The sequence below is a fragment of the Chelonia mydas genome, chromosome 2, assembly GCF_015237465.2.
Source record: "Chelonia mydas isolate rCheMyd1 chromosome 2, rCheMyd1.pri.v2, whole genome shotgun sequence".
In the NCBI taxonomy this organism is placed as follows: Eukaryota; Metazoa; Chordata; order Testudines; family Cheloniidae; genus Chelonia; species Chelonia mydas.
The window spans coordinates 23,046,459-23,118,547 of record NC_057850.1 but is presented as its reverse complement, the minus strand read 5'-3'; the positions used below and the strand labels follow the sequence as shown (position 1 = coordinate 23,118,547).

General features: G+C 42.1%; 1 long non-coding RNA gene across 2 annotated transcripts; it reads right to left on the bottom strand.

Moving 5' to 3' along the window:
- Positions 1–23,572: 23,572 nt before the first annotated feature.
- Positions 23,573–53,920, bottom strand: LOC122464217. 2 transcript variants are annotated; one of them, XR_006288156.1, is made up of 4 exons: positions 45,358–45,420; positions 42,356–42,377; positions 40,753–40,905; positions 23,573–23,864 (listed from the first exon to the last, which is right to left on the bottom strand). It is a non-coding gene; the product is annotated as an uncharacterized LOC122464217 (long non-coding RNA). The 2 variants fall into 2 exon arrangements; XR_006288157.1 differs by lacking the exons at positions 42,356–42,377; positions 45,358–45,420 and adding an exon at positions 53,824–53,920.
- Between the last annotated feature and the right edge of the window lie 18,169 nt (positions 53,921–72,089).

The window sequence follows — 72,089 nt, the reverse complement described above, 5'->3', positions numbered from 1 at the left end:
CTGTCTGGAGCATTCTCAGGAGGGCTCACCAGGTGAGGGATAAGCTTCTCCTAAGGACCTATTACCCTAAATAGGCCCTTCCCCACCCACTATCTAGACTGAAAGCATCTTTCCTAGTGGGCATCACCCAGGTGTAACAACATTTGAAATACAGATACATAGTCAATATTCATAACTTCAGATACAAAAATACATGCATACTAATAGGATAATTGTATTCAGCAAATCATAACTTTTCCAATGACATCTTGCATGACCTGTCTTGCATAAAATGCATTATAATTATTCCATAATCATATTATAATAATATAATTATGAAGAATATGGGGTGCAGTGTCACAGTGATCAATCATTATTTTAGAGTCTCCCTACATTTTGCTATAATTTGCACCTTTAGACTACAATAGCTCTGCACAGTCAACCAATGAGAACCATGATAAAGGATGTAGCTTTACACTAAGCTTTTCAATAGGCTTCCTCCTGTGGCATAAGTATAAGACTTAACTAGTTTATACACATATTGGAGAGGTGACCAAAAAGTATTCAATATGTCTCATGAATGTTCTCATCAAAATGAAGTAGTTTAAGCCATGCAACTCTCAAGGAAACCTGAACATCCCTGACTCAATAGATCCTGGGAATTTGCCAGCCGTTATGAACAGAGTAAAACGTCCAAAGATTTTATGAACTGCAAAAGCGTAATTAGAGCTGTGCACATGAGCTTTTAAATAAAGCTTTTACCATCTTAGCATGTGGCTTGTCCTTGCCTCATGTAACTTTTTGGGCATGTTCAGTAGAGCTCCCTGAAGCTACAGAAAGGGACTTTTTTATTCGATACAGTAACAGAGAGAAGTGAATCTATGGGAAAGAGAGGCCAGCTGGAAGAGAGGGGATGACAAACATTCCCAGCAGTTCACTGGAATAAGACAATTCTGTCAACAGAATCTAAAGATTCAACTCTTCAGCTCAGGAGCCCTGTGTATTTATATTTTTTCATTAAATATAGCCTCTAATAGGCTTTTTGACCACACTGTAGTGCAAAGCTCATCATTATCTTATGTGCATGTGTAATGCACACACAAGTATATGTATGTATTTCTGCCTCCTCTACCTTCTTGGACCCATTCCTCCCACTTACCAATTTAGCAAGCATAGCTTACAAAATAACAGTAAACTCAGTATTCATTAAAGATTCTGGATTCACAAAGAATTAAGGCCTAGATTCTGAAGGTATTAGGTGTTGATCTGCTCAGTATTGACAAGACCTGAATGACTTAGGAGACTAAGTTTCACTGTCAAAAGTGACTTAAGCAGTTAGGCACCTAAAGCTCATTGACTTTCAATGACACTTAAGCACTTAGGGCCAGATTTTTTAAAGGCATTTAGGGGCTTAACTCCCAGTAGTTAGGCACCTGAATACCTTTAAAAATCTGGCCCTAAGTGCCTACCTCACATCTGAAGCTAAGACCAAGGCTACTAAATCAATTGGGCCTTGTAATGATGAGCAGAGCAACACCTAAATACCTTTAAGAATCCAAGCCTTTGCTATTCCTTCACAAAACAAGTACAGCACGGGCAGTTGTAGTTCAAACTTCACATCACCTCACTGTTATACCTGAAAGTTGGAATGGAGGGATGACCAGTTAGAGAAAACAAGATATTTGGTCCATTCTTTGTGGCCCATTCAGTTTTCAGCTGTCTGATGAGACTGCTAACAAATGATAATTGTTTTTTTCTGCAATAATTGGGCTGAGACCAGGTACCCATTTCCCATAAGCCTCCCAGTAGGTCTCAGATTAGTAAGGACTTTCAATCACTCCCAGTCTGGGCTGGATTTCATAGAATCATAGAATATCAGGGTTGGAAGGGACCTCAGGAGGTCATCTAGTCCAACCCCCTCCTCAAAGCAGGACCAATCCCCTACTAAATCAACCCAGCCAGGGCTTTGTCAAGCCATCTTCCAGATCATTAATGAAGATATTGAACAAAACTGGCCCCAGGACCAACCCTTGGGGCACTCCGCTTGATACCAGCTGCCAACTAGACATGGAGCCTTTTATCACTACTCGTTGAGCCCAACGATCTAGCCAGCTTTCTATCCACCTTACAGTCCATTCATCCAGACCGTACTGCTTTAACTTGCTGGCAAGAATACGGTGGGAGACAGTATCAAAAGCTTTGCTAAAGTCAAGGAATAACATGTCCACTGCTTTCCCCTCATCCACAGAGCCAATTATCTCATCAAAGAAGGCAAATAGTTTGAAATTTGAAATAGTGACCAAAGTAAATGCCTCCATATTGGATTAGCAAACCCCCTAAATCCAGCTACTCTTCCAGGCTTTTTTGTTAGAATACTTTAAAAGTGAAATTATGAGTTTCAAATCCACAGCTTAATTTTAGCCACAGTATAATATTATTAAACTATGAAATAATAGTACATTGGGTGGGATGAAGTATCAATAGCTGCAAGCCAAACCTACAGTTTGAATTTTCACACTGGTATAGTTTCCCTGTCCCCCTCCCTCATTTAATAGCATTGATCTGGCCAAAGCTCATTTATGGTTGAAAAGTATCAGCAGTTGGCCAAATGATAATTATTCCAGTTGGCTATAAAGACCGCTAATTTACATTTCCTTGTATATGTTGCACAGGATGGCTACAGTGTTTATGCTTGCAGTGTTTCTTGACACCCTGTGGTAACTCATAATTGGATGGCCAAATTAAGAATAATGAGGCTCATTAAAAAAAATTGTTTGGTCAGAAAGGTTTTTTTCAGAATCTTACAAAAGAGTTTTAGGCCTGGAGATAGAGTTTCTCCCCTGGAAATTCTACTCGGTCTTAGAAGTGCCTGCCAAGTTACTTCACGTGACTTCCCAATAAAACATTCCTCATCATACAAGAACTAGGCCAACTCATGAAAGATGGACAAGAAGTTGAAGAAGAAACAAGTCTCAATCACAGGGAGTTCTTGTAACCATTTACCAATGTGGTTAAAAACTATTTCACACATTTCTTTAGTTTAAATGGGAGTCAGACACATTTTTCACTGCGAACTCCCATGGCAGGAAGGATTACTTTTTATCTATAAACCATGTAATGGTATTTCTAAGCCTCCTGATGGCCGCTATATCTGGATGACAACTTATAGCCTTTGTAGCATTAAGCAGTTCAAGATCCAGGTGTTGGAAAACGTCAGCCAGTTTCCATTCTGTTTTAATAATGGAATAAAGAAAAACTCCACCCATCTTGTTCAGCTCAGCATTTGGAGGTTCAGAAGGTGAAATGCAATTCTCATCGTGTGGAAACTGTGAAATATTCTTGTATTACAATAGGCTTTTGACTGCTGGAGGCACCAATGTTGATACAAGAATGTGACAGCAGCTGAGATCCTAGCAACAGAGAAGCCTAACAAAATAACTGTAAAATAATCTTTAAACCCCTCTCTGCCCCAATCTTGTCTCAATGAAATTAATGGAAAACTCCCAATGACCTCCATCAGACCAGGATTTGGTCCACAGACTGTGATGAGAGTTTGGCCCAAGGGACTGAGTAGAAAGAAGTAGGATTAGGCCCAATAAGAATAATTTATAATGAATGGAACAATTTATGGAAAAACGTGTTAGAAACATGAAAAAAGAAAATGGAAAAATCCATTTACAATACTCAGCATTTGTGAACAGTTACCATTTAATGGCATTTGCATTTACCAGTTTGTCTCATACACTATCAAGCTGTTAATGGTCATCCTGATCAGCCCATGACGCAACCTTCATCATCCACTTGTTAAGTTTTCAAACAAGCACCTTCATACTTTCTCCCGTGCTGCCCCTCATGCTTGGCAGGTGCTCTCCATAAAACATCGACAAAGCTACCTCATTGTCCACCTTCAATTCCCTCCTCAAAATTCTCCTTTGCTCTGATGCCTACAAAACACTTGACAACAGTTAGGCTCCTCTATCACCACTATTGTCTCATTGTTTCTTTGTAACTGCCTCACCCCCACCTGTCTGTGGCCACCTGCTATCTCTTACAATCTAAGTATAAGATGAGGTCCATGGGGAAGGATTGACTTTTCATTCTGTGCTTGTACAGCACCTAGGACAATGGGGTCCGGGTCAGTGAGTGGTGCTCTTAGGTGCTACAATAAAACAAATAATAAATAATAATAACCAGAATTTCCCCCAAAACTTAAAATGGGAGATATCAGTAGTAATAGTAAACAGAAGCTGATGTTGATCTTTTAATACCTATCATACCTGATCTGCTCTAGGTCAGCTTCACACTCCAGCCAAACGCAGCACTAGCTGCGCTGTCATGCCATGAGGCACAGGCAGAACAACCTGTCTGTGACATTGGATAGATCTTTTGGTGTTGCAATGCAGCCATATATGGATGTTAACTCCAAACTCTACTGCTGTGGGGACCCCCTGACAATGCCACCCTACAGAGTACTCTGTTTATGGCAGGAAGAGAAGAAGAAAGTGAGCTTGTGCCCCACCCTGCAAAATAAATACACCACAGGTGAGGTAAGAACTGGGGGAACCCTTGATGCCACCTCTGCCTCTGTAGGCAGGAAAGAGGACTCCTGCTTCTCCAGAGAGGAGGCAGGGCCTGTGTCACTCCTGGTGGACGAAAAGGGGACCTATACCACTGCCCTTACCTTTCTGGGAGGAGAGGGAGACCCCCTGCCACTGCCATTCCATGTGAGGGGGTGGGGCCACAATGCAGGGACAGGACTGTGAAGGTGGAGCCATAGGGAGCTATATATCATGGTGAAACAAGGGCCCCACATTGCCTTAATCAAGCACTAGGTTTGGGAGGCCCAGTGGATGGAGAACTCTTGAAACTGAAAGCAGGTTTGTATGGAAAACTTCATTCATCCCACCAGTAAATTTTTCCATGATATAAAAATCCTTGAGCTGGGAGCATAAAGTTTCGACAGTGCAAGGCTATCAGAGGGAAAACTTCTTACTCACCACATCATGCTTCCAATGTCAGTGCATAATATCTTCCATAGGCACTGTCCCTGTCAATCACAATCTACATTACTACATAAAGTACTTATTCAAGATTTTCCAAAGTGACTAGTGATTCTGGGTCCCTCCATTTTCAGGTGCCCATCCTGAAAGACCTAAAGGGGCCTGATTTTGAGAAGGTGGATGCCCAGCACATTGTGAAACATCAGATCGCTTTAAAGGTGCTTCAAGTTGGGCACCAAAAAAATGAGGCATCCAAAAGTGACTAGTCACTTTTCACAACCTTGGCCTTTATTTTTAACCTGATTTGTTCTTTATGTATAATCTCTTGTGTCTATATAAGGACAAGTTTAAATTCTGTTTCTGCATTCACTTCATGTCAGTATCTATGGTCAAACTTAGGTGTTTTCTCTTCTTTTTTGGCATAAAAAAATCCTTAAACTGGAACCAAAACCAGTGACTTATTTTCTTCCCCACAAAAATCAGTGTTCTTTTGTTGTGGAGAAAAGCTGTGGTCTCATTTGAGACAGGATGCTGGGATACCGATACCGCCTCTTAATCCACTGTTAAACAATGAGTTGTAGCTTTGGTTTCAAAGTTTCAGGGCTTGGTTGCTGTTAATTGTCTGACAGAGGTTACAATAATACACAGCCAAAGCAAGAAGTGGTGGAAAACATATTATGTGTCTCATAATTGCACACACAGGCTTATTATACTCATCACAGAGACAGGCATTATTTTTGGAATGAATTATTTGAGGAGCTGTACAGCATCTTATCCCTGACTCCAATCTAAAATGACTTTAATGGTCAGAAGTCCAAACACTTAACTAGAAAAACAAACTTTGAGGTAGAACATTGGAAAGTTCCTAGAGTATTTTAAAAGATTAAACAAACTTGCCACCACTGCCTTAGCCTCTCTTGGATGAAACTTGTTTTAATTTTGATTTAATAAAGTCAAAATAACAGAGTACGGAAATTTGCTGGGAAATGAGGGCGAACCTCCCATCATGCACTGATCTTGTTTCCAGTTTAACTATTTTACCATTGAATAGCCAGGGGATGAATGATTCTTCTCACATGGGCTTCAAAGAGTACAAATTGTGGCTTGTGGCCACCACCATCCCAGGGCTTTGAAACCCTATATATGAATCTGGTAGGACACTCAGATGCCATGGGGATGAATGTGGAATAAATGTAGGAAGAATGGATTGATGGATGGATGGCTATTACTCAGCCATAATACCCAGCACACTATTTATTCTTTTTATAGAACCCTTGCACAACAGAAAGGAATGACGGTCCAGAGGTTAGAGTACTAGCCTTGGATTTGGAAGACCGGCCTTCAATTCCTGGATCTACCACAGATTTCCTGTCTGTACTTGGGCAAGCCACTTTGTCTCTATGCCTCAGCTATTGGGGGTTATAGAGGTATTGTGAGGATAATTACTATGTTAAAATAATGAAGTGCTCAACTACTACTGTAACAGGGGTCACATAAGTGCCATAGGTAATCAAAAATCAAAATGAGTGCCATATAAATAGCATCATAATTCCCTACATGCAGACAACGTCCTTCATTTTCCGAAGGATCACTCAAACCACTCAGCTATTTAAAAAGTGTTACTGAAAGCGGACCATATCTTATGCTTTAAGACTTGACTTATAAAAGATAAAAAGAATTAAATATGTATCACTTGCCTAAAGGTTAGCTACACGCACAGTTATTTGAAAGGGTCAAAGTAGAGCTGGTCAAAATTTTTCTAACAAAAGGCTTTTTTGTTGTTGAAAAATGGCTTTTTTAAAAACAAGAAATTTGGTGAAAAACTTGAATGTTTTTCAAAAACATTTTACAACATTTTTATTGAAACCATTATCAAAACTCAGTACGATGGATTTGGAGCTTCTTTGTCATAATTTATTAACTCTGTATGTGATCTGGTTATTGGGAAATGTACTTACTGTGTGAATATATTGGTGTTGTGTGATAGGCTGTTGGAAGAAAAGCAGAAAGCACAAGAGTAGGTCAAGAAGAGCCACAGTCTGATAAACCCCACAGGGTGGATGAGAGAAAATGCCTTTGAATATCCTGCCTCCTGGTTTTAGCCAAATTACAAAGCTTGTTTTGCTAGTGCTGGAGGGCCACCAGATCAAAAGCAGTTAAAGACTGTCTCTGTCCAGAGTTCGGGAAGCTGTTGCTAAGAAGCTATTCAGACTGACATACATACACACCCAGCTAGGCCAACCAGTTAGGCCAGCCTAGCCACTATCCCAGAATGGAAGAATGGATAAGACTTTAGATAAGATAGATATGTTTATAGACTGTTGTTTTTTAACATCTTTTTTGTTATGCTTTATTCCTACTGTTCAGATTAAACAATACTTTGTGTTTAAGAAGGCTGTCTGGTCATCCTGTTCATCACTGGTCACAGACTCTCAAAGGCAGGACCCAAAGGAGCTGAACCCAGTTGGACCTCCTGGGTAAACCAACATATTCATACAGTAAACATCCCAATGACCAGGTCACATAGAGAAGTCATAAATTATGACAGAGCAGCTCCAAATCCGTCATGCTGAGTTTTGGGAGAATCATGTGATTCCATCCCAAGAGAGGTAAAGACACAAGGCCTGACTCCTGAGGGGGTTCACTCAGAGAAAACAGAGAGGGAACAGAGGTGCAACTAGCTGCCAATCATCTTTTCCAATTTGCTAAACAAAAAATTCTCACAAAAATAGACTCCTTAAAAACCCTACATTTATCTCTTGAATGAGGAGGAGTCATTTTGCCAAACGTCACACTCAAATATCAAAATCCTGAGCGTGACAAAGAGCTAACAACTCAAATTAAGAGCACAAGTGCAAGTTTTTCTGAATGATCTGCAATCTCCCCTATATAATAATATATAACCATCAATAATTCATCTTTGGTGGTGCACAAAGCCTATCTTTGGACAGCTACTAATTGGGTGGTTTTCTCCATGGGCAGCTCAATGGGTTCTCACCAAGTACAACAAGGTAGAAGCACCAAGCAGAAAGCATTGAAATTGATGTTTGCTTATGCTAAGATGAAACGTGGAGTAATTTCCTCTTGTTTCAAACTGAGGAACATAGGAATTGCCATAGCAGATCAAACGAGTGATCTCTCTAGTCCAGAGTAATAATATGGCAAATCCTAAATTCCATTGAATGGAGACCCTGTTCAGGTCAATGGTAAGTTCTTCCTGTTTGCTAGAAGATTGTACCAAAACCATATCACTCAAGTCTGGAGCCAGATAAAAGGATCTTTAATCCTCAAGGTGAGCCCTTTGGAAGTGCGATACATACTATGAGCCAAATCTTCTCTACTGAGTTTACAAAGCCTTTTAAAATGACGTATCTAACTGGCCTTTCATACTAATTGGACCCATAGTCAGTACATGTGTAAGCAGTGTCAGGATGAGCTCCACCCTGACATCTGGTGGTGAGGTGTGGCAAGTTGTGAAAAAAAAACTTCAGGGGCTGATCTCATTTGCATAGGCACACCCACTCCGCCTAGACTGAGGCCATAGCTGCCCAAATGGTCACTTCGGCTGCTGTGGGATCCCCAGTGTCTCTGTTATTGGGGCAGGAAGAATAAATTGTTATTACCCTGATTAGGGGAACTGTGCTTGGAACTGTACGTGGCCTTTTGCTATGATGGAGGGACTCACCATCAGCTAAGTAGCACTCGCTAGGCAAGGGTCATGGGTTCCAAAACTGTGTGAATGGAGAGAGACTTGAGACAGGTATTAGTACCTGGTGGTGTGGGCCCCTTTGTGGGGGCCTGAAGCACCAATTGCACCTCTGTCTCTCTCCACTGTGGAATGTCAGAGCTAATTTTGGGTCTATTAAGAGTCTTGCTACAGGTACTGTGCTGCATTCACTTTGGCCTTATGGTGCACCAGCACTAAGGCCCCCACTACTATGAGCTGAAATCACTAAGAGCTGAAATCACTGAGCACTGTGTCAAGTAGTGGGGAGCCGTCCGTGAGACAGCGGTGTGTTCGTGAGACGGCGAGCTGAGCAGAGCTGTTCGTGAGACGGCAAGCTGTGCAGAGCGGAGACATTCGTGAGACAGCGAGCTGAGCAGAGCTGTTCGTGAGACAGCGAGCTGTGCAGAGCAGAGCCGGTCGTGGTGGAGCGGAGCCGTTCGTGAGACAGCGGCGTGTTCGTGAGACGGCGAGCTGAGCAGAGCTGTTCGTGAGACGGCGAGCTGTGCAGAGCGGAGCCGGTCGTGGTGGAGCAGAGCCGTTCGTGAGACAGCGGCGTGTTCGTGAGACAGCGAGCTGTGCAAAGCGGAGCCGGTCGTGGTGGAGCAGAGCCGTTCGTGAGACAGCGTAGCAGAGCAGAGCCCTGTGGGGCAGTCAGCTTCAGGACACGTAAGGTGCCCCTTACCCCTTTCCCCCACACACAGGCACATTTTAGCCAGACTGGGGGAGTAACACTATGCAGATGAACTTTTGAACTCTGGGGCTGGACCTTTTGGACTTTGGGTGATTTGTGGATTGCTGGACTCAAGAGACGTTTGGGTGCTGGGACTCAAGAACCCGAGGGAAAGGGGCATGCCCCAATTTGCTTGGGGTGGGTTTTTTTTGCTCATGGGTTGTGTTATGAATCCTGTTGGTGGTGTTTCCCCAACATAATGCCACATTGTTTCTCTCTGTTATTAAAAGGCTTTTTGCTACACTCAGACTATGTGCTTGCGAGAGGGGAAGTATTGCCTCTTGGAGGCGCCCAGGGGGGTGGTATATATTTGTCCCAGGTCACTGGGTGGGGGCTCGAGCCGGTTTGCATTGTGTTATTGGAATGGATCCCCTAGATATTGAACCCGGCCCTTGTTGCTGCCAGCTCTGATGGGCAGAAGGGTTACACATGCATTCTTCAAAAGTTTACCCATAAGAAACTCTCATAATATACTGATGTACTGAATATTGTTCTTCTGTAACAAAAACGTACTTAACATTGCTGTGATTACATAAATGTTAGATGCTTTTGTTAAGAAAAACCTCTAAACAGGATTCTAGCCTTTTGGCCTCAGTAAATCCAGAAGTCCCACAACTGCATTAAACACTATTGCATTTTGCATCAAACAAATAAGTAGTACTGTGAAATTGGAACTCCAGATGTCAGGTGGTTAACTTCATCCCAAACTGACTGAATGGTCTTCCAGAAAAATCACCATTAAAGAAACCATGGGATAAAGAGTGAAAAATAATTCTAAAGTGGAGCTTTACAAGCACTTTTACTAGTTAGCTAAAAAAAGAGAGAATCCCCATTAGCCTATCAGAGCTTTTAAGTCCCTATTATATAATCTTCCAAATTCAGATCTCTGCACCATCATTGCTGTTAAATTAGAGAGTGTTATGTTTTTAAATTCTTCCCTCCTGAGCTAAAAGACACACAGCGAAAACAGTGATTCCGATGGCTAGCCAGGAAAATGTCTCATCAGTGGATCAATAAATACTTGCAGGATACATTCAATCCCTCTGAGAAGCTGCTTTCATCAGGATTCATCACAGAATTGCAGCACTGTGAGCATGATGAGATATCCTTGTGGTTGAAACCAGTGCGACCATAAATTGATGAGATTTTATAGTCAAGAAAAAAATCCATAAACTTTTTTTTTATTAACTGCTCCTATGAGAAGCAATAATGCTGCAGAGTGAAGACACGATTTACACAGCCTTTAAATTTGTTTTTAATGGGAGTGGTAAGTTGTCTATATCCTTAAACCAAACACCCTTTAGAGTGCACGTGCTTTCAAAGCAGAAGAAAAATTGAAAACAGTGGGCCAGATCCTAACCTGGTGTTAACTGGTGTAGCTCCACTAAAGTCAATAGAAATTATGCTGATTTTATACCACTTATGAATCTAGCCCACTAACCGAATGACCTTTACTGAAAAAAGAGGGAGGAAAGGCACACTAGGTTTTTGTACCATTTCTTACCCCAATCTGCAGATTTACTTGCTTTCTCTGGGAAGGTCAAAGAACTTGGGAGTGAGATAAAAGAGAAGAAAGCATAGAAAGCTCAGTTTTTGGCTGACTTAAATATAAGAAATACCGATATTACTCTGATTTTCAAAAGAGCTCTCCATTTTTGCATGTGGACATATGGCATGTGGACCCGCAATGATTGTTTTTACCATTTAACATCACTAATCTTGATCTTGTCCCCCACTATGGGTGCAAAATCTCTCCCCAAAAAAGGAAGCCTGATTTGAAAGTCAGATCCTATAATTCTTTAATACATCCATTTAGGGCATGATCTATATTCCTTTGAAGTAAATGGAAAGGATGTTATTGACCTCAATGGGCTTTGGATTAGGCCTATGATTTATAGGTTTGTCTTTTCTTCTGCATCTCTGATCACACTCTTTTTTCAGAGGAAATTATTAGAGCATAAATATAAATCACATTAATTCACTCACTCTATTTTTTTTAAAATAGCTAAATACATTAAACAGATGAAAGCAATGGCAAAACCTATTATCTCATTGCACAAACTATGGTCTAAACCAGTGGTGGGCAACCTGCAGCCCACAGGCTGCACGCGGCCCATCAGGGTAATCCGCTGCTGGGCCGTGAGACAGTTTGTTTACATTGACCATCCGCAGGCACGGCCACCCGCCCACAGCTCCCAGTGGCCACGGTTCACTGTTCCCGGCCAATGGGAACTGCAGGAAGCAGCGCGGGCTGCAGGGACATGCTGGCCACTGCTTCCCGCAGCTCCCATTGGCCAGGAACAGTGAACCGCAGCCACCGGGAGCTGCGGGTGGCCATGCCTGTGGACATGTAAACAAACTGTCTCATGGCCCACCAGCGGATTACCCTGACAGGCCATATGCGGCCCGCAGGTTGTCCACTGCTGCTCTAAACAGAACTGAGGGAACTCTGTGCTACTATGTGAGTGAATGAATAACTCGGATTCATGGGCCTGTTTCTGGAACCACCGAGCAGAAAGGAGCAGACATAGCTAGAGGTATCCACCTATCTATGAACTCACCTGGTGTTGAGAGTTTATACAGGCCTGTGACGGTCCTCTCATGAGGAGCATGGCCTAGTGGTCATGGCTGCAATTCCTGACTACTAAAGAGATTGTGGAGAGCGAAGCCTGCGCCCTCCCATTCCACCAGGCTCTGATCCAGGGCCCTTTGGGCTACCACTAGTTGCAACCAAGGCTGCTTAAAACTGTCCTCCCTGGGCCTCTTCTTCTTGTCCATCGTCGCTGGGGTCAGCTTAGTCCAAGGCTTTCCCCTGGTGTGGAAATCCAAATCACAATAAATAAAGGGGGTTAACTACATCCAAGTTCCACAGGATACTTCCCTTTCAGGTTGTCTCTGGGGTGAGTCCTCCCTTCCCTCAGGGAGGACCCCTTGGGGCGGCTCTGTCAGAGTCTTAGGCTTCCCTCTGTCTGCTCACCTCCAGCTCTGCTACCTAAATGAGCTAATTCCCTGCTTTTTAATTCCTCCAGCAGGTGGAGCATTTGCTTCAGGTGTGGCGGGGCGGGGCTGGCTGAGCCCAAAATAGTCACTTAACCCCTTGTTGCCCAGTGTGGGGTTTGTACACCCCATCATAGGGTCTTATGCAAAGGGGTTGGTATGAAATAACAGAGATCCTAGCACAGGGGTTCTCAAACTGAGAGAGTTGAGACCCTCAGGGGATCGTGAGGTTATTATGTGGGGGGTCGCGAGCTGTCAGCCTCCACCCCAATCCTGCATTTCCTCCAGCATTTATAATGGTGTTAAATATATAAAAAAGTGTTTTTAATTTATAAGGGGGTGGCATTCAGAGGCTTGCTATGTGAAACGGGTCACATGTACAAAAGTTTGAGAATCACTGTCCTAGAGGGGAAAGTAATATGTGGTCCTATAATTAAAGACTCTCTTAATTAATAATGGACAACATTTTTCAAAAATATTGACAAATGGAGGAAATGTTTTTTCTTTACAATCTTAATAATGTTCTCCTTACGTAATTGTTTTGTATGTTGTTTATTATTTAAAGTACATATAAAAGTGTTTGTGGCACTTTACATTCATGCAATAGATCACAGCCCTGAAGAACTTCTAATTTAAAAAGACGACAAACAAAAGAGGGAGGGAAAAGCATGTTGCACAAAATATCTATTATATTTGATTCGGTTAGGTTGGTTTCAGCCTTGAACACCCAACCTTATTATATTACAGAACATCCCTCAACCATTATTCTTTGTACCAAATGGTTTAGCTTTAGAATATGTATTTAGCTTTCTTATCTTTGTAATAAACTTTCTTCCTTTCACCCTTCCCCATTCCTTTACCTAAAGCTGGTTGGAAAATGCGGGTTTCATCCATGAAGAATTTTGATGAACATGAAAAAAAATTGTTTCTGTCAAAATTATCCACAGTTTTGATAGAAATTTGTCAACCAGCCCTACTTGTAACTTATTCCTACATTAAAATTCTATCTATAATTAGACTTTCTCCCTTTTCTCCCTTCTAGGAAAAGAACTGATGGATTTTCCAATTAACCAACAGTAAGGGAAACAAAAGCCACACTTCATACATTTACTGGATATCTTTGCATTCCTATCTGGAACAATAAAAACCCCATGTTATATGTGATTAAAGATTTCATCCTGTGCCTCCTCTCCAAACTAAAGCACATTAAAGTAAGTCCTAGAAGTCTGTCTGTACAAGGAATATAGAATCAGACCATATATGTAGATATTTCTGAGAAAGAGGACTAATAATTGCTAATAAAAATAACCATGGAGTCATAACCATCGCCCTCCCATGAAAGGCTGCTCCCTGGAGCACATTCTCAAGGGCTTTCTCCAATCTCATTGTAAGTGACTCAAAGAGTGCAGTCCACCACTTCCTTCGGATGATTATTCTACACTCTGAATGAACCTACTGTAAAGAATGTTCCCTTTCAAGCAGGTTCTGTTTTCCTTTGTTCTATTTAATCCCTTTATTTCTAAGTGTACTGCAACATAGCATCCTAAATAATTATTTTCCTTCTTTGTGATTATATTCTTCAAATACTTGTAAACAATTATCAAAGCTGCTTTAGTAGCCATTTGGCCAAACTCTGCATAGTCACATCTCTTAATCTTTGCTCATAAATCAATCCCTTAAAACAAGAACAGCTAATTTAGGCTGTTGTGAGGGCCCTTTAACTAATGTCTGTGAAGCACTGTAAAGATGAAGATAGGACCTATAGAACAAAGCTATTTTTATACAGACTATCTCAAATAAGTAATATTTTAATTATTCTCTTAAACAAAGAATTATTGCATTTGTTTAGGTAGCCAGTAAATACATCTGATAGTGTAAAAGAAGACACTTGTAGAAATAAGGTTTATGTGTAAAGCCACCAGAGGCAGTCTTTTCTGTTCTCTTTGTTTCCTGATGTTTGATATTTTACCTTGATTTTGAGCTTCACATTACTATATCTATTATCCTCTACACTAGCACCTTAATCCATGAGAAACTCCACTGCAGTGATTGGAACTTTTTGTGGAGAAGGTTCTACACATTGTAAATAAAGGTATCACAATCTGGGCCTATCTTGTTTAACAATTCTGGATGTGGCACTAAAGGTAACCATTATTTATTCATGGCCTCAAGATGGTTAGCAAGAAATCTCTATCTCTCTCTGTTGCCCGGTGCATAAGGCAGATGCTGATGATACTGACCTCCTTTCTAAAGCACTTTGAGATCTACTCATGAAAAGCACTATATAAGAACTAGGTATTAATAAAAGGCAGAAGTATCATTTACAGTAATTATTTAGAATCATAGAAGTGTAGGGCTCGAATGGATCTTGAGAGGTCATCTAGTCAAGCCCCCTGTGCTGAGGCAGGACCAAGTAAACGTAGACCTAATGTTTGCCCAACCTGTTCTTTAAAACCTCCAAAGATGGGGATTCCACAACCTCCCTTGGAAGCCTATTCCTGTGCTTAACTATCCTGATAGTTAGACAGTTTCTCCTAATATCTAATTTTTGCTTTAGACTAAGGCCTTGTCTACACTGGCAAGTTTCTGTGCAGTAAAGCAGCTTTCGGCGCTGTAACTCCCGAGGTGTACACACTGCCAAACCACTTAGTGTGCAGAAACGGCACAGTTATAGTGCTCTTAAAAAACCACCCCAACAAGAGGCGTAGAGCTTTCTATGCGGAGCTACAGTGCTGTGGTGCCAGTGTAGACACCGTGGTGATTACAGCGCTGTGATTGGCCTCCAGGAGGTGTCCCACAATACCTTTCTCACCTCTCTGGTCATCGGTTTGAACTTTACTGCCCTGCTCTCAGGTGGCCAACCATCATCCCCACCCTGTACATTCCTTTGCAAATTTGAAAGTCCCCTTCCTGTTTGCTCAGTTATGCGTGCAGTGGTCTCAGGACATCTTTCCAGGTGACCAAACCTCCTCCATGCACCAGGCGATCCCCCGCTTGGAGCAATGCCAAGCTGCTGGACCTCATCAGCATTTGGGGAGAGTAGGCTGTGCAGTCCCAGCTGCACTCCAGCCATAGGAATTATGATACCTATGGACAGATTTCAGAGCCATGATAGAAAGGGGCCATAACTGGGATACATTGCAGTGTAGGGTAAAAGTGAAGGAGCTGCGGAATGCCTACCACAAGGTGCAGGAGGCAAACTCCGCTCCGGTGTTGTGCCCACAAGCTGCTGGTTCTACAAAGAGCTGGACGCGATACTCGGTGGCAACCCCACCTCCACTGCGAAGGCCCCTGTGGATACTTTGTTGGCTCACATGCCAGTCGAGAGTGGACCAAGCCAGGAGGAGGAAATCTTGGATGAAGAGGAGGAGAGGGACTCAGAAGTAGAGGATGACTCGGAGGCCAGAGATGCATGCAGTCAGGAGCTCTTTTCTACCCCAGAGTAGCCTAGCCAGTCACAGCAGTCAGATCTAGGCGAAGCACAAACAGGAGAGGAGGCCCCTGGTAAGTGGATCTGATTTTGGGAATTGCTGAAGCGAGTTGTTGGGGGCAGGAGGGTTGCAGAAAGCAGGCTTGTCTCCCACCACACATCTAGTCTGAGCGGTGGAACAGGCTGTTGACTGACTCCCTCACTTCACGGGAATCTCCCTCAGAGATCTCCAGGAAACTCTCGTGGAGATACTGGGCAATCCGCTGCCACAGGTTCCTCGGCAGAGCTGCTTTGTTTCTTGCCCCATTAATCGTAACTTTCCCACACCACTTTGCCATCACGGGGAGGGGGGCGACCATTGCTGCACACAGGTGAGCCACATAGGGGCCAGGGTGGAAGCCGCAGGCTTGGACAAGACCCTCTCTTGATTCCCTCCCTGTATCCCTCAGCAGCGGGATATCTTCCATGAAGATCACATCCTGTGGAAAGCATGGGGACAGGAATGATTATCAGGCACCCCCTACATGCTGGTTCTCCCCAAGAGCCGCATGCCAAGTGTACAGCAGGGTCCGGGAAGACTGACTTACCCTGCCCCTGCAGCTACTCACTATTGTGTGGGTTTTGTGGCTCATGTGTGCTTGCGTGGGATCAGCCAGTTAGTGACAGGTGTGTGAGTACTGGCTGTGTTTTAAAGCACTGAATAAGTGTTGTCTGTGTTGCAAACAATACTGCTGCTGTAAAATGTTGCATTTAAACTTCACAGAGATGACCTTGGGAAACCAGCCTCCCTCTTTGTTATTGGCAGAGGAACAGCTGTGCAGAATTAGAAAGCGGCTAAGAAGAACTAAGGAGGCCTTTATGAGTGAGGTTATGATGCACTCCACCACTGAGAAACAGGAATTGAAGGAGTGGCGGAACAGCGAGAAGAGGGACCGAAAGGAGAACGCGGCACACCAGAAAGAAGCCATGGAGCGGCTCTTAAACATTATGGAGCACCAAGTGGACACGCTCCAGGCGATATTAGCTCTTCGAACTGAGCAGCTCCATGCCCTCCCTCCCCTGCAGCTGCTTTCGCAAAACTCTTTCCCATGCACCTCCCACACACTGCTAACACACTGTTGTCAACCTCCTGGCTCCACTCTCTATCCGCAGCATTCCACTCCTGCCTCCTCACAGTCCAGCACTGGGGACTCCCAATACCCACTGCACTCAACACCCATCCCTCTGCAGTTTGGCCCTGCTGAAGTACAGCACCTACTGCATTGTACTCCAAAGGAGAAGGTTGGGTATGATCCCTGGACATACACAAATCTGGGACCCCTTCTCCTCTTGAGACCTTCCCTTCTCCCATCCCCCTCCCTGCTGATGATTTTTTTCATTTGACTCTCTCTTCCGGTTCTTGTCTTTTAATAAAAGAATGTGTTGGTTTAAAAGCAATCTTTATTCTATTAAGTGAAAGCAAAAAGAGCACTGCAAAGCAACATACAATTACGTTAAGCCGCCTTCTTGCATCATGTGCACCAATCAGCTCCTAGCATTACAAGCACTTCAATCCCGAGCATAGCGACAAATATTAGTGGCTTTCAGCTTCAGACTGCTGCCTCAAGGCATCCCTGATCCTTATGGCCCCACGCTGTGCCCATCTAATAGCCCTGGTCTCTGGCTCTTCAAACTCAACCTCCAGGTGCTGAGCCTCTGCGGTCCAGCCCTGAGTGAAGCTTTCACCCTTCCCTTCACAAATATTAGGGAGCATACAGCACGCAGCTATAAGCATAGGAATATTGTCATTGGCAAGGTCCAGCTTCCCATACAGGCATCACCAGTGGGCTTTTAAACACACTCAACATGCACACTCAACTGTCATTCTGCACTTGCTCAGCCTGTTGTTGAGCCATTCCTTGCTGCTGTCAAGTTGCCCTGTATATAGCTTCATAAGCCACAGCATTATGGGGTAGGCAGGGTTTCCCAGGATCATTATGGACATTTAGATTTCCCCTACAGTGATCTTCTGGTCCGGGAAGAAAGTCCCTGCTTGCAACTTCTTGAACAGGCCAATGTTCCAAAAGATGTGTGCATCATGAACCTTTCTGGATCAGCCTGTGAAATGTCTGTGAAACACCCACGGTGATCCACCAGCGCCTGGAGAACCATTGAGAAATACCCCTTGCGATTAATGTACTCAGTGGGTAGGTGGTCTGGTGCCAAAATTGGAATGTGCATGCCATCTCTCGCCCCTCCACAGTTAGGGAAGTCCATTTGTGCAAAGCCTCCGCGATGCCACGCACATTGCCCAGAGCCATGGTCTTTCAGAGCAGGATGCGATTAATGGCCCTGCACACTCCATCAACACGACTCCAACAGTCAACTTTCCCACTCCAAATTGGTTAGCAACCGATCAGTAGCAGTCTGGAGTAGCCAGCTTTCACAGTGAAATCACCACACACTTCTCCAGCGACAGGGCAGCTCTCATTCTCATGTCTTTGCGCCACAGGGCTGGGGAGAGCTCATCACACAGTCCCATGAATGTGGCTTTCCTCATGTGAAAGTTCTGAAGCCACTGCTCGTCATCCCAGACGTGCATCACGATGTGCTTGTTTCCCAGGCCCAAAAGCGGCATTCCACTGTGGTCAGCAGCTCCGTGAATGCCACAAGCAATCTCGTGTCGTAGCTACTACGTGTGGCGAGATCAATGTCGCACTTCTCTTGCCTTTGTAGCTTAAGGAATAACTCCACTGCCACTCATGATGTGTTGGTCAGTGTGAGCAGCATACTGGTCAGCAGTTCAGGATCCATTCCTGGAGCCCGAAAGAGGCAGGGCGTGCAGTACACAAACCGTTGAAAGATGGCACCAAATGCAGATGGAAGCACAGGGATTGCTGAGATGTGAAGCAATGCATCATGGGGCTTTGGGACAGGACCCAGGATGCCCTGCGACCCCCCTCTGCCTTCCCACAAGTCTTGGTGGCAAAAGAGAAAGAGGTGCTCTGTGGGATAGCAGCCCAGAGTGCACTGCTTCAAATACCGCTGCAAGTGCCACAAGTGTGTACATGCTATTGTGCAGGCAGCTGTCAGTGTGAACACACAACAGTGGTTTCCCTTCTGCGCTCTCTGAGCAGTGCTGCAACTGCCAGTGCTGTAGCTTTGCCAGTGTAGACGTGCACTTAGCCGATTACTTCTTGTCCTACTTTCAATGGACATGGAGAACAACTGATCACTGACAACTGATCACAGTCCTCTTTCTTTAAATGCTCCACATCTCAAGCACAAATTATCGCCCTCTTCCTCCAGCACTTGAACTATAGCAGGGGTTCTCAAACTTCATTGTACCGCAACCCATTCTGACAAAAAAAATTACTACACGACCCCAGAAGGGGGCACAAAATCCTGAGCCCACCCGATCTCTGCCACCCCAGATGGAGGAGCCAAAGCCAAAGCCTCCCTGCCCAAGGCTGATGACAGTGGGGCTCAGGCTTTGGCTTTGGCCCCTGGCCCCAGCAAGTCTAAGCCAGCCTTGATGACCCCATTAAAATGGGGTTGCAACCCACTTTGGGATCCCAACCCACAGGTTGAGAACCACTGAACTATAGCTTGACTGCTATAGTTAAGAGAAGTTCTCAAATGCACATTAGCCCAACACTTAATGCCAGCTCGCTCTACTATGGTGCTTTTCATTTGTTGACTTCAAAGCACTTTACAGAGGTGGTCAGTATGATTATTCTCATTTAGAGATGAGGAAACTGAGACACAGAGGTGAAGAGACTTGCCCAAGGTTACCCTTTTCAGTTTAATTTCCCATATAAAATCAATGTGGATAGAGCACTAGCCAAGGACTTGGGAAACCTGTGTTTTATTCCCTGTGCTTTCACTGGCTGGCTGTATAACCTTGGGCAAATCGCTGGAATTCATTTTTCCCAATGGTTGAAATGATATTCTCATTTTGTTCCCACAATGCCTGATGTTGTTTTGTTATTTAGAATGTGTGTGTGGGAGGTGTCAAAAACAGAATCATGTGTCTGGATTCTAAACAGATTCTAAGTGAAAAAAATATTTCTGCCAGACTAATGGGCCAACACAGAACTATAAGGAGATAAATTATTTCATTTTTCCCTCTTTGAAGCTATAAAGTAGATACCAAAAACTGGAGACCTGACAAAGATTTATATAGACAAACTATATGTCCCTAATAGTCACTTAATTTCTGCAAAAATCTTTTCTTCATAACTACTTTAAAGAAATTTTCATTGGCCTTTCAAGTACTATGGTCATTATAACTGACATATTTTTAATATAATTAGTGCCTTTCATGAGTATTTACAAAGTCATTGCAAACACCACTGAAACGCGGGGACCTCTGTGCTGAAATACATTGGCTGCTTCACTGTGCACAGCTAGCCTAGAGGGAGTGAAGAATACTTGACTCAGCTGATATTGAAATAGTGGGGTGCAAATTGGCTGAGCGCTATTCCAACCAAGTTGGAATTTGGTGAAGACACCAAGGTTAATACCCCTAATCTTATACCGCCATAACACCATCTGAGTTCCTTGATCCTTTCCACATATCTGTGAGGTAGGATTTGAATGACTGGACTTAATTTGCTCATTTGCAGGTTCACAATTTGTACTTCAGCAACGCCTAAGAATCACGGTAATAAAGATTCAGTTAGTATTACTATGATAAATCCAGCCTTCAAAGATGTATTAATTTTAAATCTCATCAAACTGAGATTCACAATGGCAATTTTCAATACAGGTAGAACTCACTGAAGTCAGGTAATGGAAAAGATCTGTAGAATCATCTTATCTATTACTCTGCCAAAGCAGAATGGTTTCCTCCAGTATATTCCTTACTACTATGTCCAGTTTTAAGTACTATAGAAATGTTCTTTTTAGCCATTTCAGATTATTCTTTTTGGGATTTCCTGGTTATAATAATAGCTATGTCTTATTCATAGATTCATAGAGTCCAAGGCCAGAAGGGAGCATTGTGATCATCTAGTGTGACTTCCTGTATAGCACAGTCCATAGACAATCACCAAAATAATTCCTGGAACATATTTTTTTAGAAAAAACATCCCCTATTGATTTAAAAATTGTCAGTTATGGAGAATCCACCATGACCCTTGTTAAATTGTTCCAAGGGTTAATTACCCTCACTTGTAAAAATGTACACCTTATTTCCACTTTGAATTTGTCTAGCTGCAACTTCCAGCCGTTGGATCATGTTATACCTTTCTTTACTAAACTGAAGAGCCCATTATTAAATATTTCCCCATATAGGTACTTATAGACTGCAATTAAGTCACCACCTTAACCTTTTCTATTTTAAACTGAATACATTCAGCACCCTGAGTCTATCATTATAAGGCATGTTTTCTAATCCTTTAATCATTCTCGTGGCTCTTCTCTGAACCCTCTCCAATTTATCAACATCCTTCTTGAACTGTAGACACCAGAACTGGACACAGTATGCCAGCAGCAGTCAATCCAGTGCCAAATAGAGAGGTAAAATGATCTCTGTACTCCTACTGGAGATTCCCCTGTTCATGAGTCCAAGGATCGCATTAGCTCTTTTGGCCACAGTGCCACACTGGGAGCTCACATTCAGCTGATTAGCCACACGACCCCCAAATCTTTTTCAGAGTCAGTGCTCCCCAGGATAGAATCTCCATCAGTAAACCTCAAGACACTTTTACAAAGGAAATAAGTACCATTGTCCCCCTTTTACAGATGGTGAAACTGAGGCACAATGAGATGACATGACTTGTCCAAGGTCACTGCAAAGCTGCAAATAGAACCCAAGTCTCCTGAGTCCCAGCCCAGTGTTTGTCCCCTAGGCCACACTGCCTCTGGTTTCAAAGAATGGAATTTTGCAAGTTCTTGGTCTAGTTTCCAGGATGGCCTTACCAATTATTAGATTCTCATGCACAGAGTTAGAAACATACAGCAGAGATAAGTAAAGTGCATTTTCCTCTTATAAAACAACTACAGAGCATTCATTACATTGCATGATTTGCTTAGCAGCTACCACAGAGTCACCAAGCATGACCTCCATCATCTCAGAGTAATGATGTTAGCCATCCCACACACCAACAGACACCCAGAAGTATCAAAATCACTGCAGTTTGCACTGATTTTGAATGTGTTGTGAATGTCATCCCTCAAATGTAGACGTGCTCTCAGGTATGGCCAAAGACATGATATGACATGGTATATTTAAATTATGGAGTATGGTAAATTATAGATAAAGAACCAACAGAAGATGAAATAATGAGTGCTGTCTTGCCTTACTTATAAGGTATATCAGTCCTGGCTTCAACTCTGATGAATATAGTAATGTAGACATTTATAGGGCATTATAGCAGTTAAAGAATACAAACCAAAATACAGAAAAAAGGCAAAGTAGGTCCAGTATAAAGAATCCACAACAGGTGATTTATGCATTAACACAGGTTGGGTTCACAAACCAGGTAGGGGTTTAGAAATTATTGGAAGAAACAGAAGGAAGGAGCTTGTCCTAGATTAGTAAGAGCTATTCAACGCACAGGAGGCAGCATAAATGAAGGTCTGAATTTGGGAGGGCAAGGAGGAGACAAAGCGGGCAGTGAGGTAAAAACTTGACCCAGAATAGGGCACACTTTGGGCTGGGACGTAGCGTGATTAGAGGTAGAGGCTGGAGGGGATTTGTAGAGTGCCTCACAGTAAGGGTGAATTATGTTAATAAAGATACACAGCAACAGTGGACAAGCTAGTGAAGAAGAAACTCTTCACCTGTGGTAATGTGCACTCCTGTTCCAGTTATAGAGGGTGGGAAGTGGAAGGCCACTAGCATGCAAAACATTCCTTAAGTGAAATGCTACAGTTACAGCCTTTGGATCTATAAGTCCTTCATTCAAATCCGAGGAGAGGTGTGCGTTGCTCAGTAGGTACTGTCACCCTTAGAAGAATTTAAGTGTCAAAACACTTTAGACTTTGAATACACATATTACTGATCCTTCATTACACAGGTGATATCTATGGAAGCATACATACCGCTTACTTCTAGAAAGGGTTAAAACGGTTCTGTTTGTCCAATATTTAAAATAAAAAAAGAACTTATGTCAAAATTTTTGATGTATTAACTGTTTCTTTGGAATTTAAATTGCAACTACAGTGAAATACATCAATAATTTATCCTAGACATTCATCTGTCATTATGCATTTATCCTTCTTTCAAACACTTTAATACCCGATACATCTCTTACATGTTCTTATACTGTAGACAAAGACATGTATGGAAGGTACTGCACAAACTGATTTTGCAAATATCTTATATAAATGTTTTTTTCCTCATAAATCAAATCATAGCCAATGAACACAAGAAAAAAAAAAGAACAGTGTTATGAAAAGTTAGTAGAGAAAGGAAATGAAACAGTACTTGGCAGTATGTCCTCTTTGTACCATTTCCATTTTCTGTTGCCTGCCTCATGGTAATTGTGTATCCAGTATGTGCAATGATATGCCTGTGGGAAAAGGAAAGTCTGCCTTCTCCTTTACAGAATGATCCAACAGGTTCCTTTCAGAGAGCAGATTTTCATGGAATGAAGGGCTGAAGAATTGTTAAAGGCATTACATGTTCAAATTAGTTGTATTTAACATGATATTTACAATATACAGTTATAATTAGCCTGCAAGGGTTTGTTCCCTGGAGCTCTATAATTATGGATGTCACCTAACATAATCTCTTTAAACTAGAAAAGTGGATTGTCTGTACATTAACAACAAGGGAAGAGATTTTTCAACAGGCTTTCAGTGAGACTTGTGATTCTAATTCCCCTGGGAGCTTTTGAAACTCTCCCCCAAGATGTAGGTACAGCAACTGTGTAGGGGTATTTGGATCTTGGTCACCTGTAATACCACTAAGGTGTGGATTTCAGATATAGACATTCATTAAATATTATTAGTTTTCTGCAGAGGCTTTCAAAAGTGAGTCTTGAGGTTCTTTGGATTCTGTTTCCTTGTAACCTGCAATGATGAGAATTAATGTTCACCATTAGTATGGCAACATTTTCCAGAACATAACAGCACAATATTACTACTCTCAGAACCTCAGAGAGTGAGACACGAGTGTATACTCGAGCAGAGAAGACACTCAGCCAAAACTCTCAAAAGTTTCCAATAATTCTGGATGCCCAATTTGAGTAATCTATTGCCTGAATTTCAAAGGTCATGAGCACCTGTAGCTCCCATTAGCTTCAATCTTAGCTGTAGATTTTCAGCACTTCTAAAAATCATCTGCTTAGTGCCTAAGTTTGTGCACCCAAAAATGAGAATCAAGGATCTGCTGGTGCAGCTACAGTTTGAACCAAATCTGAGTAAATAATCAGTATGTGAAGTGGACATAGCACTTTGAGAGATCTTTTTAGATGAAAGGTGTTTTAAATCAAAATGTTAGATACAGTTTATTATTTTTTATTATGAATCTTACATTTTAGGACACTGTAAAAGTGCTGAGTTTATCACCTGGTTAAACTTATTCACACCAAAGGGGCTTTACTGGACTTGTGAATCACCAGTCTACACTGTCTATATTTCCCCGGAGAATAATTTGCTGAATATTAATACAAAGAAACCTGCACAGAAAAGGTGAATCACATGCACCCTGAACAAGTGACGTGGACATTCTCATCTGAACACTGTGTACGTTCGTCATGAATGGATACTTCCGGAAGCAAATAGTTGTCACCGGCAGACCAAAATTTGGGCAGTTTGCATGTTTTCTCAAGAGAAAATCTGGCTTGATGTCTAGACTAGAGCCTCAGGCATCCAGCAGTTAAATTTGAATAAAGATCTCTTTCTAGAGCCATTGATCACTGGGATTACTGCCATTGGGCATCACTGAATCCAAAGTAAACATTCTGACCTCTGATGTGTTCTCTGCAAATCTTTGAAACACACTGGGTGATCAGGTTTCAGAGTAGCAGCCGTGTTAGTCTGTATCCGCAAAAAGAAAAGGAGTATTTGTGGCACCTTAGAGACTAACCAATTTATTTGAGCATAAGCTTTCATGAGCTACAGCTCACTTCATCGGATGCATTCAGTGGACTGGTGATCAGGTAAACTGATTTTCATTACTGCTAAATATGTGTTTGTATTACAGTCATGACCAGATGGGCGAAACAGGATCAGGACCCCACAATGCTAGGTGCAATACAAACATAAATGGAGGTCCCTCTCCTGAAGTCTAAGAATGCCAGTGTAGCCTGATGCCTCTACAAGCTTCCTAAAATGAGAAAACACAATAATAATAATACTCTGACAGTGTAATTCTATACAGTGTCTTTTATGGCGAAGTGATTTTCTGTAAACTGTGAGGAAGATTCTCAAAGGCACAAAGTGCAGTTAGTCACCCAATTCCTAAGGGAAATCATTCAAGTTGGATGCCTAATGCCCATTTGTGTCTTTGAAAATCTCCTCCCATCTATAGAAGAGTCACTATTCCCCTACAGAAGAACAGCCACTTCTGGGGTGAAATGCAGCAAGTGTTTAACAATTCAGCAACAATGCACATCACTCAAGGACAAGGAGTAAACATTGTAATCTAATTAAAACTACAAAGAGGATTTAAACAGGCAGAAAGTAATTAATCACAGAATCACATGGGTTTGAGATGGAACATCTGTTGCCCTGTCATTACATGCTTGTTCCCTATAGTAGATTTTCTAATGTTTTGGCCAACCTAATTTTAAAAATCCCAAGCAACCAATGCTTCCAACTCTTCCCCAGAACTGCCTAAAAAAAGCTCGTCAGGGAGTTTTCCATTGATATTTAGTCCAAGTTCCCCTCCCTTCACACCCCATTGATCTCATCCAGTTATTCCTACTAATACTCCAAGGACAACACTATATCATTCCTCTCTACCCTTGGTGAGAATGTTTCAGACCTGCACCCTTCACATTTTTGTAGACCTATCATTTCTCCTCCTCACTTGTTGCACATTTTAAGGTCCAGATGATTCATGACAGACAGTGGAGGCTCTGCAGAGCCACCGCCTCCAGGAGAAAGAGCGCTGTGGCTACCTCTATGCTTAGAGCTAGGGCAGGAGTGGTGATTCCCAGCTTGAGTAGACATACTTGTATTAGCTCTCATTGAGCTAGCACATCAAAAATAGTTGTGCAATCATGGTAGCAGCAAGTGGCGGCATGGGATAGCTGCCCCCAAGCACAAATCGACAGGGACACTGTGGGTACATACTTGGAGTGGTTCATCTCTGTCCCCACCACCACCACCGCTTCCCATGCAACTACACTACTGTCTTTAGCATGCTAACTACTGGAGCTGGGAATCACACCCCCAAGCTCCAAGTGTAGACGAAGCCTGTGAAGATGGCACAATCATCCCTGGAGCTCAAATTGATGCAGGGAGAATGTGCATACGCACCACTCCTTAGGATTGTGCATCATGGTCCTTCCCTGCAGATCTGGGATGAAATCCTGACCCCACTGAGGTCAATGTCAAAACTCCCAGATCTTCTAGCCAGTGCACAACGGGAGGAGGAGCAGGGCGAATCCCTTTCAGTACCTGCTTCAAAGGGCTGCTGTGATAATTAAATAGCTATTGTTTCTAACCTATATTGAAGATGGAAAGTCCTATACATTAATGACTATTACACCATCTGTAGTACAGCTACAGAGAAGATGGATGATTCATTTGGGAGCTAGGAGCCTAAGTGTCTGAAAATCCCACCAGGTGCTGTTGTATTCATTTATCTGGAATAAATAGGCCAAAGGTGTTAACATAATCTAATCACTGTCCAACATTAAACAGTGTCAAACAAGATTTGGCTTTTGGTACACAGAGACGTTAACCTGTTTAGTGCCAGGGCAAACAACACCATTAAAAATCTGTTTAATCTTTTATTAAAGATAAAGAAAAGAAGAAAAAACAGGTAAAGCATTTGAAATATAAAGTATTAAGTAGGGCTTTCATTTTAACAACATCCCTTGTTCCCTTTCGCTTTAGCTGGAGAGAGTTGAAGAAGGAAAACTGACAATCTGTTAGATGGTATCAAAGATGATAATGGTCCTTTTGGGGAAAAGAGAAGTTAGCTGAGATAAGTTGGACCTGTTGTTAAAGTCCAATCCTATTTCGTTCCAGGTGGTGTTTGGGATTCAGCTGGAACCAGTGGAGATGGTTATGTTAACTGGATCCCTCTCTCTCTGGCAAAGTCTGACCAGAACATTTCTCAGTATTAGGACAAAGACCTGGGGACCCCGGAGACAGTGGGGGTGACGGCCATGATGGGGAAGCTTGCTATAGCAGCTGATTTTTATCCCCAAATTTTCCTTCTTTAATGAGCCAAAAAGGGAGTGATGGGTGGAATAGTACATCCCCTCATTATATTGTCCACCAATTAGATCTAATATCCAATAAACCAGATTTGGGTTCATTAATTTCTAGAGCCACATTTTCTTGTTTACCAGCCATGATCTTAACACAGTCCTTGAGATATATCAGTAGGGCTTTTTCTTTGGACTAATTCAGTCATTTAGTCTTCCTTTCAGACCTTTTCCCATCCACATTTGTAAATTATATGATATTATAACTTCCTATGAACGTTCATATACTTTTTACAATTGAGCTCACAATTAGGGTCAATCTGTAGGCCCAATTATCACAACAGGGCCTATCTAAATTATTAGGTGCCTAAATACCTTTAAAAACCTGGCCCTGTTATTCTCTGTGCCTCAGTTCCCCCATCTTTAAAACTGGAACAATGGCACTTTCCTACTTATAGAAAGATTGTGAGAAGAAATATAGTCTGTGTTTTCATATGCCACAGTCATGGGAGCCGTGTAAGTACCTAAGATAGGTAGAGAAAAATAAGGGGAAAGAAAAAGTTGCAGTTGTGTGATTGTGCCTGTAGAGGGCAGAAGAAAAAACCCTAAAGAAAGAGAAATGGAAGTAACACATCAGCAGTTGGTTGTAGCTGTCACAGAGAGCTAGAGCATTTACAGTAAATGGCAGAAGGTACTGCTCCTTGCTGAACTGTGCACAGAAGTCAGGTTGCCTTAATATGTTAGGAGACCGATGTAAGAGTCTTAAACACGTCATCCCTGTCATAACCGTTGTTCACCTGGTGTATACTTGCACCTCATTACAGTACAATCGGCATGAATGGGCTATAGACTGTCTGCTCTCTCCAAATCTCACCTTGGTCATCAAGATGGAGGCCAAAGAATCTTCTGCTGGCAACCCCTCAAACAATGTTGTCAGCAGTAAAATGGGATTCATTAAGTGATCTGGAACATATTAGGGTAAAAAGAAATGATGTTGTGCAGTGAACTTTCATCCACTGCAATGCGCTATAACGCTTATCAGCTATTTGGATAAGTCGGCCCTGCAGTAACATGAAGCTCACAACAATTTGTGGCTCTATGAACCTCAGCTACCGTTAGAGAGAATAAGAATGGGCATACTGCAAAGAAGCAACCGCACAAGAAAGAGGAATTCCTGGCTTAACGAGGCTAATTCCAGATTAAATAACTAATTTCTGTTGTTGAGTGGTTTTTTAGTGAATGTAGTGCTCTCATAAGCAGCCAAATAGACAGCTCTGGATCCTGTAGTCCTCTTGTTATTGTCAGACAATGACCTGTGTGATGTTTTCCAGGGAAGGAAATAGAGAGGCCTCTTTTGTCATAAATTTGACTTCTGTCTTGTCACCACTTATTATTTTTATTTTTTATGATCTCACAGTGCCCAAAAGTGCTTCAGGGGCCCCACAGCACAGAAAAATCACACATGATCCCTGCCCCATAAAGCTAACAATCCAATTTCACCCAGAACTCAATGAAAAGGCAAACAAAATAATGAGGTGGGGATGGAAGAGGAAAGAAAAGGCATGGGAGCAGGATCACATGGTTACTCAGCAAAGACATCTTCACAGCATGACCAAACAAGTTTGATTGGTTTGTTATAAGTTATGTTAAAACACTGTAGATAAAATATGTGTCTTAAAAATGTCTTGGTCAAATCACTTCTTGAGGACAGTGTGGCAGAACAGGATCTAAAACAAGGATCTGAATGTCGGGAGGGGTGGGGAACAGCTTGGAGAACAAGCTTGGGAGTGTTTTTTATGAATAAGCTATGGCACAGGAAAAAGTATGTAGATAGTTATGGGGGAGCAAATGAAAAGAAGGAAGAGGATTTGGATGTCATTACTAGCTGAGTGGAAAGCTCAGAGGGTGACGTAAATGACATAAGAGACTGAGACAGATAAATAGATGGATGTAAAGTTAAGTAAAACAAGGACAAGTTGCCTGAACTTGCTGCAGTGGGGCAGGGAAAGCTCCTGGGGAGATGAAAGAGAGAGTGCTGTGGTCAGAATGATCACTGAGGAAGATGATTTTAGCAGCTGCACTTACATGGGTTAGAAAGGAACAATGTGGGAGGCCTGCTGCTGATTTTTTTCACCAGACTACTGAACAGCCCACATGGCCCATCAACGTTAGGCTAAATCAAAATCGTTCGACAACTTCGCACATGCCTCTGATAGGGTTACTCACCTGGCACGATAGCAACCCCACACAGCTTTGTCACAGATCGCTTGGATCCAGGAACACCCACTTTCTTTAAAGGATATCCATAAAGTTTAGTTTGGTTTTCTCAATTTTAACCCTCTCCTAAGTCCTCTGGATGCCCCCATGCAGGAACAGATAGATTTATCCTCGGGCAAATTAATGTCAATCAACTGGATACAAATGTCACAGGCCAACCCAGGAAAGCTATTTATGAAAAGCATTTGTCTTCCGTCTCTCCTCGAAATGTAAGAACTTCCACATCAGGATGGGCTTTCTGCAAAACTGGTCAGACGAGACTCCTACGGATTCAAGTTCTATAACTTCCAATGACTTGCACAGCTTGCTGGCCATGTATAGTTTCTGCTGAATAGATTCCAAAGTGTCTTTAACAGAATCAATATGCAAAATATGGAACTTGGCACAGATGTGTTTTGAAAATAATCAGGTTTCATATTGTTAATGTACATACATACCATATTATCTATTATATGATGAACAATATTCTAAATATCCAATATATAACTATGGGGTATTCTCCTTGTTAAATATTTCTTATTCAGCAGCCGCATGTATATCTTTCTCCAACTTTGCAGTGTTGTCCCCTTCACACTCACACTGGATTTGAAAATGACCCTTGCAAAAAAAGGCAAAACCTGCTTTAAACATTAGCAGGCCTAATGTTCTTAATGAAAAATATATATGGATATAGGAGAGGTTTCCAATCTGACTATTAAATTCAAATGAGCGAAAGTCATTACAGGGCATGTCATTGCCTTTAAACGAGTCACAGCTTTTGGTTAGTCCAGGCAACAGTTACACATACAAAGCTGATGCATTTAAACTGCCTGCTTCATTCCATGTTATGTCAAGTTATTTTTCTGCTGAAGTTCAGCCAGGATTCCCTCTAACTTTCCTTCAGTACATACTTGGCTCGGGCTCTTGCACTTTCTCTTACAGAAATGATTCAGAACCCAGTAAGCATGAAAAAAATGTTGGATTGTTGCTAAATGGGCAGAAGCACCAAACTATTGTCGACTTGTGACTCCGGATTTCAGACATACTGCGAGATCTTAAGGCATTTTGATTTTCAGCAGAAAGGTTTTGGTCAGGATGATGGGATCTGAGGAGAAATTTCCTGGCACAGGGAGGAACTTGAATCAGCCACCAAATCAAGGCAGCATGGATTAGCCAAACTGTCCACAGGTTGAAACAGATTGGGTGAGCGGATGCTAAGCTTTTCTTTGCCTCCTGCATAGCCACAGGTTCAGAGTTTTTAAAAATTGCTGATGCAGCCAGTCAGATTCAGCAAGAGACTTCTGCCACCAGCTAGCATTCTTCCCATCTTCGCTAATTATTATGGATGTGTATCATGGCAATACCTAGGAGCCCCAGTCATGGACCAGGTGCTGTACAAACACAGGTTAAAAACATCTGCCCTCCATATTCATCTGACACAGGTAACCTGTAAACTAAGGTGAGTTGTGAGGACAAATCCAGACAAGAGGACATATAGAGGTCATCCCATCAATGGTTAAGAATGAAAGTTTATAAGATCACACCAAGCCTCAGGACTTTCCAAAATGTCCTGGTTCCATAATCCCTTAAGGGTGTATTGTCAGAATGGCACCTCACTGGCAGATTAGTTGTGTTCCACCATCAAATGATAGGAAGTAAGGATTAGTTCATGACACAGGCAAAATTTCTAACTGCTTCAACAGCAATGTCAACTTAAACATTAGATCAAGAGCTATGTCAGTCGACCTAGGACAGTCCTCTGGCCATCAAGGTAGCCATAAAATCCTAAACTGCTCCAGAGGATTCATCAGCCACATGGATGTCAAAGTCACCAAACATTATTAACCATGGTGCCTCCAACGCCACCGTGGGGAAAAACCTCAACAGCTCACATAGGGACTTTTCAGTATAGGGCAAGGAGTGATTTGAATAACAGAACTACTGTCAACATTATGATACTCTTAGAGAATGAGTTGCCCAGCCTCATTATTCTCAGTGCAGTTATATTCTATGGCATTTCAGCTCTCTTTTAAAAAAAGCTGTATTTCTTTAGATGATACCTTAACAAAATGAACCAATTACCCTGCCAGACACTAACACATACCTCCACACAGAGTAGATGGAACTCAAGGAATTGATTCTATTTCTCTGGGTTTCAGAAAGATCTAATATTTATTTCCTTCTGGTGCATCTCATGCTTGGTTGGCCCATCAAAGGCCCATTGGTGCTAACTCATCCTCACTGGTTTAATAACATAATAGCAGCATGCCCTTTAATAAAAGCATACCTAATATTAATCTTTTCTGTTGACGGAAGTGGGACAAGAAAGAAAAGCAGTAAGAGGAAGAGAAGCTCCCTAACCCTATCAGAGACTGGGAGAAAGAGAGAGAGAATAGATGTCAGAAAGACTATACCTATTTTTGAAGTGAAGATAACATTAAATGGATATGCTGAACATAGGGATGCCATAGGAAGAGGTTTCCCAAATATCGCGATTGTAACAAATGCCATGAAAAGATTCCAAAGTTCTTCCCTCTCTCAGAGTGCAGGAAAAACAAGTTGGCACCATAACCCTGTCCACGATCAGTTCTGCAGCAAAGAAGTGGCACATTAACCTTCGGGTAGTGGACCCCTTACTGGTGAATAGAGACCCACAAGACTACTCCCAGAGACTCCACTGTAAGAGGCCAAATCCTCTAGACATCAGTGTAAGTTTCGTCTTAGTAAGGACTAAGTAAATGCTAAGAAGGGCCTTCAGGGTCTGGCAGAAATTTGGAGCACTCAGGATAATTCAGAGCAGTGAGGTCTAAGTGGGAAACAGATAGCTGCTGAGAGTTGGGATTCATAATTGTCCTGGATGCTGGGCAAATCTGGAATTATGTAAACCCTGATTCATACCCTCTGTGGATGTCCGCCTCAGTTGGGGAATTTTAAATTACACTATATTTTATATGTAAGCCCTGTACTTTTTGGCTTAGTTATACAACACTGAACATGTAGAACAGGGCAGGTTCCTTACGATTTTTAGGTACTGATAAAGTGAAGATCCGATTCTGGACCTCTCTCTGGGCTGAATACACCACTGTGGTGACATATAGGATGGTAAATGATCTCCAAAGGGCTGTTGGAGAATTCCCCCAGTGTAGGAACAACACAGGGCTGATATAAGCTGCCCCTCTGCAGGAGATTGTCATTAGCAGGGCTGAGAGGAGGCATATCAGAGGTGAGGGGAAGTAATCAGAGTACTCAGCACTAAAGAGATTCAGCCCATAGGTAGCTGTGGAGAGACCTCCATGAGTCACAGCGGGCCCCGGGATTGTTTCACTTTAGCCAAAGGCCCTGCAGCAGTTCAGAAACAAGGTGGCACAAAAGTGAAACACATTGTTTGCTACATCTCTTAGGACAGTGGTTCTCAAACTGGGGTCCTCAGAGACTGCACAGGGAGTCTGCACGTCTGCTGGGTGGCCTCTGAGGTGAGTCGGGGGTGGACGTGGCGCTCCCTCTCTGTGCCCCACTACACAGGGCTGGCCTGAGCTACCTGTGTCTTCACTCCCCCGCGAACATTCCTCCATGCCCCCGATGGGCTTCGGAAGGGAGCACCAGAGGTTTTCAAACTAGGGTTGGGGGGCACAACCAAAAATGGAAGCATCACTGCAGAAGAGAGATCTTCCCCTGCCATCAGAAGGGGTGGCCTTACCCCTACTGACTCCACAAGCAGGCAACAGCTAGCCAAGGAGACATACCACTTCATGGAACTGGGCCAAACAGAGGGCAGAAACCTGGGGGGGGTGGGTGAAAGGGGCAGGTGACCCTGCATGCCCCCCACCCCCAACCCGTGCATCGCCTCTACACACCACGGACAGATAGACTGCAGTAAGAAGCAGGCACACCAATCTCACTGATAGCTGTAAGTACTCATACACTTTTTCTTAAAGTATTACTTACAGCTCGTGTTGATATGAGGTATAGATATACATTTGCCAATCAGTTTCTCAGTTGGGGGTCCGTGATTAACATTGCATTTCAAAAAGTCTCCATCAACAAAGAAAGTTTGAGAACCTCTGTTTTAGGAAAAAGAAAAGGAGTACTTGTGGCACCTTAGAGACTAACCAATTTATCTGAGCATAAGCTTTCGTGAGCTACAGCTCACTTCATCGGATGCATACTGTGGAAACTGCAGAAGACATTATATACACAGAGACCATGAAACAATACCTCCTCCCACCCCACTCTCCTGCTGGTAATAGCTTATCTAAAGTGATCACTCGCCTTACAATGTGCATGATAATCAAGTTGGACCATTTCCAGCACAAATCCAGGTTTTCTCACCCTCTCCCCCACACACACAAACTCACTCTCCGAAAGCTTATGCTCAAATAAATTGGTTAGTCTCTAAGGTGCCACAAGTACTCCTTTTCTTTTTGCGAATACAGACTGACACGGCTGTTACTCTGAAATCTGTTTTAGGAGGCACAGTACAGGACCTAGCCTAGAGATTATTATTTATTTTACAATAGTGTTTAGGAGCCCCTTGGACTAGGACCCCATAGGAATTATTCTGGGGGCGTTCTATGGCCTGTGCCATATAGGAGGTCAGACTAGATGATCACAGTGGTCCCTTCTCGCCTTCGAATCTATGAATTGTGTCAGATATTGTACAAACACAGAACAAAAAGACAGCCCCTGCCCCAAAACAGCTTACAATGTAAGTAATATACACCCATTCACACATAATACAGCACCTATATGTATACCTGAAAATGCTACATAGAGTTTTATATACTATGAAGTTTTGATTCAAACAAAACCATATGCTTTTTTGACATAACTTTACAGTTGTTAGTTCTTATTTTGCCAAATGTTATAGCCCAGGCTATAAATATAGATTTGAGGTTTTAATGCTTACAAGTGAATACTTTGAATTAGGAGGCACTAGTGAGCATCATACAAAGTTTGGAGCTGTCATTGTTTATGCAGAGTTTATTTACAATAATGTAAATTTAATAGCTATTCCCATAAATTACACTTTAGTTCCTTGAGTACCGTTTATAATGCTGTATCCAGATGTACAGTAGAATCGTGTCATGGATTATTTGTATGCCTTTCATAAGGAGGAAATATTAAAAAGCACAGCCGTGCGTGTGTGTGTTTCTTTGTTAGAAACAAACAAAAGCAAGGAAATTCAAAGTTAAGAATGACAATCTGTGCTTAGGATAAACATGCCATTTTGCTTAGCTATCACAGCACATGCTGTCTGCTAAAAGACATCACTCCATGTTGGGAAGCCCTACAACCTCTGAGACAAAGTGGCTTTGAAAAAAAAATATTAGCAGAGCTGTTCAAAATGTTCCATTTTTGATTATATTTATCGAAAATTAATGTCAATGAAAAAAAAATCAGAATAATTCCCCCCCAACACACACACAAATTCCTACATTAAGACCATCTCTAGTGATTAGTAAAGGAGTGTTTGAACCAGTCATATAAATATACCATAAATACAAGAGGCAAACTTACTCCATGTCCCATCATTTATTAATGACTGGCATTGTGTTCAGAGTTGTACCAGACACAAAGGAAGATAATGCGGTCCCTCAAAAAGCTCACAATTTACACAGTTACCAGAGCTGATAAAAAAAATTGTGTTTGAAACTTTTTTTCCAGTGAAAAATAGTCATCCTATGGATATCAGCATTTACAGACATACAGATGGCATGTGCCATTCAACAACCCCCCCCCCCAAAGTGGGGAAAATGGGGGGCTTTTGCTTTACCAGAAACTGAGAGTGAGCTGGCTTTTTGTACCTGGGCTGACTGATTTTTGTCTGTTTCTATGGTTACAGCAAGATAACCTATAGACACTGTCTTGAATCATTTTCGGCAGAAGAGAAATACCCTAATAGCTCTCCACCCCCACTGCCTTCCACTGACTGAGGGATTTAAGAAGGAAAATCCAGTCACTAGAAAAGGCCCCATCACCCCCCACATGAAAGAGCACTAACAGGAAAGGAAGTGCTTTAAGAGTACTTTTATCTCGAGTATAGTTGTGTTTCATGAAGAGTGTGTGTGTACAGAAGCTTGTAACTAAGGATTAGGAGATAGCAGTCTGGAATACTGGCCAAAGTGCTTAAAGATGTGAATGTTTTGTGGATTGCTGTGTAGGAGGGGATGATTTGGCTGGCCTGGGAGAAACATGTTCATATGGGGTGGGGGGGGGGGGGGTGAGATAAATCTGCAAAAAGAGATGGTGCAACCTTTTTTTTTAAATGTATTGCTCACAAAGGACCATGAAGAATTAAATTGCTATGCAACCCCATCTACAAGCAAAAGACGCTAGGTGAAAGCTTGGCCCCACTGAAGTCAATGGGAGTTTTGCCTTTTCTCTTTCTCTCAGTGTTCCTTCTCATTGCATTTACTCAAATTTTTTCTTAGGGTGACAGGTGTGTTTGTGTGTGTGTGTGTGTGTGTGTGTGTGTGTGTGTGTGTAGTTGGTTCAAAAGAACAACTGTAAGAGCTCTAGAGTTTGACGCCAACCTCCCGTTTTCTCCAGCACAGCATACACATCATCCCATGTCAGCTTCCCTCGACCAATATACTTTCCCCCCCACAAACTAAAGTGTTCCTAGCTCCCGTGAAGTCAGTGGCATCCCTACAGAGATTGTCAATCAGAGTGCCAATTAGTGGTGGTAGTTTTGTGATGCCAACAGGTTTTAACTTGGAATACGCACTGAGCGCGGCAGGGGTCCTGTGGAAAAAACCAGTATGTGATCACATAATTAAAGATTGTATCATAATGTGTACACACAAAGACAAAATAAGGTTTCACAGGCCGCCTTAATTCTGGGATCTCCTGACTTTGCAACTTTAATAGTGTTCTTTTAATGCAGGGGGTTTTGTGAGCAATTACTTAGGTTGTTTTAAAAAAATCAAACTGAAAAAACAAATTCCACCACATGGGATCATATTGACACCAACATGGGTCATCAGCAGGTTTGGAACCTTTTCCACAGCACTTTGTTCCTCTTTTCTATTTTCTATTTTAATATGTATTTATGTTTCCATTTTTATTGGTGGAAGTAATGCATTAAACAGTTTTAAAGAGATTTTAGCTAATGGGCCAAATCCATTTGTCAAGAATAAAAAAAAAAGAGTAAGGAAAAGTTTTGTAAAAGCTAGTATGGCTGAAGGTTCTTAAACTCTGTGTCAGCATAAGTTATTACTTCCTATGCTACCCAAAATAATCTTCTACTGGTTTTTTTCCTGTCTGGCTTTTGCTGGGAACAATGATGCCAAAAGATATCTATCAAATCTATCACAAATCTATCTTCAAACTCTATCACAGCTTCAAGTCAAGAAAGAAGAAACTGTAGGAAGTGCAGAGCTAAATCAAGAAAGGATTTTTGTGGTATTTATTCTCTCTGTCTCTCTCACTCACTCATGTGGATGAATGTAGACACTCACACACACACTATTCCAGTCTCTGGTCACTTTAATCATAAACCATATAATAAAAAAGATAAATCCAGCTTTTCTAATCTGACTAAAATAGAAAAAAGAATCTTTTAAAGGTTCCAACCCACTACAGCTCCCATCCTCACCAAGGAAATGAATGGGCCTTTCTTGCGGCATCTCTTAATGGCTAACAAGTTCAGGCTTCTTTGATCAAGGAGTTCCAGAGTCTGGGTCTTTCACAGAAAATGCCCTGTTGCTTTTAAAAAATGGAGGTTCTAGCTTGATTGCAGAATGGAATTGGGGAAAGAGGAAGTGTTTTAGGTAGGCAGCTCCCAGACCTCATAGGAAATTCATTTCAAAAGAAAATCTTAATTGTCAACTCTGCATTGCAGCCTAATTAAAAGAAACTGGAAGAGACTTTTGGACTATTGTCTTTAAAGACAGAAAGACTCAGTAAGTGCCTGTCATTGCAAAGGCATGATATAAACAATGCGCTGGATTTTTAAAGTGGTCTCAGCCTGGATTTCATATGTGCTGTACAACTTGAATATGTAATCACTCATTTACACAAGTGTTTTTATACAATCACTTGGGAATGTGTGTGGACAGATGGATTCTATGCATGTAAAGTCTGCCATTGTTGTGCACAAGGGATCGTGAGCAAAACTCTGCAGGTATATTATTTGTTTTCTCCACAATGTGCTATGCTTGGAAAAGTTGGCCCTTTGAGTTTTGCTCTACAAAAATCTTCATAGAGGACAGAGATAAAACAAACAAACACAACAACCCATGATTGTTAGTCCCAGGACTAACAGTGTTACCAGAAAGGAACTTTAGTTTATTTCTTTTTCTGTCATAGTGTTACCTGAGCAGTATGACATTCCTTCCTTCATCACACTCCCCTGCCATGCTCCTGGCAGCTGTGCAGTGCTAGCAAAGTGAAACTTAGCTAGAAAGCTGATCTCTGAAGGGCTGCTCAGAAGACCAACACAGAGATTAGCATTCCAACTGGTCTCATTCTGCTGCCAGCAAAGAAAACAACACACAAGGGAACAGGGTGGCATAGACAGGGAGACCAACACAGGAACACAAAGGGCTCAAGGATCAGTGAGAAAAAGCCGACAAAGAGCCAAACGGGGAACAGAAGAAAACCCAAGACCTCCTTGCATTTGTGTACGCACATCGAAGATATTTTGCAGACAACAAATCCTGCATCTTGCCAGGGGGTTAGACTAGATGACCCTTGCGGTCCCTTCTAACCTGATGATTCTATGATTCTAAGGCAATACCTATGTCTGATTTTTTTCCAGCCCTTGAGTAGCAGCTATTTTCTCAGTATTCTAGTTATTTATGTAGGCAGCAATCTCTCTCTTCTCTGTTTTCTGTATGTTATGGATGTATTAAAGCATCCATTGGGCTGACTCAAGCCATGTTTTCTTTTCTCCTATTTCTGTCAATTCTTTTTAACCTAAATAATCACCAGCGCATATAATGACATTTATTAGATAGAGATGGCACTGTATTCGAAGCTTGAGCCTCATTGCAGAACTAAAGTAGGTCCTGTGTATCTTGCTGTTAGGACATAGATATTCAGGTCTGTCTGTAAAGGCCCATACTCTAAGAATTTAGGTGTATTCTTATCACTTAGCTAGTTATAGAGGTATAAAAGAAAGAATCAAAATCACTGTCTGTCGGTGTAAGGGCCTTCTCTTACTGTGACAGCCTGAGGCCCTGTTCTTAGGCTAAGGCCTTTGGCTAAGCAGCAGAGGCAGCCATAAGCTGGGAAGCGAACGGTCACATCCTCACATTCCAAACTAGTCACATTGAAATAAGGTGCTATTGGGCTGTTAGGAATACAATCCTGTCCTGATAATGCCTGTCGCCTCCAGAGAAAGGGAAGTGCCTAGAAAATGTAAAAGGAAACTTAGTTTGATAGCATCCTGTCTGGCAAGAACTCACTTATCAATAGCTGGAATGTGAAATCCTCATTTCTGTGTTGTTCTATCACTGTAGTCCCCATTTCCCTATTGTTTGTCTGTATAATCTCTGTCTGGTTCTGTGATTGTTTCTGTCTGCTGTATAATTAATTTTGCTGGGTGTAAACTAATTAAGGTGGTGGGATATAATTGGTTAAATAATCATGTTACAGTATGTTAGGATTGGTTAGTTAAATTTCAGGAAAATGATTGGTTAAGGTATAGCTAAGCAGAACTCAAGTTTTACTATATAGTCTGTAGTCAATCAGGAAGTGGGGGTGGGGGTGGGGAATGGGAACAGGGAATGGGGATGGGGAAATTGGAATCATGTTTTGCTAAGGGGGGGAATGGGAACAGGGACAGAGGTAAGGCTCTGTGGTGTCAGACCTGGGAAGGGGGACACTAAAGAAGGAAACTGGAATCATGCTTGCTGGAAGTTCACCCCAATAAACGTTGAATTGTTTGCACCTTTGGACTTCGGGTATTGTTGCTCTCTGTTCATGCGAGAAGGACCAGGGAAGTAAGCAGGTGAAGGAATAAGCCCCCTAACACTTGCTAGCAATTGTGCAATTTGTTTTTCAAATCATGGCCCATTTGCATTCGATATATCATTGTCATGGGCTAATAGAAAAGTGGCAGACATAAACACAGTAAAACTTATGTTTTCTTGAATTATTGGCCAAGTCAGTGCAGATTTCAGTTAAATTCCTTAGGAACTGGCACTTTAGTCAAGTAGTCTCTAAAGAGGTATCTGGCTGACATAATGGATTGAAATATTGCCATATGGAGCAGAATATCTCCTCTGGCCATAGGAGAGGGATAATAAATTAATCTCTTTTTGGAAAGAATACATTCAATACAACAGACTTAGATATCAAAGAGTAAGTACATTGGCAAAACAGGAGGTAGCTTTTGTTAAAAGGAAATCTATAAACTGCAGTTACTACTTTTCTCCCACAAGGTTATCCCTCTCAGGAGCTACAGCTAACATAGCAGTGATTCTAAAATGTCACATTCAAAGCTGGAATCCTGTATAGAAAGAGGCAATGTGGTCTAGGTGATAGGGCACTGGACTTGGACTCAGGAAGATGCAGTTCTACTCCAATTCTGGTACTATCCTGCTGGGTGACCTTAGTCAAGTCACTTCATCTCTTCGTACCTCTGTTCCCCTCCCCTCCTTTTGTCTGTCTTGCTTATTTAGACTTTTTAAGACAGGTATTGTGTGTGTGTGTGTGTGTGTGTACCATACCTAGCTCAATGAGCCTCATCTGGGGCCACAAAGCATTGCTGTAATACAAATAATTAATTATAAGTAATAACAGGAAAGGAATAGAGATACATAGACCTGATGTACGTTTATAGCTTTACTGGGGTCAATTGAGTTGTATCTGTTTACACATGGAACTTGTCCTTCTAGTATAAACAGATATTTTGTACATTGTGAGTAAATAAGTATGGTATAATAGTTCTAATGTAACTCCAATCCAGCAGTTCACAAAATCCAAACCAGAATTTGTGTGGAGCTGGCCCTTTGGAATTTGCTACCCATCTTGGTCTATAATTACCCAAGTTTGTTAGCCCTCAGGACACCTGCAGATCCATCTTTGCTCTCTCCCTGGTCAGGAGATGTGTGATGGGTAGGGCTAGGAAGCAGTGATATGTGACACTGGTGGACATGATCCCTATGATTCCCATATTCCAGGGGAGTACCCATGCAGCCAGTAACAGGCTTTATCTCTGTTTTGCATCACCAGAGTGGTGCACCGCAAAGTAGATGTGAAAGCCAGTGAAATGGGCCCACAGACTGGCAACTTCTGCTATATCTATTAGCCCAGTATTATTTCTGAACACACAGTTTTCGCACAGTTTTGATATTTGGTTTTTCACATACCTCACAAATAAACCCACAGACACAAACCCATTTAGAAGTGGATGTCGATCTCCTCAGCGTTCCACAGAATTCCACAGCTGTCGTTATGACAGGAGACATCCCGGAAGAGTTTACTGGAGTGTCTTACTGGTATCTGTTTATCTTGACTTCATGCTAGGAATAAAACAACATCGTGGGACAAATCGTGAATCATAATGATAAATAATAAATATTTTTTTAAAAAAATATTCAGTTTATTTATTTGGGCTTTTAAATACTGTTTAGTACATCCAACCCATGTCAATGTTTTCAAAGTCTGTGTATAAATACAAAGCCCTGTCAGTTAACCCTAGATCAAATCAAATAACCACACAGAAACAGAACAACAATTGATTAACCTCCCCACAAAATCCTTGTGACATTTAACAGATTTGCTTCCAGCTGAAAGTTTAGACAGTTTCTTTATTAGTTAGTCTCCATGGCTGTGTACTATTGAAATATTTGTTCATTGTAATCAGTAGCATCTCTGAGGGAAAGGCTGAGCTAAGCTGGAGAGTACGGAGTTCAATGGCCTAGGACCTTGTGCTTGTCTCCCTGTCTCAAAGCAGAATTAAACAGGCTCATCAGGCCAGTGGAGTGTTTCCTTAGTGTGAGAGGAATCCTCACATGTCAAAGGGCTGCTGAATTAGCTCCTTCATCACACCCCACTGAATCCAAGTGCAGGGGGCATTTTCAGGGGCAAAGGGGCATGATGGGAACATGGGTGTCCCTCTGTTCATCAATCCTCAGATGTTGGAAACACCCTGGGGGGATCATTGGCAGCCAGCATAGAGCCAGGCTTCTCTAAACTATGCTAGGGACTGCACCAGCATAGAACCAGCCCCAAGCTCAGAGGATCATAAATGGCTCCTTTGTATCCCCCATCCTCAACCTACGCCCAGAGCTCACTGGATTGTATGCATTCATAGCAATCCTTTACTTTCCACTGATATAGTGTACTGTATGCTGTATGGTAGAACCTTTCAGAGTTCCGTGGGCCCTTAGTAAAGTCACAGAGTTTAAGGTCAGAAGGACCCACAAGATCACCTCATCTGACCTCCTATATATCACAGGCCACTAAACACCACCCAGCACTCACACTCCGAGCCCTGCAACCAGAATTAGTTGGAATTATTACAGTCTTCAGTGGACTGAACTATTGTTTGTCACAGGCAGAGAACAAGAGGGACTCAGGTTTCAATGCCCTGCAACGGCTGGGAATTGATTTAGATTTAATTAAGCAATTCATTCTAATAATGCCCCTGTGATGGTGGTTGGTAAATATTGTATCCACGTTACCGGTGAGTAATCTGATGTGCAGAGAAGTTAAGGCCCATATTTTCAAAAGTAGCCTCAGGGCTCCTCAGAACTTCAATGTCCCCCTCATGAGCCTTGGTCCCGATTTTCAGAGATGCCTCACTCCCACAGCTGCAATTAATCAAGGTCCCCCAAAATCCAAGGCACCGAAAATTAGTGGATAACCTGAACAAGTGGATTAGAGTTTGAAAGTGTTGGCCATAATGACTTGCCCAAAATCACCTAGCAAGGCATGCAAGAGCTAGGACCAGAACCCAGGAGTACTTACCTGTAGCCACTAAGTACATACCCTGCAAATGTCAGCAGAACACCAAAATATACAAAGAACCCATAGACAAAAGAATAAAATAAAGTTAGCAACAGCACTAACTTTTACAATGAAATACTACCTCTCTGTTCATATTTTTAAACAAAAATACACAGAAGGACTTTAGGATCTCACCAAGTCCTGTTGAAAGTTTTGCATATTTAATATTTTCAATTCTAGTCCAAAAGGTTTGTATTCTCTTCTCGTAACATAGCAAAGCACTACCAATGAGAAACTGTTTCTGTCTGTTGCCTTAAGAATATACAATATAGAAGCTGAAGTGCTCAGTAGTGTTAGTGAAGTAAGCGGGGGAAGTAATGGATGGAAACTTGTAGCTGGTATCTCTGAATGGGTAGAAACAAAGCTGCAGACAGAGTGCTAGGTGATATGGAGAATGGGAATCACAAGAGACCCGTCAGACTGCCTCCTCTGATGTGTCACAAGGGGCTAGATCAGACCGGAACCAAGTGGTGACAGAAGATAACACCATTCCATAAAGGCCAAACCTGCACTGAAAACTGACAGTATGGAACAGTGATCATGGAAACTATTAACTCATTCTGGTGAGTTTTTCCAGCCCCTTACACATATGGATTGGCAAAATATTCAAAGCAAAACATTTATCTGATGAAGTTAGCCCTTTTCCCTGAGCATGAATTATGTGGGTACAGACCTTGACTTCTACAGATTTATTCATTGGATTTATCCATTATTTGTAATTATTTATTGAACTCTTTAGTTCTGCAAATGTATTTTGTCCCAGGGGCTACCTGCAAACTATCCACTTGTCCGTAGCTTGGCCGCCATCTTTGCCCAATACACCAGAGATTGAACCAGGTACCTTCAAAGCTAAAAAGTATGAGCTGCTACAGCGTGAGCAAAAGAGCCAACCCTGGTAGCTGGGAGCTGTAACAGATTTATATCCTCAGCAGAGGAGGCACAGAGGGAGACGAGTAACACAGTCCACACCTGCCCACAGAGCATTAATACTCTTCGTTATTCATTAATTGTGGTGTATGAATGGGCACCGAAGTCACATGATATTGTTTCTGTTCCCTTATTGGTTGACTGGACATCTATAAATTGGGAAGAAGCCCTTGAGGTGTAAAACAGTGACTGATCCTGAACCACTAAAGTCACTGGGAGTTTTAATCCTAACTTTAAAGGGAACAAAACAAACGCATGGGATGAAATTTTCTTCTGTGCAGGGGGGTAGTGTTAGGCCCATGTATTACATAAATCCCACTTAAGCCTTATTATGTTGGTTAAGCAGGGTTTATTGATGGACAGACACTAGTATAGTTATTTATTAGTTAAATATTTTTGATTATATCGGCATCTAGAGGACAGGGCCATAGTAGATGCTGTACTAACATATAACAAAAAGATAGATGGTAAGCTTTCCTGGGCAGGGACTAATTCTCTGCACAGGAATACATTTCACTAACAGTGAATACTTTGTACTTCTTATTTATTTAGTATTTATTTATTGTATGATGATAGTGCCTGTTGGCCCCTGATTTGGGGTCTGGCTCTCATGCAAACATGAGTATTTGCACAACGAATAGACATTCCCCAAACTTCTGTGCAAACGAATTCCATGTTCAAAGTGAACAAGAAAGGCCACGAACACAATGACACTGAACACCTAGTCAGAATTTGAATAGATGTCTATGAATGTTGTTTCATTGCCATATTTTGCCTAGCACTATACAGAACTATCACTGAAGTTGGGCTACTGTTTTTCTATGGGTCACCTTCCAGAGGTGTTTATAAATAAGCTGTACAAGTTCACCTGGGTTTGAAATTAATGTGTGTGTTCTTAGAGCCCAACAGCTTTATTGTACTAAATGGAAAAAAAATAGATCTAGCAATTCTTCAGCAGTGGAACGAAAATAAATATGACACTAAAGTGGCCCTCATCAGAAGCTTTTTGAGCTTCACTTACTGAAAACAGCTTTATTCTAGTCCAAAAAAGTTACATTTTGTACAAATGTCCACCCTGCTCCTTTAGTGAATGTTTAGAAAGGAAAAAATGGAAATGGGTAAGTTATTGCTGTTAGAAAATAGCTCTTTTATGAAGGGAATAGTAATAAAAATTACTAAATACATAAACTTGTATCTCCTATAAGGACAATTCATGAAGTGCTATGATTTCACTGTAGCTGTAGATGTGTGATCCTAAAGGACATACAGGCTATTACTGTTCATACATACTGGGTAAAATCCTGGCCTCATGAAAGTCAATGCCAATGGCAGTGCAAAACTCCTATTGGCTTCACTTTCCTCCAGTGTGATCGTTCACCTTTCAGCACAACTCATTGCTTTCTCCCCTTTAGCCAGTTCCTTACCCACCTTACAATACAATACAATACTGATCCCCAGCTTCTCTAATTTAACTAATAATTTCTCATGTAATACCATGTCAAATGCCTTAATGAAATCCAGGTATATTAGATATACTACATTTCCCTTATCTGAAAAATCAGTATCTCCTAATGGAGCAATATACCTTTGTACTATGTTGCATTACATCCCCTTTTCTGTTTATCTCCATGAATTTAGTTATTCTTTCCTTCACAACTTATTCTAAAGCCTTCGATACTACTGAGGTCAGACCATAATTGCGTGGATCACTTTTTTCCCCTTTCTTAAATATAGGTTTGACATTAGCTCTTCTCCAGTTATATGGTGCTACCCCCAAATAGATAGATGTATTAAAAATCCTTGCTACTGAGCTAGCAATCTCATATGCCAGTTATTTCAGTATTCTGGGTTGGAAATTATCCAGTCCCCCCAATCTGAGTGCATTAAGCTCTTTAAGTTTTTCTTCCACCTCAGATGTGTTAATTTTCATTGACATACACTCATTTCCGTCAGCCGTCCTGCCTCATACCCATGTTCAATATTATTATCCTTACTGAAAAACAAGGCAAAGTATTCATTTAGTTTTGGGGCCATACCTAGATTATCTTTAAGTGTTCTCTCCCTTCAGCATCATGGCCATAGGATCTTTTCAAAGGCTCACGACTGCAGGCCTATACAATGGAAGAGAGTTGACCAAAATTGTACCAAGAACATAGAGGTGGTAATTAAACTAAAAATGAGTCATCAGGCAAGGAGGGAGGGATTTAAAAGGGCAACTAACAAGATAAAACAACGAGGAGTCCTTGTGGCACTTTAGAGAGACTAACAAATATATTTGGGCATAAGCTTTCGTGGGCTAAAACCACTTCATCAGATGCATGGAGTGGAACATACATTTGGGAGATATATGGTGTGTATTTATACCTCCCTACTGTATGTTCCACTCCATGCATCTGATTAAGGGGGTTCTAGCCCAGGAAAGCTTATGCCCATATAAATTTGTTAGTCTCTAAAGTGCCACAAGGACTCCTTGTTATTTTTGCTGATAGAGACTAACACAGTTGCCACTCTGAAACTAACAAGATGTTAATGGCCAAAATTTTCACAAGCAAGTAGTGACTTTTGGTGCCAGACTTGAGCCACCTTAAACGGGTCTAATTTTCAAGGAGTGGATGCTCAAAACTTTTTGAAAATCAAGTCCTTTTAAGGTATCTCAAGCTGAGCACCCAGAAACGGAGGTACCCAAAATCATTAAACATTTCTGAAAAGCTTGCCCATTTACTTTACCTCATTTCAGACATCTGGCTTGGATGTCGTATCATCTCTCTGCTGTATCTTCTTAGACTGCAGGCTCTTTGAGGCAGACAATGTCTGTTCATACGTGTTTGGAAAGCACCTAGCACACTGCAGATGCAACTGTAGTACAACTAAATATTAGTAATAATAATATTAATAATAACAACAACAACAGCCAGACTTCTATTACACATCAGCTGGCTCAGTTTTTTGGTTGGATGCCTGACCACTTTCCTAGTTTCCCATAGCACCGTGCCAAAGAAAAAGGATGTTGAAACATGATGCACTGCCATTGTTCCCTGGCTTTTCCAGCATACTAGGGGTGTGGGCTCAACGCAACTGGTGTGATCATGATGCCTCATGAGGATAAGAAGATTTCCATGAATCAGCTACACATCATGAAACTGACAGACATGCACAAAACATAGAATCATAGAATAGTAGGGTTGGAAGAGACCTCAGGAGGTCATCTAGTCCAATCCCCTGCTCAAAGCAGGACCAACACCCACTAAATCATCCCAGCCAGGGCTTTGTCAAGCCGGGCCTTAAAAACCTCTAAGGATGGAGATTCCACCACCTCCCTAGGTAACCCTATCCAGTGCTTCACCACCCTCCTAATGAAATAGTGTTTCCTAATATCCAACCTAGACCTCCCCCACTGCAACTTGAGACCACTGCTCCTTGTTCGGTCATCTGCCACCACTGAGAACAGCCAAGATCCATCCTCTTTGGAACCCCCCTTCAGATAGTTGAAGACTGCTATCAAATCTCCCCTCACTCTTCTCTTCTGTAGACTAAATAACCCCAGGCCTTTTTTCTTTTGTTTATTTTTGTTAATGCCTTTAACTTCAATGACTAATTACCACTTTGGATAAAAGGTGCCTTTGAGAAAGACTGAACAGCCTAGTTGTATCAATTAATGTGCAAGCACAATAACCACATTCTGAGACATCCGGAATTCTCACCAACAAACCCAGAGAAGACCAGCTAGACATGATGTTTTTATGATTAAATACATGCCTTCTCTATAGAGCATAATGAACACGAGCTTCACTGTTTGAAAATACCCGTCAGGTCAACATTTTCAAACTCAGGTCCCTAAAAGTAGGTATCCTCATCTATTTTTAATAAATGAGTTTAAATAAGTGGGCTGAGTTCCAGATGCGATGAGAACCCTCAGCTCCCACGACAATGCGGAAAAAGAAAGAGATTCTGAAAGAGAAAAAGATGACTTCTCAGTCAGGATTAGGCTCCAGGGACCAGATCTTTGGCTGTTAGTGGCAAGCCAATAGCCATTCCTAGGCTGATTTTATTCTGGGCTGAATTCTCTTCTAACTTGTGCCTGATGCCAACATCTCCAATGGGCTAATATTATAGCTGGCGATAGCTAGGGTGAATTGAATCATAGCCATATTCCCTTTTCTCTGGCCTCATCACATATGTCAGCAATGAGGAGATACTATGCCAAATCTGCACCACCAGATGATCTTTCTGAAGGGGTGTGATCCTTCCAAGGTTGGTGCGATGGGGTGTCCACCCCACAGACGATTGAAAGGGGTTAAGATGGCGAGGTCGGCCAATTAACTCCCCAGGCTGCACCTGGGGTAGGAGTTAAGGAGCAGGGGTTGATTAAATTCGGCCCAGCTGGCAGGAACAGGAGGGGCCTGTATAAAGCCCAGGAGTTGAGAGCAGAAGGGGGCTGCAGGAAGGCAGGCTGCAGTCACTCCATGAGAGGAGTGAAGTGTGTTGGGACTATAGAGGGTAGTCCACAGTTGCTTCCTGGTGGAGGAGGGAGGCTGGAAAACCCAAAGTGGAGGGAAGCCAGGAAGGTAGGAGAAGGCTCAGGGGAATAGCAGCAAGGAATAGCAGTGTAGTCCTTGGCTGCTGACTGGAGGACACCTGAGCTGGAGCCCAGAGTGAAGGGTGAGTCTGGGTTCACCTACTAGCCACTGGGGATGTGACAAATACCAGGCAGAGGACAGTGGACCGACTTGGGGCGATTTGCTCTGGGAAAGACTTTGATACACTCCCAGAAGGGGGAACCATGTAATGACCTGGCCAGAGGTCTGAGTCATGAAAAGGAGACTACGGTTCCAGGAGCAAGAGGGATAGCAGGATGAAAGGATGCTGGGAGACACGCCGCCAGAGGAGGGTGCAATGTTTGGCAGAGCTAATTCCCAGGATGGCCAGGAGGTGCTACCAGCAGTGAGTGGATCTCATGACAGCTGCGTATGCTGATTTTAGAACCTCTTTCTATCAGCTGTGTGGTGCAAAGTGACTGCAAAGCCATGATAAATCTGGCCCAAGTGTACAGAACTACGAAGGGCAAAGTGTAAACTTTTCAAAAGGATCCAAGTGACATAAAAGCCTAAATCTTAGTCTCATCGATTTTCATAGTTCCTAGGCCCAGATCCTCAAAGTTATTAGGCACCATTGAATTCAGTGGGAGTTGGGCGCTTAAATACCTTTGCGTATCTGGGCCTTAAGCTGCTTTTCAAAATTTACCCAAAGTGTCTCTGAACCACAATCTTTACCCATAAAAAACAAAATTCAGTGGAATTGTCCCCTTAATCTTTATGGACTATGTTTTAGACTGTATTGAGCCAATGGATAGTGAACTACATTACACTCAGAAAATACTTCCTATTTTTGTTACAATGGTCACAATTTAAGGAGAACAACCAGACAATTGTAACTCAGATTCCCTTCAGTAGAATAACCAGACTCAATAATACATTTAGTTCCTACAAATTTGGATCACAAGCAGCAGGTGAAAGTAAGACCTGGAGCAGCAGAAATAACTGAGGCCTTGTCTACACTATGGTGGGAGATCGATCTAAGTTATGCAACTTCAGCTACGTGAATAATGTAGCTGAAGTTAACGTACTTAGATCTACTTACTGTAGGGTCCACACTACGCTATGTCTATGGGAGACGCTCTCCCATCGACTCCCCTTGCACTTCTGTTTCAGGTGGAGTACAGGAGTCGACGGGAGAGTGATGTGCGTCGATTTAGCGGGTTTTCACTAGACCCGCTAAATCGACCGCCATTGATTGCCATGCATTGATCCCCTGGTAAGTGTAGACCAGCCCTACTACTGAATACAAAATACAGTAGTAATTATTCTAAACCAACATACGCAACTTTCCTTATTATTCTATTAACCTCTGTTTCAACCAGGCACTATTTAAACAATTACAGTAATACTTTGTACCTACCAATCTGCCCACTGTATTTATGCTTAAATCAACACAATGTATCAATACTCCAGCTGTTCCATTAATCACTACCATGCCATTAATAAAGGACCACTCCCTTTTCTTAGAATGAGTGCACAGACCCAATTTCAGTATGTAAAAGAAACACATGACTTATCCATCTGCTCCCTATTCTAATCCTACATGAATATTCTGCTAAATAGAATAAAATTCCTGTTGCTTTCACTATCAATTGAAATAACTATACAGAAATAAATAGTTGAAGATAATGAACCTAGCCCAGAGACTCATGAGCTCACATTTTAGGATTAAAAAAAGTTGTAATTTTATTATATAAAGGTTGCTAATGATCTGGATTCCAAAGAGATACTTCTATTTTATTTACTTTGAAAGCCACCTGTAATTTAAAGAAATTGATTCAAGCATATGAGGCCTAATTTTCCAAATTGCTCTGAACCTGCAACTCCATTTGAATTCAATCAGTGCTGTGAGTGACCAGCACCTCTCAAAAGGAGGCCGGTGTTGCTTATCCCACGATCTGTTACCGATCACTCCTGCAAAGTCAATTACCATGTTGTCCTAGCTTTAAAAGAAGTAACGAACTGACCAATCTGATTGCTATTTTATCCCACAGCCTCTGGATCTCATGTCACTGCTGTGGTTAACGTAACAAACAAGTCGGAATTGTGATAAAGGCAATGAGGTATAAAAGAAAGACAATGTTACTGGTTTAGCTGCATGTTAAAGCAGAAATGCTGAAACGGTTTGGCGAAATACTAGTCTGACAGCTTTATGATTCAGGAAGGTTTAGGAAAAAAAGGAAAGAAATGTTAGATACTAACATATCCTTTCAAAATGTCAAACAAATACTCAAAAACCAGGTAAACAGGAAAACTGCGGAAAATAATTATTCCCCATATGTCCCATTTTCTTTAATGCTTCATCAGCAAAGTAACTCAGTTGTCAACAGTTTAGTAGTATTGCTCATAGGCTTACCAGTGTTCCCTCTGAACCACCTCCCTAAATGTTCAACACCACCCATTTTCAGCCCAGGGGACTTAGCCTTTAACTGCGAGCAGACATGGAAAATCATCTTTCGAACTCATGTTAACTATTAAGTGTTTCCCCTGATATCTTCTGTCCACAATGGCCTTAATGCCACAAAAGCAAAAATATCCAGCAGATCCATCCTTCTGTTTTTAATACTGATATAAAGTGCGAGCAAGTGAAGCAGCGTGAAGGATTTACAAAGTCAATACACAAGCTTGAAAAATTCAGCACAGAGTCATCAGTCTAAGAGATAACTATGCTGTAACTAAAATTTTTTAAGTTGGCAATTCTGAAAAGTATTTAAGCACAAGCTTAAATCCAGCCTTATACAGCAAAGCATTTAAACAGAGGCTAAACTTTAGACATGTGCCTAAGTTTCATTACTTCACTAGGCCTTATGCATGCAGCTAAAGTTAAGCGTTGGAGGAAAGGTCCATCAATGGCTATTAGCCAAGATGGTCAGGGATGCAACCTCATGCTCTGGGTGTCCCTAGCCTCTGATTGCCAGAAGCTAAGAGTTGATGACAGGGGATAAATCACTCAATAATTGCCCTGTTCTGATCATTCCCTTTGAAACAGCTGGCACTGGCCACTGTCAGAAGACAGGATACTGGGCTAGATGGGCCGTTGATCTGATCCAGTATGTGTGTTCTTATCTGCTTAAGTGCTCTTCTCAGTATAGATGGACCTCTAAATCAGGGGCTAAGATGTCTGGCACTTATTTAAAAGCCAAGTGGCTGATGTTTACCACCTATGGGTCCTAAGAACATATGCAACTCTTACTCGCATGAGTCATCTAAACGTGAGCCACAATGGGATTTATTTTAGAGTAGCAGCCTGTTAGTCTGTATCTGCAAAAAGAAAAGGAGGACTTGTGGCACCTTAGAGACTAACAAATTTATTTATGTGAGTAACGATTGTAGGACTGGGCCCCTTTCCCTGTTGTCATTGCCTCTTTTTTTGACTGCAACAAACAAATGAAATTGTCAGAATGAATAAGCACCTAAGGCTATGTTAAGACATATACATTTTTAAAAAAACATTTTCTACTTAATGAGATTCTCTCAACTGTCATAAATTTTATGCCCATTTGTGCCCACTTTGCTTTAACTATCTGTGGGGTTTAGTCCTGAGATGTTTTAAGCATATTTTTGTTTGGATTTATTATCATTAAAAGGCATTGGATTGACAACCCTGATGCCTGATGTTTTCTGTTTATCCACTGAACAGCTACAGCAAGGCTTTCTCATGCTGCCTCCCAACGTAGCCAATCCCTGACTTGCAGTAAACGTCTCTAGGGGGCAAGAAGGTAACTTACATCACTTCTCCATTCATTTGTTGGCTTCTCTGAGGAGCGACTGGCTAACAAGGTGTTAATTAGTGGGGCAAAATTATCCATGTGCTGACTTTCTGCTAGGAACTAGATTGACACCATCAAACATCAGACAGTGGGGCCTCGCTCTGAAACCATAGCAACAGTCTCTTGATTTTAACAGGAGCCCCGGACCAATTTGCAGCTGTGGGAAAAGTGCAAACTGGACTAGGTGCAGACAGCAGTAGAGTTAGAACAAATCTGCTCCCTGGCAGCTGCCTATAGCTGAGTTAGCTCCTCTTCTGGGCAGCTATTGAGACCTCTGGCCACTATCAAGGGAGATACAAAAGCCTCTAATCTTGACTCTGACGCAGATTGTTTCTGTGGTTTTAGGGCAGCGCTGGGCTAACTACAGCCCGTGGGCCACATCCGGCCCGCGGGACCGTCCTGCCCAGCACTTGAGCTCCCGACCGGGGAGGCTAGCCCCTGGCCCCTCTCCCCCACAGTGACACCGCTGCGTGGCCAATGCTCTGGGCGGTGGGGCTGCATGCTCATGCAGGGCAGCGTGGCAGTGTGTGTGGCTCCGGCCGGGTGGCGCGGCTGCCAGATATGCTGCTCTGAGTAGCATGGTAAGGGGGCTGGGGCAAGGGGTCCTGGGGGGGCAATCAGGAGACAGGGAGCGGTTGGATAGGTGTGGGAGTCCCAGGAGGCCTGTCAGGGGGCAGTTGGTTGGGGGGGGGGGGTCAGGGGATGGGGAACGGGGGGATGGATAGGCATGGGAGTCCCAGGGGGTCTGTCAGGGGTCAGGGGTGTGGATAGGGGTCGGGGCAGTCAGGGGACAGGGAGCAAGAGGGGTTGGATAGGGGGTGGGGTCCCGGGGGGGTTGGATGGGGTGGAAGGTCCCGGGAGGGGGGCCGTCAGGGGACAAGGAGCAGGGGAGGTTGGATGGGTTGGGAGGTTCTGGGCGGGTGGGGGGGGCAGTCAGGGGGCGGGAAGTGGGAGGGGTCAGATGGGGGTTGGGGCCAGGCTGTTTGGGGAGGCCCTCCATGCAGTTTTGCAACCCCAGTGTGGCCCTTGCGCCAAAAAGTTTGCCCACCCCTGCTCCTCAAGTAATGGAGGCTTACTGGCAAAAATATCTGAAGTAAATTTCCAAATTCAACTGACAATTCAGGAAAATTGAATTTTAAATTAGCATGTGCAAGTGCTCACACTGGAAGTGTGCAAGTATTAGCATGTGTGCTTAGCCAGTTAGGGAACAGAACCAATATTATGTAGTTTATGTAGCCAATCACAACTAAGGAACACAACTCAAATTCCGAATGTTTGTGACCAGCCCATAGAGTGAAAACTTTAGAAAGGTATTCACTGAATAACTTTGAATAATATATTGGAAACAATAGTAATCTGCTGGTAAATATTCCATTTAATAATGGGCTCTTCAAACTAGCAGAGAAAGGTGTAAAATGAGTCAATTGCAGGAAATAGGATGCAAATTCAGACTGGAAATAAGTTGTACTTTTCTGATAGTGAGTGTCATTAATCACTGGAACAATTTACCAAGGGCCGTGGTGGATTCTCCATCACTGACCATTTTTAAATCAAGACTGGATATTTTTCTAAAAGAGTCACTCTAGGAATTATTTTGGGGAAGTTCTATGGCCTGTGTTATATGGGTCAGACTAAATTATCACAATGGACTCATATGGCCTTGGAATCTATGAACAGATAGATTAAATTTTTAGCTCAGTGTAGCAAAGCACCGAGTCACTGGCGTGGCGCCTCCTGCTGGTCATCCAGGAATTAGCTCAATTCCAGTCTCAGAGCACCTCCTGCTGGCCAGTGTCTTCCTATCAGTACCTGCATTCTGTAACTCTCCACTACTTGTAGCACTTCAGGCCCCGCACCCCTCCTGGACCCCAGTGCCCCTTACCTTGGGGTGCTGCCCCACTGCAGTGCCCCCACACTCCAGGTCTCCCAGGGGAACCCCAATCCCCTATACCCACCTTGCCTCAGTGGCTACTGCCAGTCATCGTCGAGCCCTTTCACTCAGCGGCAAACTGCAGTCTGAAACAGACACTCATCACTGGCAAGGGGGTTGGACCTGCTGCCTTTCTAGTCCCAGCTGCCTCCCTGCAGCCCTAGTACCTCCCCTGGCCTTTAGCAAGGCCTCACCCTGGGGACTTACCAAGCCAGAGCCCCTCAGCTCTGCCTGCCATTTCCCAGCCCTGCTCTGCCTCAGATAGCCTGCTTGCTGTCCCAGGCAGCCTGACCCTCTCTACTCCCCAGCTGGAGCAAGGGTCTCTTCTCCCACTCTCTCCTCCTGCCCTTTTATCAGGACCAGCTGTGCCCTAATTGGGTGCAGCCACACCTGTGGCTAACTACCCAGCCAGCCTCCCTTGGCTGCTTTTAACCCCTTTCTGACTGGAGCAGGGTGACTGCCCCGCTACACTCAGCACTAGAGTTATGTATGTAATACTCAGTTTTACAATGTCAAGAAGCTCCCAGCAGCAAGCTGACCAATGTTACTGCTGAAAACAACCAATAGAAGACTCAAAGCTTCCCATCTGAAAGCTCCATCTAGTCAAGTGTGCTGCGTGGTGGAGAAATACTTCCATTTTGGGATAAATATCAGAAGCAAATCCAATAGACATTACAGATGCCAGACTGAGGCTTTTTTCTGATACACTTTACCCAAGAGAAATTATATAGCTCTCAGGCTAAATCCAGATTTCAGGAAAGCATGTCTTTTGAGGACCGTGCTTAAGCACATGCTTCGCTTCAAGCTTCAATGGGATTTAAGCGCATGCCCAAGGGCCTTCTTGACTCAAGGCCTATACGTGGATAATGTAAAGCATTACATTTTTATTATATATCTGAACAAGAGGGAAACCTGAATTCTGGCCTCCCTGTTACACTGAACAATTCCTATAGGAATCAAAGCAAACGTTACGGTTGCACATCTGAAAATAGTTAAATTGTTAGCACAATTTAAAATAGTTGAAAGGATCTACTGTAATTTGTACTTGCTTTGGAAAATGTAGCAGCTATCGTGCATTAACAAGCCGTTCAGTGGTCACATCTAGCAGGGTTCACCTGTATTTTATATTGCTCCTTTTACTGTGTAGCTGTGTTGTGTTTTAGATTGAAATTTCCCATTTATCCTAAACAGATGCAGAAAAGCCCTACTTTTAATCAGGCAAAAACAAGAACCCAGAAGTAGAATGGCAGGCAGCAAGGAGAGGCTTAAGGGATGTAATATCCACCCTCCATATTTTTAGGTGTTTTATCCTTAATGTTGCAGCATCATTTTGGTTTTCATTGTGAAATGCAGTAACCAGCACTTGGATGTTGACGCTTGAAGATGTTTGGCTCCACTGTGAGGACAGTTGAAGTAGCTTCACAGTGGTTCTGTTACTCCACATCAGTTAAAGAACAAAAGCAGTCGATCACAAAGGATTGGTTAGAGACAAACATTGGAGTAGTGGGAAAAGCAATGGGGGAATTACATCATTTATAATTAACTGGCACAGTGATTTAAAATCTGGTGCACATCTCATTTTTCTTTCCTTTTTCTTTTCGGTGACCTTAATCCTTATCATCTGGGCTTTAACTGCGGGTGCCCATAGTGATACTCTCAGTTCCAGAAGATTTTGCAAAACACAAGCCTTGTTTTGCTGATGCAAATGTTCAACATTGTCCCAGTGACAGGAACAGGGCTGCTGATGCAAAACCGCTCTATTTATTTCAGGAGGGTCATTGTTTCAATGAGCAACTTTCTCTCTTGTCTAGCCATTCTGCGCCTTGTTTCAGGATGTCAGTCAGTGTCAAAGAGTTGGCATGACCATGAAGATAAGACAACTGATGTGGTCACCACATCACATTGGAGACCAGTAACTATTGTAGTTCCCCACACTGGGCAAATGATAAATAGAAACTAATTAACTGATGTTTACCCATGCAACACATTTAGACCCTGGTCCAACTCTCCCTTACTAAGACAAAATTCCTATTCATTTTAGAACTATAGGGGCTGACCCTTAATTTATAAACTACTCCTTACAGTGGCAATGCTAGCCTACAAGTTCCTAAAAATCACATAAGTGGAGGCCAGATTTTCAAGTATTCAGCACCCACAATCAGGGTCAGATTATCAAGAGGGCTCATCTTCCATTTAGGGTGTGACACCATGCATTTGGAGGTGTGATTGCTGCTGGGATAGACATACCCATGCTAGCTTTAATCTAGCTAGCACAGCTAGAAATAGCAGAGAAGGCATACTGGTATGGGCTTCAGTGCAGGCTGTAAAAGCCTCCCCAGAACTCTGGCTACACAGTCACATTGCTAGTCCACCCCACGGTGCATGCTACCGCATCTTCACTGCTGTTTCTAACTGTGCTAACTAGATCAAAACCAGTGCAGGTATGTTTACTCCAGCTGCAATTATTCCTTCGATTGCAGTGTAAACATAGCCTTAGGCACCTCAATAAGGGTCTGATTTCCAAATGGGCTTAGCATGCAACAGTCCCGATTGTGACACTTATGAACAGATTTTCAAACCAGCTTTTGAAAACCTGACCCCTTCTTTTGGTGTCTAAAGGGGAGTTGAGCTCTTTGGTGACTCTAGCTCTGATTGTGTGTGTGTTGAGCTATTTTAAAAGAAATCTGACCATCTGATGTTATTACATATCCTTACTAATGGACAAAATGACTAGACACAACATTTGCATATACATGAACATTTCTTACATTTATTCAATTTCTCTGCATGTATTTGACTCTGCTTTCCGATGTGCTGGTGTCTGGAAATTGCACCCTGGAAGCCCAGCAAAGTCAGGGTTTGATTCAGATATCATTTTCAATCACTATGGTCCAGAAATCACATCTTTGTCTTCTTAGGGGCTATCCTGCCCCTTTAATCACAGAGCATAATCGTGGAGTAAGGTACTACTTATTGTATATGAGTAAGGGTAGCAGAAGCAGCCTATAATTAGGGATGGGCTCCAGGTGCAAAATTCAGATCCAGAACATGAACACCTCAAAGTTCAAGGGCATTTGGATCAGGGAATTTGGCTCAGATATTTGAAAGGTAGGGGCCATGTGCAAAATTTGAATCAGTTTCTGGGTTCTTTTCAAGACATCCCCAAATTTGGGAAGCTGCAGGTGCTCAGCGCCTCTAGAAATCAAGCTACCTCTCTTGAGCTACTTAAATATAGACTGGGGCGTATAATTTTGGTCATCTACGTCTGAAAATTATAGCCTCAGGACCCTATCCAATACTCACTGAAGTCAGTGGGAGTCTTTCCATTGATTTTAATGGCCCTAAGTGACAAGACTAAGGCCAAAGAAGGAGTCAATATCAGAGCTAGGATTAAAATGCAAGGGTCCCTTATTTTCCATCTTATGCTTAGTTCACATGGCCTTCCATGCTATTAATCCATTTTTCCTTTTGTGGACAAAGGCAAAGAAGCCCAGGCAGCTGTCTGGGAGGGAGCTTCTTATTGCCCTGGCCCCAGCAGAAGCAACCTGGGTTGCTCGATCCCCTCAGCTACAAAATGGCCTGGGATCTCCTAAAAAAGCAAGGGACTAAGGGCTTCAGAGGTCCCAAATGCCAGTCCCAGGGAGCTGAAATGGTAGGAGACATGCATATTCTTTTGAAATAATCATAGTGACAGACTTCCAACCCTAGAGAGCTGTTTACAGTCACAAGGTTAGAAACCTTTAAATGAATCCTGAGAGCTTCCTTATAACATGAATAGGGAAACCATGCAGTTCAGGCAGCAGCCCTGAGGTTTGCTGCCCCAAAGGGCAGGATCTGGCCTGGAGAACCAAAGAAAGACTGAAAACTGACAGTAATAGAATGCCAGTACCTAGAGTAAAGGGCAAGCAGTATCTAAAAGCTCAAGTAGCATTAAAATGATGGGTGACTGGGGAAGCATTTCCCAATGTGCATTTACATAGGACAGTGGGATACAAATGGAAGGCTACAACAAAAGCAGTTTGATTTCAGAAGAGGATGTGGGCATGGGGAATCATTTTGGGACATGCTGAGAGCATGGGAAAGAGCTCTGGGTTTGGTTTATTGGTTTAAACAAATATATGACTCAGTGGTGTAAGATGGTATGGTATTTGAGTGCTGTGGAAAGTCTGGAATGTACCTGCACAGATTAACAGACCAGTAGGGGAGATACACAAGGCAAGCAATCTTTGAATGAGTGCACGAGATGGTGGGAGAATACAATTGGTCAGGAATTTGACCAAAAAAAAAAAAAGTTTAATTGGAAAAAATGCTGATTCATCAAAACCAAAACTTTGCATGACAACATGCTGGTTTTGACAAAACTTTCATGGGGAAGGTTTCTCAGAGCCAGGATAGAACAGCCAGTAGCTCAGAGGTTGCAGCACTCTCCTGGTATGTAGGAGATGCAGATGTGTTTTAGAGGAAGGACTTGAAGCTAGGTCTCCCACACGCCAGGCCAGGCCCCTAACCTCTGGCTATTCAGAGCTATGGCTGTCTCATTGAGTCAAGAAAATTTTCAGAAGATTTTCAGCAAACAAATTCTGAAACCGCAAATTTTCATGAAACGTAATTCTTGTTTTCTGGCCGCCCTTGCGTGAGAGTATTAGAAAATGAAGGGCAAAGTGTTGTAGGGTGCATTTCCCCTACAGTGTTGCTGAAGGTGGCGGCAATGGAAAATGGAGTAGTCAGCCACAGTACAATGGTCATACGCTTACCTGATAGAGAACAGTTGAGTGTATAGGGAATACTACCTTTCCCATCTTAAGCCCTGTCTACACACAAGCTTCCACTGGTTTAATTAAACCGGTTTAGCTAAACTGATGCAACCCCCTGCATGGATATTATTTTGGTTTAAGACTGGCTCCCTCAAATCTCTTCCTAATAGAGCTAAGCTAAACCAAAATAAGCCTGGCTTAGTGCCCATGCAGACTTTTGCACTAATTTAAATAAATCTGTTTAAATCAATTCAAATAAATCAGTTTAAAATCCCACTTTAAATTCAGCTGGTGCAACTCTGCATGTAGATAAGCCCTGAGCTTTAATTGTTTGTGTCAGTTTGTAGATAGATATATTCGGGTTAGAAATAAGGTGCACAATTTTAACTGTGAGTGTAACTAACTGGTGGAATAACTTACCTAGGTTTCTGGAGGACTCTCCATTACTGGCAATTTTAAAACCAAGGTTGGATGTTTTTCTAAAAGATAAGCTGCAGTTCAAACAGGAACTAATTCATGAAACACCTATGGCCCAGAGGTCAGGCTAGATGGTCCCTTCTGGCCTTATAGTCTATGAATCTGAACAGAACTAGAAGGGTAATAAGTTTATATGCTGTGCATTTTGAACTGTCCATTTTCTGAGCCATTAGTACCTATGAGTCCTGCAATTTGTTATTGTTTAACAGCACTGAATCTACCAAATTCCAATCAACTAGGTTTATTCATATGTAGTTATAGCTACTAGGTTTGTTTTAACAATATGTATATATATATTTAACAATGATAAGCAGCTCCCTAAACCTAATGCCTGATCAATGTTGTCCCCCTACTAGCTGTTATGCAATGCTTAAAATGATAATACGTAGCAATGATCTTCAAGCAGTAATTAATTCTCACATCATGCTGCATAGTAGGTATAATTATTCCAGTTTTAGATGGGGATGTGGAGGCTGAGAGCACCAGGTCACGCATAGTAAGTCAGCAGCAGAACAAGGGTTAGAACTCAGGAGTTCCTGGCTCCCAATCAGATACTCATTATCTCTGGTGCAAACCTTTAACACAGTACTTGTTTCCCTTGATTCCTCTGGGTTCTGATTTGCACTCCACTGCAGCTTCCATTTGAGGCCAGGGATATAGCTCTTTGTATGTATTGATACTATTTTCTATTTATATATGTTATCCTGTAGGATGGCTTCATTAATTATATAAAGAAAAAGTTGCACCAGTGAGTTATATTATTATTATTTATTTGTATTGTGATAGTCCCAGTCATGGACCAGGACCCTATTGTGTTATGTGCTGTCCAAACACATAATTGCACATACCTGAAAGGTAACGGCCTCTCACACAGAGAATGGCAACTAACCAGCATGATTGCACAACAATGGGATTAGGGGGAATATAGGTTAAAGGTCAACACTCTTACCAAAAACATAACTTAGTTTAGGGCAAATAACTCAAACAGTTGCATGTGGAAATGACCAGTTACATACATAACTAGCCATTTGTTTGTGGAATTATCCAGGTCATGCAAGCAGCCATGGTAACTGTGCATGCAGACATAATCTTGATTTTTAAGAAGTCCGCTATTAAATGCCAACACAGCATGGTATTCAATTCAGTTCAATGGGACTTTATTGGCATGACAAGCTATACAAGCGTTGCCAATGTGTAAGTCAAAGGGGTCTGTCTTCTCACAACACTCTGGTGTATGGTATTCAGTTTATCTATGAGACCTCAATAGGAGGAAGGGCTGAGTCAGGATACGAGCATGTAGTTCTAGGAAGTCTATATGTTTCACACCCAACTCTTTCACACCCACTCCATCTTAAAAGAGTTTTGTGATTAGTTTCATGAATCATTGGAAACTGCCTTCAAATGCAAAATGCAGAGGAGTAGGAGATTCACACAAAGCCAGGCTATTAATTCACCTTGGAACATGAATCAAATAAAAAATGATTACACTATTTTCCCCAGCCCCCAGCATAGTGCATGCCATACTTTTTAGTTATTGGTGTTTTCTGACATATTTGTTTTTTATTACTATAAAATAGGACAATTAATTATTTTGTATGAAAACATTTACTGGAAAGTTAGTAATTGGAGCATAAAATTAAATCCAGATGAAAGGACATTTGCTCAGTGTCTTTTTACCTCTAAAATCTCAGCTTATAAAGATTTTATTATTATTTTTATAGTTATTTTTTCAACAGCAGGAACATTAAGCATAGGGTTTTTTATTTCCAGCCAAAACAGGTTTAGTAGGTTCACCAAAAATATGAATAGGCACCATTGTTCAGAGCTAATTTAAACCATCCTGTGCAGTTTGAGCAATTTAAATATCACTGGAGCATAGGCAAAGAAGATCTGCTTGCTGGTCCCTGAATTACATGAGAGTCAGGGAAAGTTTAGGTTAACAAACATGCTTGAAAGTTTCCAAAATATCCATTCCTATGTCTCCAGTCAGAAAGAAACATCAAGTTCTTGTTGTGCTGTTCTTCACTCTTTGGATCTATTCAGACTTCTGAAACTATAGCTGGGAACACGTTGCTACAAGACAGAAATGCAGAAATGCATCTTTTCCAAAATAGCTGTTCAGATAGATCAAAGCCCACCAAAGATCTCCTCAAGGGCAGATCCTTGAATTCATATGGAGATCCACTGATTACAAAGGGTCGCTGTCTGGGCACAGGGTCCCACCAGCTTAGAATTTCTTGCATGACTGGGATGATACAGCTAAACACTGAAGACCTGATTCAAACTAGCAAACCCCCTCTAATGTCAACAGGCACTTGTCTGATTAAAAACTGAGGTACCAGTTCAGGCACTTAAGCATATGTTTAGTCCACCCCTATTCAAGACAGCATTTAAGCATGTACTCAAGTGATGCCCTGAATAGGAACGATTTCCTGAGTCAGGGCCTGAAAAAGGCCCTCGGTTTGGCCCATAGATGAGAGGATGTGGTGAAGTATATTGGGCCCACGTGACCCAGCTTAACATTTGTTGGGGAGTGCCCCTGGCTTTTGAATATTTATCTATATGGTTTTGTTGTCATGTGTGACATTTGAAAGGAAAAGCAAGATAAACGGGAAGTAAACAAGTTTGCGACATCTGAGAGACAACGGGATGGATGGGAGGGTAAGTGGAACTCAGTGTTTCCCAGACGGAAGGCTCTACTTGCAGGAGAGAAGGTGCTTTGAGGACCTGATACCTCAGATGTCCATGCAGCTATGAATCACCATCTCCCCCAAGAGTCCCAAGACTCCCTGACACAGTGGATGGTTAAATATCTGATTCTCCTTTGGCTAAATCCTCAGGTCCTTGCTCAGATTTTACCCAGTCCCTTCCTTCTCAGGAAACCTTCTATTAACATCAACAGGAGTTTTCCTGAGTAAGGTACTGAGTGTGGACACAAGAACAAATGGATATAAACTGGCCACCAGGAAGTTTAGACTTGAAATTAGATGAAGGTTTCTAATTATCAGAGGAGTGAAGTCCTGGAACAGCCTTCCAAGGGAAGCAGTGGGGGCAAAAGACCTATCTGGCTTCAAGATTAAACTCGATAATTGTATGGAGGAGATGGTCTGATGGGATAACATGATTTTGGCAATTAATTCATCTTTAGCTATTCATGGTAAATAGTCCTAATGGCCTGTGATAAAATGTTAGATGGGGTGGGATCTGAGTTACTACAGAGAATCTTTCCTGGGTATCTGGCTGGTGAGTCTTGCCCACAAGCTCAGGGTTCAGCTGATCGCCATATTTGGGGTCAGGAAGGAATTTTCCTCCAGGGCAGATTGGAAGAGGCCCTGGCGGGGGGTTGCCTTCCTTTGCAGCATGGGGCATGGGTCACTTGCTGCAGGATTCTCTGTACCTTGAAATCTTTAAACCATGATTTGAGGACTTCAATAGCTCAGACATAGGTGAGAGGTTTACTGCAGGAGTGGGTGGGTGAGATTCGGTGGCCTGCATTGTGCAGGAGGTCAGACTAGATGATCATAATGGTCCCTTCTGACCTTAATATCTATGAGTCTATGAGTCTATCAGTGAGGACCTCAGGATGGATGCAGCCTTTTAAATGCAGCATGCGGAGATACCAGCATGAAATGAACCAGCTCCATTCTTTAATGGTGATTTTCTTGTTCAAAGTAGGCAGTAGGCAGTGAGGCTGGTTCAACCTGTGGTTGCATCAGTTTAACATTATGGACCGTTAGCCAGTTCTGGGACTTTAGAACATTGTGTTTTGTGATGAATTTGCTTTCATGTTAACACATCAGGAGTGTAACAAATTCCAGTACAGACCTAAAGTACATGCATCTTCTCATGGAATTCAGCCGCAGTTTTGTCTTAGTAAAGTCTCAGCAAACACTATACAAAGACTTTAGGATTTAATTTATCTGAAAAACCCACAGCCCATCTCTTCTCCATTCAGGTATTGTCACAAGTATAAACCTGCCAGATATTTCCTCAAAGCCGATACTGATCTCAAATACTTCCTCCTGACTGGCAGGCTTGAATTAAGACCTTTCGGCCTTCAGAGACTGAGATCTGATTGAGTCTCAGTTGAGGTAAATTAGTCACCTGCGTGTTCATGTACACAAAACCCAGAGGAAAGGGAAGTGATGCATAATGATGTAATGCTGATGCATTAGTTAATAAGTCTTGATGAACTTAAATTTTCTGAAACCAGATTTAAAGAAGTATAGCAATGTATATTCTCAATTTTCCGGATAATCTCCCAGCTCAACCAAAAGCGATGTAAACTAACAGCGGTTCTCAAACCTTTTCACTTAAGATCCTCTCTCAGGCTACCTCCTCTTCCAATGCTCCAATCTTCTGCTGTATGCTTCCCAAATGATTTCATTTTGCCAGCCACTGAGAAGGGCTCCATAGGATCCTGTGGCCCACCGACGGCAATTTCATAACCATTAAAACATACCTGGGCATTATTTGCCATATTGTGCCACTGAATCACTGGGTTGTGTTAGTCAGAAGTGCAGAGCAACACTGCCCCAGCAAGAGCTCCAAGAGAGGATGTGTATCAAAAAGCACATTCATGTTATTTTTTCCTCCTCTGTCTGCAGGCTCACTCCCACCAGGTACAGCTGGTCAAAATGTGGTACATATATTTTGTGAACATTTTCAATTTTACTATGACAAAAACCCCAACAAATTTTTCTCATTCAGTTCTTTTTGTTTTTTTCTTCACCTTTCAGTGGCAAAATGAAAAAGGTGGGGGGGGATGAGAAAAAATGATGGAAGAAAAAATGGAAAACAGAGTGAGTAAGAAATATTTTTGGGTCAAAATCACCAGAAAAAAATCCCTCCCCCCCCAGGAGAAATTTCCATAAAGGGTCATTTTTTCATCAATCAACAGTCTTGAACATATTTTTTTCATGACAAATGTATGCCTTCCACCGCTCTGCTATTCAAATTCTGCAGGAACCCAAACAAAGCCAAACTATGAATTATGGGAAAACCCAAACAAACTAGTATTTGGATTTTATATTTTTCGCTGGCTTTTTTAATGCCTCAGAGAGCCATTTATTGGGTCAAAGCACCACAAGTTCTGATATTCTCACAGTATTTCCGCCATCCGGGAATCAAAATAGGATAAAGCCAGACTTTGCACAGGCTTTCCATAAGAAAGGCTCAGAGGTATTAAAAGCCTGTGAAAAATATACAAACAAATCTTCAGCTTCAAATACTAGACCCCACACTTCTCCCTACTTGTCTTAAAAGGAGAAAAGAAACTTCCTTGTTCATTTCTTATAGAAAGCTAAGATCTAGTGTATTTTATTTTCTGCAGGCATTATGTTTTAGCACATCTTTGCTTACTGTTAATTTGTCATGATTTGTGGCTGTGGCCAAGGATCATACCAGGTAAGCTGGTGTAGGGCTAAAGGCACTTTTGCATTGCCCTGATCTTGAGCCAGGTGCTCAGACCCACGTGTAAGTTAGAACACCCTGATGCTGCTCTAAAGTAGGCTGGGTGCCAGTGTCACCTGTGGGTGAATACTTTTCACAAAGCCATCATTCTATAGCTAATTTGTCAGCCCCATCCTCAAAGGAAACCTGCAAAACACCTTCAAAAGATGAGCCTTGGAACTTATATTCATAACTGATAGACACTAAAAATCATGGTCTCAACAGAGATGCTGGTTTTATGGCTCAGTACAACAATCTGTAACCTACTATCCCTCCTTTGTCCTATGACTGCAGCAATGTTAATAGTCCGTGTAGGAGAGCATGGCCACCCTCTCTGTCAGTCTCAAAGGGAGGCCACACCCTCTCGCTCTTGGGTCCTATCAAGGCAAAGGTTATTGGAGAATTAGTAGTCTCTAAGGACCTGCCCCTCTAGGCAGGGCCAAGGAGCAAGTAGTCCAGGGCTCTGGCCTCAGGCAGGTCTGAACAACAAATAGTCTAGTGAGCTCAGGCCTGCAGGCAGGGAGGAGGATCCAACAGTCTAGGGGCTCAGACCTTCAGACGGGGCGGAGCAACAGGCGCTGGCTCCTCCCCAACAGTCTCGGAGGGAGGCCCTTCCCCCTCACTACAGTCCACTTCAGTTTCAGAGGTTCCTTGCAACATGTGTCAAGTCCTTAGATTTACCAATCTCTCCCATCTTCTATTTAGCTGTGATACTCTGGTTATCTTTCCCAGACCTGAAGAAGAGTTCTGCAAAGCTCGAAAGCTTATCTCTTCCACCAAAAGAAGTTGGCCCAACAAAAGGCATTACCTCACCCAAGCTTGTCTGTCTCATATCCTGGGACCAGCCCAGCTACAACAACTCTGCAAACAATGTCCACTAAGGGCCATTACAGCAACTGGGTTTGCTGGGGCAGAGGGAAGTCTTGGCCATGTTCCCGTTTTCCCAGTCATGCACTACACGAGTTGCAAGGAATGTGGTGGCAGAGGAGCCTCAAGCTAGTTCTTTGCCATGGGAAGATGATTCTAGGATCTACCTGGATTAGACTATTCACAGTCACTTGCTGTGCCAACAAATATTTTACGTGAACAGAATATTTACTGGCATAAATCAAGTCGCTACCCATCTAAGTCACCAGTTTATACCAACAGTTTGTGTTCACATTGAAATTCTTATTTGTATTGAAAATGGTTTGTCCATTACAATACTGCGCTCCTCCCAACTGTTTAACATTTGGGCCAAGACTTTCAAAAACAGGTGCCTAATGTTAGTTTCCTAAATGGCTTAGATTGTCAAAAGCAAGAAGAATCCAGCAATCGCTGTGTGCTCAGAACCTCTGAAAGCCCTAACTATGGACTTTCAATCCTAACTTTAGGCACACATTTTTTCAAATCTTGCCTTTGTTTTTTTTCACAATTTTTATTTGAACAAGAGCATTTCACTTTCAAGTCAGAACAGGAATGTATCATATTCTAAACCTTTGAGAGCAATTGGTGTCTTAGGCTCCCTCTGAGAGGCACAGAAAATCATTTTTTCTTCATTTCCCACAGAAAAAACCCAAGTAACAGGTGTTCTGCTCCTGGCACATCTCAGCATCACATCCTGTTACAGTTGAAATGAGCATTAAAATAATGTTGATTTTGAAATTGGGTCAACTTTTTTGGCTTAAAAAGGAAAATAATCTTATTTTAGAACCCCACAGAATTTTAAATTTGGAACTATCTGATTGGCTGATTGTCAGCAGTTTGGAAAGTATACTTAAAATGAGTTACATTCATTTTTTGAGCAGAGTAATAGCCATTATAAATCCATTTGCATTAAGGTGATTTTGTCACTCCTAGATTTATGCAGCAGGATCTGATAGTGTTGGCACCGTTCCAGTGGTTTCTGAAATCCCCTTTCCTCTTCTCTTTAAAAAAAAAACCCAGCAGATAATCTTATCCAAATTCTGAAACCAATCCAGGAAACTAAAATAAGACATAAAAATCTTCAATTTACCAGAAGGGTAGGAAGCGTGGGAGTGGGGGAAAGAGGGGGGGAGGTGGTTCAGAGAGAACAAACAAATTCCATTTTCTTCCTCGGAGATGGGATCAGAATCTTCCAGTAGGCTTTGCTATTTTGAATAGAAACAGCCATGCAGTTTAAACAGCTGGAAAGGAAACGTCACAAGCTTAGAGGGATTCCTGGTCTCTGCTGACATACTGTGATTCTTCCAGTGTTTCCCATAGCTGATGCACTGCATCTTAAGGGTTTGAAAATTAAAGTGGGCCTGATCCTGCATTTCTTGTGCATCCCAAATTCCCAGTTAAGGTTGCAGGCCATGTCTACACTACACAGTGTTACTGGCATAGCTATATCAGCTGGGAGCATGAAAAAAATCACAACTCCTCCTATCTGACATAGGTGGGCCAGCAAAATGCAACTATGCCAGCAGAAGAGTTCTTCTGTCAGCATAATTAATGCCATTAAGGAAGTAGTTTAGCTATCCCAGCAGAAGAACTCCAACCCTCAGTTTAGTCTATGCTCCGTTAGAGGGCTCTGCCAACATAGCAGTGAGCAATGAGGGATGGGGGGCAGAGGAGCGAGTGGGGAGCAGGGCCTGGAGGAAGAGGCGGAGCAGGGGGGGAGCCTTGCAGGAAGTGGAGGAGCAGAGGTGGAGCCTTGGGGGAAGAGACAGGAGGTGGGGGGGAAGTTCCAGCTGCAGTGTCCAGTTTTCAGAAATTAGAAAGCTGGCAACCCTAATTGCAAAGGGTTCTCCAGTATCATTCTCTTTGCTCTTGCTTGGAATTGAAGGGGTCTCTGATAAGACAGATATCAATCCTGCCTTCAGCTTGCAGTCTTGGCTGACATGCTGGCATCAGTGGTTTTTATTTGCAAGATATTTTTCTTTTAGGAGATGCAGAGTAAACCTGGAGAGGAAACCTGTGCCCCTTAAATATAACATGGAAGGCCAAATCCTGCTCTCATACCCCCCTCCCCCAGTATTAATCCAGAATAGCTCCACTCACTTTAGTGGATTTACACCAGTGTAACTGAGATCAGATTTCAGTCCAGAATCTTTTACTAGCATCTGAAGATAGATACGTGTCTGTCTATGTATCTGTCTTTACATTTTGTGCTTGTGAAAAATGCCACATCGTCAGCATTGGCAAATGAAGTCCCCATTTATATTCACACACCAGATACAACACAGGCAGCAGTACAAGCTTCCTCATTCTGCCTGGCCAGTATGGGGGAGATGGTAGGAGTGAAAAGGCAATTCAGTCATGCTAGTCAATTTGACCCTTGACCTCTCTGCTGAGGCTGCCAAAGTGGGTTCCAAGAAGTACCAACTGCAGTGATGGCTTAAGGCAGAATATGTACGTCCAGTGGGACTGGACTGAGGCCATAAACTGGTAGAGAATTATCTTCCAAACACAGGGACATTGTTTATTCTATAAACCATGATATGAAATGTTAAGGAGGTAGCGTCATGGAGAGTGTGTTTGTTTATTCATACTTGTAAAAAGCACATGTACAAATTAGTTTAAAAAGATACACACAATGAGCATGTCAATAGCTCTTCCCCCACTTCTCCATCCCCACAGCCCCAAACTTCCCCTCACCAAAGAATCCTGGAAAAATAGTTAAACACATAAGCTTTAAACTGAGCTGTTTTCCTTAGTTTTTCCTTTTATTTTCTATGCATAATCAAAAAACACAACAATCCTATCTGCACACTAAATGTGCATTTTAAAAAAATCTTTGAGAGTTTGCGGGAAGAAAATGATAAATAAGTCTCTTAACTCTTCAGCTGCCTCATTGATTAAGTCCAGCTGCAGAGTTTTTGTTTGGACTGAAGTGAATTGGAGGGACTTTTTCACTGCAATGCAAATTCATTCATATATCTCCGCTGAAGGTCAGCCTTCCCAAATGTCCCGTTCCTGAAGGGGATTTCCTTGCAAACCCTTTACATCAGCGGGATTTCCTTTGACTCAGCTCTCTAGGTTCCCTTTTTTCATTCATTCCGCATCTTAGGGGAGCGTCCAAACATCAACGGCTCAACCTGGCAGAGGAGGGAAGTAGATTTTCTTTCTCACTGGGGAGATTCCCATTGTGCAGGTCCACATTGCTGCAGAAAGCTCTGCTCGTGAAAGTTCCCATCTCTGAGGGAATCTGCTGCAACTCTGATTTGGCATGTGGTTTCCTCCTGCTCTTGGAGCCCTGATTTCATTCGATGAGGTACTGTACTGGGGCATTATTGAAGTGTGTTCGGTCCCATACAAAATGCAGGAAGATAAATCCTTACCGCAAGGAGCTATGTTCCACAGTTATATACCCTGTGATATCAAAACCAGTGTAGGCAGCTGCCATTCTTCTGTACTGCTCAAGCTCAAGCTCTCTCTATTTCCTAGATGATATCACAGACATTTGGTGATTGACACTGAATGGTTATTACTAGAATGCAATGATCCCTATGAAATTCTAACTCAGATGTGCCAGAGCTGAAACTTAACCTGGGATAAGGAGGTTGGGAGAGGGGGCTGTCATTTCATTTAATTGAAACAATCCTTTAGATGCTTTAGAAGGTGTAAAATCTCACCCTGAAAGGTTAACTGCATCGCAGGAGGTCAGGCAGAAACAAGCCTTTGCTTTCTTTTTCAGTGTTCCCAAACCAAACACTGAGATATTTCTAGTCTCTTAGGAAAACTTGTAATTCCTGAATACATGCTAGATACTCCTTCAGATAGCTGTCAGCTTCCAGTTATCTCCTCGTCCATTTTGACTCTACCACCTTTGTAGATTTTTAGACCACGCACATATACGACACTTAGCTGTAGTTTCTGCATTTAAAGAAGCCGCCACTTCTTCTGTACCTCTATGAGATCTTAAATTGGTCTAGCTGTAAATATCTTAAAACAGAAAAGTGACTATCCCAGCTACTCATTATTTACAGAGCCATTACACTGTGTTCGTTTTTTAGGCCCAGACCCTCAAAGGTGTTTAGGCACCAAAGGCCCACTGAAATCAATGGGCGTTAGGCACATAAATACTTTGGGGGATTTGGACCTTAATGGCTAAAATAGACATATATATCTTCAGCATGCTATTAAATATATTTTAATATCTGTCATTTATTTTTACACATATATGGTCTATTGTCAGAAATATACGGTTTTGCGTTCATTCTGGATTTACTGCAGAAGAGTGATTATTCATGATACATAGCACCATTGTACCTGATTCCTTGAAGTCAGTGAGAGTTTGGGGTATGGAGGGTCAGACCAAGTGTTTTGTTTATCTATTCCCTTCAGTTTTCGTTCTTTTCAGTGTTGTTGTAGTCGTGTTATTCCCAGGATATGAGAGAGACAAGGAGTGTGAGGTAATATCTTTTATTGGACCAACTTCTTATGGTGAAAGAGATAAGCTTTAGAATTTACACAGAGCTCTTCTTCAGGGAAATGTACTCAGATTACCCAGACCTCAAGAAGAGCTCTATGTAAGCTCAAAAGCTTGTCTTTCTCACCAGTAGAAGTTGGTCCAATAAAAGATATTCACCTCATCTACTTGGTCTCTCCAGTTTTAGTTCTAACTTTTAAAGCAAAAAATTCACTGATTCAAAGCTAGAGCTCTTTAGAAGATTAGTCTGTCTGCGATTGTCAGACACTCACCTTTAAATATTCATGACTTCAACATCAGCTAACCTATTTTCTTCAAACTTGGCTTACTATGTAGATCTCATTGAGACTGAAGAATCAAACTGAGTTTGAAAGATGCATCTCCTTGTACATAAGGTTGCACACACATATAGAGAGGATCATAATTTATCTCTAAATAAATATTTGTAGTTAAGATACCCTCTGCATTTGTAGCATTCATGGTATTTACTACAGAATATTAAAGCACAAAGGAATGTTACTGATAATGAATGCCTCAAATGCTCAGGTGTTTGATGTAAGGAGGACCTTAAAACAGCTCTGAGGTTCTCACATAGTAAAAGGTAAATTTGATTAGTAAATACTAAGGTGTTGTATCTGAAAATGCATTTTAGCAATTATTGTATGAAAAATAGCAACATAATCAGAAAACAATGCATCTTCTATACATCTTGAACATAAATATGGATGTACTTATAACGACGTAGTAGTTTGTTTAACTGCACAAATCAGACTGGTATGTAAGGCAAAGAAACTGTAACATCATAAAGTATAAGAAAAGGAGTACTTGTGGCACTTTAGAGACTAACCAATTTATTTGAGCATAACCTTTTGTGAGCTACAGCTCACTTTATCGGATGCATCCGATGAAGTGAGCTGTAGCTCACGAAAGCTTATGCTCAAATAAATTAGTTAGTCTCTAAGGTGCCACAAGTACTCCTTTTCTTTTTTGCGAATACAGACTAACACGGCTGCTACTCTGAAACCTATCATAAAGTATGTTACGCTGAAGCCTCTAACAGGCTGTCGTCACTTTAATTGCATATTTAGGAAAACATTTTTCAAACTGTCACATTTTGCAAATTCTCGATACAATTCCAGCAAATATTGGGGCTATACAGTTCACTCTGCATGCGTCATCTATAGGGTTTATTGATAATTTTATTCTTTCCAGACAAGATAGTACAGACAAAGGGCCTGCTGTTATGAGGTGCTGAGCCCCTTTTGAGACATGCTCCGTGTCCTCAGATCCTGATAAAATACAATCCCATTAAAGTTAAAGGGCTACAATGTTCTCTTGCTCTAACCATGCATAACATCCTAGCCCGGATGTATACTTCTCCCCTGGTTTTTCTATAATTAATATTATCATTTGCTAAATCTAGTCCAACACATCTTGGACTCCAGTTCACAGCTTTGTGTAGTTTCATCTCTCTAGTACTTAACAAATAAATAATTGGGTAACCCAGATTTTTTCCTCCTTCAGCCCAGATCCCACTTTGTCTGATCCTTTCGGCCGCTCTCTTTTTAAGGTTTTTGCCCTTTGAATAACATATAATCTTAAATTCAGATTTATGAAGAGTGAGATGACTAAAAAGAGGTGTCTGAGGTCTTGTGAAAAGGAACTGCGGGGCAATAGGTTTAACCTCTGTAAGGACTGCTGGATTAATCCCACTGCATCTGCAGGGGCTGCCTGAGCATAACTGGGGCTCCTGGAATGTCTAGAATATTGCATTAGTGGTGACATCATTGGCCAAATTTTGCTGTCACCTGCACAGATGCAAAACCATATGGCCAAGATTTTCAAAGGAGAATAATGAATTTTGGGTCCCCCACTGAAGACACCTTGGAGATGCTTGAATTTCAAAGATGGGTGCTCAGTATCTTCTGAAAATCTGGCCCCCACCAGGTGTCTCAAGGTGAGAAGTCAAAAATCCAGACGTCTAAAATCAAGAAGCACTTTAAAGAATCTTGCTTATTGTCTTCAACTTTATGACTGTACTTTCAACCGTGTGACTGAAAGCAAACTTTGGCTGTGTCTTATGAGAGACTAGCACTCAGCCAGCACAAATAAGGAAAACAAAATACACAAGTGTCTGATTTTTAATGATAAGGACCTGGTGAAAAAGAGAAGATGTTTTAGAGCAGCAGGTGCTAGTGGGGGTTCACTCTGGGGCTTTGTGGCTCACTGGGTTATTCAAGGCATTATTATTATTATTATAAGGCAGAGAAGCTGCTTAAGTTACCAACATAAACATATCATTGCCCACAAAATTAATTCCACATCGCTTTAATAAAGAGCAGGTTTTCCTCTTCATCACTGCATGACAATAATGGGTCTCCCCGGTCCTGTCCACAGCATGGCTCACACAAGGT